Genomic DNA, 60,948 nt, shown 5'->3' with positions numbered 1-60,948 from the left:
GCTGACTGTTCCCTCCTGTCCCTGCCTATTCATATAACTGTCAAGATTCCTCTTAAATATTACAATTGTATCTACCCCTACCATCTCTTCTGGAAGCACATTCCAAGCATTTACCACGGTCTGTCTAAAAAGACCTGCCTATCTCATTCTCATTAAACTTCCGCTCTTTTTACCTTAAACCTACGTGCCCTAATAATTGAAATTTCTACCTGGGAAGAAAACTCTAACTATCCATTCTAACCATATCTCTTCAATTGGCTTACCACTCATCCTTCAACTTTGAAGAGAAAACAAATCTAGTTTGACTAATCTCTTCTCATAGCTAATACCCTCCAAACAAGGCAGTAACCAGGTAAATTGTTTCTGTACCCCATCCAAAGCCTCCATGTCACTCTGGTAGTGTGGCAACCAGAATTGTATGCAATATTCCAAATATGGCTTAACTGAAGTTCTATACAGTTGCAACATAACTTTTATAATTTTTATACTCTATGCCCTGACCAATGAAGGCAAGCATGCCACATGCCTTCTTGACCACTTTATCCAGCTGAGTTGCCCCTTTCAGGGAACTGTGGACTTGTATTTCGATATCCTTCTATATGTTAATGCTACTAAGGGGTTTGCTATTTACTGTACACTTCCTTCCTGCATTAGATCTTCCAAAATCTCCCTTCACATTTGTCCAAATTAAACTCCATCTGCCATTTCTCTGCCCAAGTTTCCAGCCTATCTATATTCTGCTGTATCCTGTGACAATTGTCCTATCTGCAGCTCCCCAATCTTTGTATCATCCTCAGACTTATTAATCAGGCCACCCACATTCACCCCCAAATCATTTATCTACATTACAACCAACAGAGGTCCTAGCACTGGTCCCTATGGAACACCACTGGTCACAGATCTTCAATCTGAAAAAAACACACCTCCACCGCTACTCTCTGTTTTCTATGACATCCATCTTACCAATTCACTGCTCATCCCATGTGACTTTACCTTTGTATCAGCCTGCCATGAGGGACCTTATCTAAGGCCTTGTTAAAGTCCATATCATCAATATCTAGTGCCCTGCCCTCATCAATCATCTCTGTCACATCCATCACACAGAAAATTTGTGAGACACATCCTTTCCTGCACAAATCAATGCTGCCTATCAATAATAAGTCAACATTTTTTCCAAATGTGAGTAAATTTTATCCCTAAGAGTCTTCTCCCGTAATGTCCTTACCACTGACATAATTTCCTAGATTATCACTTGTTGTCCTTTGAAACAAAGGAGCAACATTGGCTATTTTCCAATCCTTTGGAACCTCTCCTATGGCTATAGAGGATGCAAAGATTTCATTTAAGACTTCAGCAGAGTCCTCACCTATCTCCATCTGCACAGTGGCTAGCACTACTGTTTCACAGCACTAGAGACGCATGTTCAATCCCGGCATCAGGTGACAGTCTGTGGGGAGTTTACATCTTCTCCCCATATCTGCATGCGTTTCCACTTGGTGCTCTGGTTTCCTCCCACAGGTTAGGTTGATTAGCAATGCTAAATTACCCATAGTGTGCAGGCCAGATGGATTAGCAATGGGAAGTACAGGGATAGGGTTGAGGGGATAGTTGTTGTAGACTCAACGGACCAAATGGCCTGCTTCTCCACTGTAGATATTCTCTGCATTCTAAGATAGATTCCATCAGGTCCTAGGGACTTGACTACCTTAATACTTTTCAAAACATCTAACACCTCCTCCTTTCTTATATTGATATTCCCTAGACTATCAACATATCCATCCCAAGACTCACCATCCAACATGTCCTTCTCCTTTGTGAATACTGATGCAAAGTGTTAGTTTAGGGCACCCACACACTTCCTCTAACTTTTCAGATAAACTCCCTTACTAGTCCTGAGTAGACCTGCCCTTTCCTTAATTATCTGATTGCTCCTTTATATATGTATAAAATTAAATTTACTAAATTTAATCTTGTTTGCCAAAGACATTTCATAGCCCTGTTCAGTGCTCCTAATTCCTTCTTTAAGGTGTTTACTATTTTTGTTTTCTGACTTCAGTTTCCTAAACCTTCCAATGCCTCCTTTTTCGTTGACTAAGTTCTCAATTTCTCTTGTCATCCAGGGTTCCTAAATCTTACCATCCTTATCCTTCATTTTTGTAGGAACATGCTGGCTTTGAACCCAAATCAGCAACTGCATGCATTATATAATGATCATGATTGTATGATGTCAATAATAGGAAAATTGAAGCTAAGCATTTGTGAAACAGTGGAGGAATGTTCACTGCAGTTGCCTCCAGTTGGGCTTCAAATTCCAAACATTTTAGTCTGCCATGAAGCAAAATCAGTAACTTACTTTGCCCACTTTAAATGTATATTAGCCATTTTGTTCAGTTATTGCCAATGAATTTTGATCCGTCAGGCAGGGATCCAACTGCATTTCATTGTGAGCGACTTGCAGGCTCTTCCTGAGAGATGCAAGTTTCCTCATATTTTACAGGTTCCTTATATGTTGCTGCCCCTGTAGCCCATAAGATCTTTCAGCCTCCCACTTTTCTACTGAGCCTCTTTTTATAATTATTATTGTCCTGACTTATCCCCTAGGCCCCATAACTTTGGAAATCCTCTTGCCCTTGTTGCCCTATACCCTTGTCATCCAGAGGCCAACTTATTGCATTCTGAGTGAATCCATCCTCCGCCGCGACCCCCCCGTCTATGTCCAATCCCCTTCTATTCAATGCAAACTGCCATCCTACTATCTCCAATTGCCTCTTATTATTACCATCATTCCCTAGAATCCCATTACGATGAAGCTCATTGCCAGCCTTGAAATGCACACTTTTCTCAAGGCTGACAACCTTTAACTGACCCTTGACTGACAACAGTTTCCCTTCACATGCTTAAAACTGCTTACCTTTCAGTTTTACAAATGGTCAGTTGCTTAAATCATATGTAGTGAGTTTGCTTTGAAAACTGCTGTCAAAAAGTGCAGGGTGTTATGCTCATTCCAATTCATTTTGGTTCAAGATGGGATTCCCCAAACTGTTAGATTCCCGGATGAGGAGCAATGAACTGGCTCCCTTTATTCCCTTACCATCTTGGCGGGTTGTAACAAAGTTAATTTAGAAAGGATCTCCTCCGATGGGATTATCTTCCTCCCAGACCCAAATGTATTTATCTTTTAAAAGAAGACTATTTAAAAAGCTATGTTTGAAATAACAAAAATAAGTTTATTAATTTCTACACACAGCACAACACAAATATATGGAGATTAGAAATAAAGAGTTCAAGGAGATAAAAGTAAAAACAAAGGATATACAGATCAGTCTCTGAAAAGTTTGCAAACAGCAGGTAATTGAAGGTTATAGTCATCATATTTAACTTTACTGGTAGCATTGACATTGGCTGTTGAATTGTCGATTTTCGATTCTTGGTTTTGTAGGCTGATTGAGGTTCCTTATCCTGACTCCTTTTTAAACTGGTTTGTGGCATTTAAAGTGAGAGAGCATCCTCCTCTACCTGTAACACATGGGTAATTAGGACACAGTTCCTTGTCAGTGACTTTCACAGCATACTAACGCTTGAACCCAGGATGGTACTACACATCCACTTTAGTAGAGCTGAAACTTTTTTAACATCTCTTTTGTATATTCGTGGAGGATAAAACAGATATGTCTGCAAGTGGATGGCTGTCTGCTGAGGATGGGGGAAGAGGGGAAATAGTCAGTCCTTCACTATCTTTTCTTGTTGGGCCTCTCTCTGTTTGATACTTTCTTTTTCAATTTTTACATATTTCATTGGCTTCACATAGGAATTTGCCAGATCATTACCGGACTTCTGTAGTGATCTTCCTTTTGAAAATAATGTATATTGGATCTAGAAGTGAGAATACGCTGGAGTTCTGATCCATTACCAGAACAAGGTGTAATATTAGTGTATCATGAAGATGTGCAGTGACATGTACATCACATTGACTGTATAGTGATCTCCACCACGGCTAACTGCCTATCTCTCCTACTTCTCTAAAAAGCAGTACAAGCCACGAAGGCTGGCAATCTGTAACTGAGCACTGAAGACCCTGTGCGCTAACAGTGCGACATACAGAGAGGATGGCGGTCTATAAGTCACTGATGAAGTCAGTGAATGTGGGTTAGGAGAGCAGCATGGAGTAGTCTGAGTCTGGCATGTGACAAGTAAGTGGAAAGTCAGGAACTGCTAAAACGAGCCAAGCCATAAGTAGATTCTGTAAAGATTCATGAGATGCATGAGCATTCCTCTGGGCAAGGACCCGGTAAAGAATACAAGTCCTAAGTGTTCCTGAGATCCAAAGTAAAGTGTTGAACCGCTAAAATAGTAAATGCATTGGTCCAAGAGCAGGCGTTGTGATTTGGTGAGACTGATGGTTTGCATGAATGAAAGGTCTAGAGTGATGACAGCCATGGAGAATGCAGTGCCATTGTGGTGAAAGAACAGTTAGAATGAAGACCAGTGCAAGCATTTGGTGAGCTATGGTTGCTTGGTACCCACTCTGACTTATGTGACAAGAATTTGTGTCATCTGGTTTCCTAGGGAAGGAAAAGAGAATTGGATGTGACATATATAAAGTTAATTACTGATTTAATTAAATGCAAATTGTAGAAGTAAGGCAGATATTGCTCAATGACATGATCCTGAATTTGTCATTTAAGACTTGACAGTAAAATCACAAATTGTATTCTCAATCACACAATTCCGATGTTTCCATCTCCCTGGATTTTTCCAACCTTATAACTTCAAAGGAGGAAATTCTATCAATTACTTCTTTGACAGCTCACACTTATTGATCTATTCTGTTAGTTTCACAATATTTTTGCACAAGTTAAAAAGGTGACAAGTGCTTGTTTCTCCTATTGAAACTTAAAGTATCTAAATGAGTCACTTTTACAGATTTGTACTGAAAGGAGTTTTTTTAATCTAATGTATTAAGTTATTTATTTATGACATTTCTGGAATGCTTTTCCACTTATTGTATCTTATTGTCACTATAAGCTTCTGTACAGATTACACACCAAGTGACTGAAAGTGCAATAGATTGGCACGGAGCGTATGAAGAGCCATGGGAAAATTGAGAGGGTGTGGGGGTGCATGATGTTGGTAGAGGGTCTGAGGTTTTGGAGTAGATTTGTAGCTTGGGTTGTGGATATTATGGTTGGCTGGCCCGCCAAGTTGGTTGGTTGTTGTTCCGCAGACATTTCATTACCCTGCTGGGCAACATCATCAGTGCAGCCTCCAATGAAGTGCCGTTGTGTTTACCCGGCTAGTTTTTAAACTCTGGACTCCGTTGAGCTGGATTACCTCACTTCCGGTTTTCCTTCGCAATAGAGTGTTTATGGGGTTGAGTTCCATGTGTTTCTTTACCATCCTGTGGCCATTTTGTTCTGCTGTTTTGTGGGCTGTTGGTGGATGGTTTGTATCTCACACTGCGTGGTAATACATGGTTCCTGAGGCATCCATGTAGGAAGAAGAGTTGTTCGCAGGTTGCACTCTGTCATTTGGTGTAGTTCTCCTGTTTTCATGCCAATTTGAGTATGTTGCACCCATAGGTCTCTAAGATTTAGGAGCAGATTTGTCGCTTGGGTTGTGGATATTGAGACTGGTTGGCTTGCCAAGCTGATTCGAGGGTCACAGGTCGGCAATGGGCACGGTAAGATGTATTGAATTTACTTTTCAAACATTCCCTCATCATTACACCCTTGAAGGGTTAGGGTTAGGGTTAGGATCAGGCAGCCTGTATCCCTGAAGTAGCCAGTCACATTTGAAATGCAGCATACACGGGCAATGATTATCATAAACCACCAGCCTAAACTCTCACTGATGAACATTGGTGGCACCAAGCAGGGGGTTTTGAATGGTGGAATTGAGAACATGTCAGCATTTTTAAAGGTCCCCAGAGTTTCCTCAGCTTCCCTCTATGAAGAAAGGAAACCTACTGATAAATTACAGAAATGCTGTGGGAATAAACAATGCTGCTTTAGAGCCAAAGATATTGGCATCTCATAATCACCAACATTAAGTTAGAATCAATGCTATTTTCTATTTAATTATTGATAAGGTATGGGGTGTATGGAGTATTTACAGGACCTTTGGGTGACTCATTAGAGAATAGTTAGGAGGTGTTAAGAAAATTACAAAAGTGGGTACATTTTTTAAAAAGAGGCCTGTTTTTTCATTCAATGAACCCATTTACGTCTCTCCGCAAGGACACATTAAGGCCAAAGACTCAATCATCAACATGCTATTGCTTGTGATGCAATGAATTAATACGCCATAACATGTTTCTTGAAATGTGCTAAAATTTAAATAACATTACAATCACTAGTTGAAATGAAATGTAAAGAAAGTCTATGTGTAATAGACCTTTAAAAGAAAATCCAATTTGTTTTTAAACTGAAGCAATGAGATAAGATTATGTAGATTACCCATTCTTAATGAAAAATTATGTGAAGATTAACAATCTGTAACATTTTGAAATTTGTTGCTGTGCACCATGCTGAAATATTTGAGTTAATTTCAAGCAAAAAATTGTACTCATTTCCTGAACAAGTTCATTGCTGCCAGACCTATGAGGATGAATATTCTAGAGTTTTGCTTGATTTCTTTTTGAGTTTTAAGTTTTATGCTGCTTTTAAAAGATTAAATAGATGGCCAAAAGGCCTTGATAGGTATCAGGTATATGATCTGGAGAAAGTACGATACTGATGAACCAAATGTCCTTTCATTCTAACACCATCATTAACATGTTTTTACTTTACAAAAAATGGACTTTTAATGAGCACCCACATTTTTCTACATTAGGTTTATATTATGGTTGGTTCGCTGGCCAAGCTAGTCCGTTAGTTCGCAGATACTTCATTACCCTGCAGGGTAACACCATCAGTGCAGTCTCTGGCCATTGTGTTCTGCTGTCCTATGTGCATGTGGGTTGTTGACGTTGAGTGTAATCCATCATCAAATGGGCAAAATTAGAAGAGACACATCAATTAATAAACATCACTCTTACCGGCATCAAATTCACTAGGGGAGAAGAAAAAACAGAATAGCCCCCATTCCTGGACATAATAGGAGAATGCAGGCCAATGGGGAATTTCTGACGAAGATACACAGAAAGGCCACACACGGATCAAGTCCTGAATTTCAACAGCAACTATCCCAACACCCACAAACAAAGCTGCATGAAAACACTATGTTAACTAGTGACAACACACTGAGGCAACCCGGAACTATGCCCAAATGAAGAAAAATACCAAGTATTTAAGGACAATGGATACCCAAACAGCTGGGTCCGATGATGCCTATCACACAAACAACAAGGAAGACACAGTATGCCCCGACAGACTCGTCACATTCCCATATGTCAAGAATATATCCAAACTGACCACAAGACTTCTAGACCATTGGGCATCAGAGTGACACACAAACCTGTGTCAACCCTATGCCAACTGCTAACTCAAACCAAAAATCCCTTACCCACTACAAACAGAACCAACGTGATGTATAAGATTTGATGCCGAGACTGCGACAAACATTACCTTGGACAGACAGGAGGGAAACTGGACACAAGAATACATGAACACCAACTAGCAACAAAAAGACATGACCAATACTCACTTGTCTCCATTTACATGGATAAGGAGAACCACCAATTTGACTGGGACAACAGCAGGATCCTAGGACAGGCCAAACAGAGACAAGCATGAGAATTTTCTACAGACCTGGTTTGCCATCAAGAAGGACATCAATAAACACATAGAATTAGATCTTACATACACACCACTATGAAGAAATACCAGCACTGAGGTAATCAACTCCTATGGGCCCCAGAGTTTAAATAGCAGATGGGAAAGCACAATAGCGCTTCATTGGAGGCTGCACTGATGATGTTACCCAGCAGAGTAATGAAATGTCTGTGAAGTAATGAACCAGCTTGGCAAGTGAACCAATGACAGCATCCACAACTCTAGCTACAAATCTACTCAAGAACTTTAGATTTATACAAAGATACAGTTATGAATCAAACATTTTTATTTAACATTTCACTTGGTACTAGCTTCAGTTCTACTATGACTGTTGTAACAACCTCGGATTCGGAAACAATACAGTAAAGAAGAATTGTAATTTCTTGAGCAATCTGTAATTGTTTTCATGGGTGTTTAAAATTGTTTTTAAGAGTTTGTGTCTATTGTTAAGAAATCGATTGTACTTTTCTTTGATGGCAAGAAATGCTCAGTGAACCTTGACTGGGAGCCACAACATTAGTTAAGTTGAAGAACAGAAGCTTGTGTGGCCGGCAGATGGAAAGGACAACTGTCAATGTAAGAAAGAGCTCCATTGAGACACACTCAACTCTTGGTTTGTTTAAGAGAAAGATGAGCTTTCTATAAAAAGTAGGTTTCTGTTTAACAGCAAGAAGAAGAATAGAACTTCAGGAGTTCGAGGTGAAGCAATGCATGCCTGAGGTAAAAACGGGTCAGTATGAATTTCTCTGTCATGTGAAAAAAATGAGAACCAGTTGAAAAGTAAGACTGCAAAGCTATGCTTTCAGGACATATGTAACCAGTGGACCTGTGGCTTATTAGAGCTATCTGGGGACCTCAGATGAATACAGCTTGCAGTAAACCTAAATAGAGAGTGAATTGATGAGATAGGAAATTAGGATGTCCTATGTACTGGAGGCTGAAATGGAAAGATCATAGCTTGCTATCATAGGAAGGAGACTAGGCAAACTATTCTTTGGGTTTGAAGTTTGGGCCTGTAAGCTGGATGGATGGGAATAAGACAATTGTGAAGAGATGCAATAGTATTTACAGGGGAAGAATATGGTAAAGTACAGATGGAAAGAGGATATTGTGGGAAGAGGAAGTTTCATCTACAATTAGAAGCAGTCTGGTTTTGTGGTGGGGTGGGGGGTGGAAAAGTAGTGGGAATGGTTTATGACCTTACTTCGCATGATCACTGCATATACCAACAGCTGGGGGAGATAAAGATGATTGGGTGCAGACTCATTTAAACAGATTGGATGGGGGTCTGGTGAGGTGTGAAGCCTATTGGGGTTTATGGGAATCGCTACCTGAAACAGATTTAGATGTTTGTGGGCTCAACAACACAGAGATGGAGACTTGAAATCACTAACCAAACAACATTCACTGTCATCTTCCATTATGTCAGAAAATGAAAGTGTGCAATGGAGTAAAGTGACTCTGCCCCCACTATCATATGTTGAAAGATTGGAGTGTCTGGGCTTGTATATACTTGAGTTTAGAAGGATGAGAGGGGATCTGATTGAGACGTATAAGATTATTAAGGGATTGGACGCTCTGGAGGCAGGAAGCATGTTTCCGCTGATGGGTGAGTCCAGAACCAGAGGACACAGTTTAAAAATAAGGGGTAGGCCATTTAGAACAGAGTTGAGGAAAAACTTCTTCACCCAGAGAGTGGTGGATATATGGAATGGTCTGCCCCAGAAGGCAGTGGAGGCCAAGTCTTTGGATACTTTCAAGAAAGAGATGGATAGAGCTCTTAAAGATAGTGGAATCAAGGGTTATGGGGATAAGGCAGGAATAGGATACTGATAGTGGATGATCAGCCATGATCATAATGAATAGTGGTGCTGGCTCGAAGGGCCGAATGGCCTACACCTTCTCCTATTGTCTATTGTCACTTACTGTGGGTGAGGTACAGTTTCTTGAATGAGGGGGAGGGGACTACAAGATCCACTGATATGAGGGATTCCAACAGGAAATAAGAAACATGAAGATCCATGCATTGTACATAGAGTCACAGAGTCATTATACATATAGCACAGAAACAGACCTTTCAGTCCAACCAGTCCATGCTTACCGTAACCTCAAGTTAAACTGGTCCCATCTGATTGCACTTGGCCCATATCCTTCCAAATGTTTCTTATTCATGTACTCATCTAAATGTCTTTTAAATGTTGTAACTGTACCCACATCCACCACTTCCTCTGGAAGTTCATTCCACACTTGAACCACACTGTAAAAAAAACCTCTTGTCTTTTTTATATCTTTCGCCTATCACCTTAAAATGATGGCCCCTAGTTGTGAAATCCTCCACTCAAGGGAAAAGACAGCTGTGATTCACCTTATCCATGTCCCTCATGATTTTATAAACCTCCATAAAAGGTCACCACTCAATCTTTATGCTCCAGTGAAAAAAGTCCCAAGCTATCCACCTATCTTTAACTTAAACCCCCCCATTCCTGGCAACATCCTGGTAAATCTCTCTGAGCCTTCTCCAGCTTAATATTATCCTTCCTCTAACAGGGAGACCAGAACTGTACACAATGCTCCAGAAGAGATGGCAGCAACATCCTGTACAAACTCAACATAAAGTCCCAACTCCTATACTCAGAGGTCCGAGCAATGAAGGCAAGCATGCTAAACATCTTTAACCACCCTACCTGCTTGTGACACAAACTTCAAAGAATTATGCATCTGAAACCCTAGGCATCTCTGTTCTACAACACTACCCAAGGCTCTGTATTTAACTGTATAAGTCTTGCTTTTGTTTGTTTTATCAAAATGCAATACCTCACATTTATCCAAATTAAACTCCATCTGCCACTGTTCAGTACATTGACCCAATTGATCAAAATCTCTTTTTAATCTTAGGTAATGTTCTTGAAGGGCACTATACCACCAATCTTGGCGTAATTTGCAAACTTACTAACCATGCTTTCTACATTCTCATCTAAATCATTTATACAATCGACAAACAAAAATGGATCCACCTCCAATCCCTGTAGAACACGGCTGGTCACAGGCCTCCAGTCCAAACAAAACCCTCCATCGTCACTTTCTTTCTCTTGCTGTTAAGCAGAACTACATGACCCAGATCTCCTAATCCTTGGCCATTGTAATACATTGGCTACTGTTTTCTATGGTCTTCCTTAACCCAGATATTCCTGATGATCTAATCCACACCTACACTTCTGAGGACATGGGCCAAGGAAAGAAAAAGAATATTGGAGGATAAGGGGTAAAGGTGTCAGCAGGACTATTACCCTAAATATTCCTTGTTCATCTTGCCTCCACATGCAGCAGCAGTCTCTCAACACAGCCCCCGATACCTGGGGTGCTCAACGCATTGCATGTTCACACTTCCGAAGGAAAGCAATCCCACTGAGCTATCAGTATCTGTGCTGGTGAGGGGTGCAGGCGACAGTCTTACTGTTCCTTTCTCTCAAGCCTTCAACACTCTTTTTCTCAGAGATCGAGGAGGATGACCTCTGAGGCAGTCGGGCATTTCATTCTTGTAGTGATCGAGTAGCTGGGCAGTAACTGCAAGACAAGAGAGAGAAAACATTGCAGCCAGTGATTAGAGGTGGCATACAATGAATGAGAACGACAGTGGAGTTACACATATGGAACACATGTACAGATGAATCCAAAGTTTTCTTCACACACGTGACCAGAAAGATGAGCAATCTAAGTCAAACAAATAATATGGGTTTAAAAGATAACAGATTGTGCTTCAAGCATGCACAAAAATGCAAGATGCTCCAAAATCTTCAATGTATTTCATCTGACCATCAAAAAAAATGCATCCAAACAAATGTCTATCAAAATTGATTTGCCGTTTTCTAAGTATGAGTATTTAGGGACCTGTTAATATGGTTAAGATTTTCAGCTGTTCAGAGACTCAGGGTTTCATGGGGCAAGCACAGAAAGCAATTACAATATCCATCTTTGAAAAAATAAAGGAAAGTGGCTCATATTAGAGCTACATCTTGAATTTTCGTGGTGTTGGAAGAAGAAGAAAATCAGAGACACAATTCCATAGAGTGAAGTGCCATGGAGGAGACTGCATCACACAGTTAGTATCTATTTCTAAACTGTAGGATTTCAAGACTTAACTGTCGAGCAGCCTATGCACCACAGGTACTATTGACTCACTGCACAATTACCTTTCAAATGATCGCAGGCTGTAGAAACCAAACAGCAGAAATGAAAGTGATTAAGGTTTGTAACTTTCAATGATCTGGGTCTTTAGTAGCATCTTGGGAAACCTGTGCTGTGTCTGTCAAGGGGACAACGATAGATCACATTCAACCTTTAACTTATGCCATATTCCACAGGGCTGGGAAGTTCAGCAAATTTGGACTGTCTGTCATGGAGCAAAAGCAGAGGGCAATAAGTGTCTTTAGAATTACTAACTTTTCCATAGCGCTTGGAGCAATTGACAGAATGAACTTGATATTGAAAGCTTCCCTTCAGAATCTTCAAAGCTATATGAACAAGAAGAGCTCCCATTCTGTCAATGTGCAGAGAATCTCTGACACCTGGCTGCAAGTTAATGTGCATTACGATGCTTACATTGTGTGAGAAAACAGTAATAAGGATCCATACTCTGGGATGGGTCTTGTGGAAGACATGTGATAACAAGACAGCTTAAATTGTGCCTCTGCTTAAGAGGCAGGGTTGCCAAAACATTGTTTGTGGTGCAGACTTTCACTTATTGAAATCTTCACTCACACACGCCAATCACAATTATAGAATTCAATGCAACTTTCTTCCAAGTTCAAAGTACACCTTATAACAAAATTACTAAAGTGCAAATTGATAACAAATTTAGTTTTAAAAATTTGCTTAAAAGTTAGAAGTTTAAATAACCAAAGTTATTTATTAAAATGTAAATTCTCAAAATTTTTGAAAAAAATTGTTTGCAAATGTAGAAGTATAAACTAAATTGAAACAGCTGTCAACATGATTTCAAATATATCCATTTTAATTGTTTTGGAAAAAATGTTGATAAGTTCGAAAAATTCAAATAAATATTCAACATTTTTCAATCTTTTTAAATGTTAAGAACAACAAAACATTTTTACATACTGGCACCTGACCCTGTGGTAACAAAGAAAAAGAATATATCGTAAGGACAGGCGTAAAATTCCTTCTAACTCCAAGATATCTTACTGACCTCCAAGCCCAGATGATCTCTTTATCCAGCTTCCACTCTACATGATCTACCAGTTACTGTGGATGGTTTAGAAGGTTTTGATATGGTAATGATGAGCAAAGGGCCAGAGAGTCCGTCTGTACTGAACTAGCAGTGCTGCTGCTGCTTCATAAGTCTGATAACCTGGTTGCCTTATGCAGTTGATAGCATGCCTGCTGTTGTAAAGCTAAAGCTCAGGATGGTGTTGCCACCTACAGAGGTGCCAATAATTCCATATGAGCTGACCTGATGGTCCCATCTTGATATTTGGATGTCAGCCAGCAAACTGCAGATGGAATGATTATCCCAAGAGATCCTACAAGATTGGAGCATTACTTTAAAGCTGTGAATCATCACAACCTTCACTCTGCCTCCTGATTCAGAGGTGTGTACCAATAAAGGCAGATGTGGGTGATGATTTCAACAACAGGTTGCTAATCTGCAGGTCTGTTCACATTTGTCTCACATAGGTTGTGAGACACAGCTACAATATGACTGCTTCTTAGCTTGCTTATCCTAAGGAGCTTTTTCAATTCTTTCAGCACTGCTTCTCTGTGCTGGACCTGATAGGAAAGGCATTCAATGGGATAGAATTTAAAGCTCCACACCCACCAACCTCCAACTGTAAGGTCCATTCAGAGGCACGGGTAAGCTATTTCATTGGGTCAGGGGGTGGCATGATGCAATCCTGCTGCATCCCAGCTTATTCTTTCCTTCAGTTTTGTCTGGGGTAAAGTCATAGAGTCATATAGCACGAAACACACACTCTGATCCTACTCATCCATGCCGACCAAATTTTCCAAGCCAAAACTAATCCCACTTCCCTGCATTTGGCCCATATCCATCTAAAGCTTTCCCATTCATGTGTCAGTCCAAATGTCTTTTAAATGTTGTCGCTGTACCTGCATCTACCACCTCCTCAGGCAGTTCATCCCAAATATGTACCACCATATACGTGAAAATGTTGCTCCTCAGGTCCCTTTAAAATCCTTCAGCACTCTTGCCTTAAATATCTGCCACCCAAGACATTTTTCCATCCCCACCCCTGTCTGCTTTCTGGAGAGACCACTCTCTCCATGACTCCCTTGTTCGCTCCACACTGCCCTCCAACCCCACCACGCCCGGCACCTTCCCCTGCAACCACAGGAAATGCTACACTTGCCCCCAAACCTCCTCCCTCACCCCTATCCCAGGCCCCAAGATGACATTCCACATTAAGCAGAGGTTCACCTGCACATCTGCCAATGTGGTATACTGCATCCACTGTACCCGGTGTGGCTTCCTCTACATTGGGGAAACCAAGCGGAGGCTTGGGGACCGCTTTGCAGAACACCTCCGCTCACTTCGCAACAAACAACTGCACCTCCCAGTCACAAACCATTTCCACTCCCCCTCCCATTCTTTAGATGACATGTCCATCATGGGCCTCCTGCAGTGCCACAATGATGCCACCCGAAGGTTGTAGGAACAGCAACTCATATTCCGCCTGGGAACCCTGCAGCCTAATGGTATCAATGTGGACTTCACCAGTTTCAAAATCTCCCCTTCCCCCACCGCATCCCTAAACCAGCCCAGTTCGTCCCCTCCCCCCACCGCACCACACAACCAGCCCAGCTCTTCCCCTCCACCCACTGCATCCCAAAACCAGTCCAACCTGTCTCTGCCTCCCTAACCTGTTTTTCCTCTCACCCATCCCTTCCTCCCACCCCAAGCCGCACCCCCATCTACCTACTAACCTCATCACACCTCCTTGACCTGTCCATCTTCCCTGGACTGACCTATCCCCTCCCTACCTCCCCACCTATACTCTCTCCACCTATCTTCTTTTCTCTCCATCTTCGGACCGCCTCCCCCTCTCTCCCTATTTATTCCTGAACCCTCACCCCATCCCCCTCTCTGATGAAGGGTCTAGGCCCGAAATGTCAGCTTTTGCGCTCCTGAGATGCTGCTTGGCCTGCTGTATTCATCCAGCCTCACATTTTATTATCTTAAATATCTGCTGCGTAGTTTTGAATTCTCCCACCCTGCAAAAATGGCCTTTGTTATTCATCTTACTATGTGCCTCATGGTTTTGTAAACCTTTATAATGTCACCGCTCAGGGTGGTCTTTCTATCCAGATATCAAATGAAGCATTTAAATGGGCAAAAAATCCCTCTTTTTAATTACAATGCTATTAGGCAAGAACTATGGAGCATTTGTTGGGATCATATGTTCTCAAGGAAATGTACGATAGAAATGTGGAGGTTGTTTAGGGAGCAGTGGCTATAGGTACTGGATAGGTTTGTAGCTCTGAGCCAAGAAAAGATGGTAAGGTGAAGGAACCTTTCTGAACATGTTGAACAACGAGTCAAGGGGAAGAAGGAAGTTTACTTAAAGTTGATGAGGCAAGAAGCAGACAGGGCTCTAGAGATCTACAAGGTAGTCAGGAAGGAACTGAAGAACAGATATAAGAGAGTTAAAAGGGGGTATGAGAAAGCCTTGGCTGGAAGGATCAAGGAAAAGCATCCTATACTTATGTGAGGAACAAGAGGATGACCAGAGTGAGAGTAGGGCCAATCAGGGATAGTGGAGGGAGCTTGTGTGCAGAGTTAGAGGAGGTAGGGGAGGTCTTTAATGAATAATATGCTTCAATATTCACCAGTGAGAGGGACTTTGACGTTTATGAGGACAGCATGAAACAGGCAGATATGCTTGAACAGGTTGTTCTTAGGAAGGAGGATGTGCTAGAAATCTTGAAAAACACGAGGACAGATAAGTCCCCTGGGCCAAATAGTATAAATCCAAGGTCACTACCGGAAGCGAGGGAAGAGATTGCTGCCCCTTTGGCAATGGTCTTTGCGTCCTCACTGTCCACTGGAGTAGTGCCAAAAGATTGGAGGGTGGCAAATGTCATTCCCTTGTTCAAGAAAGGGAATAGGGATAATCCAGGAAATTACAGACCAGTCAGTCTTACTTCTGTGGTGGTAAAATTATTGGAGAGGATTCTGTGAGATAGTATTTATGATTATTTGGAAAAGCACCGTCTGATTAGAAAGTCAGCATGGCTTTGTGAGGGGATGGTCATGCCTCACAAGTCTTCTTGAATTCTTTGAGGATGTGACAAAATACATCAATGAAGATAGAGCAGTGGATGTGGTGTATATGGATTTTAGCAAGGCGTTCAATAAGGTTCCACACGGTAGGCTAATTCAGAAAGTAAGGAGGCATAGGATTCAGGGAAATTTGATTGTCTGGATATAAAACTGGCTGTCAATGGTGCCAAATGTATTTGGGTGGGGATCTTTGATGTCCATCAGCAAGTGTGGCTCAACACTGCTACTGACTGAGCTGCTTGAGTCCTAAAGGATGCAGCTACTGGACTAGATCTGCAGCCGATGGTAAGGAACAAGAGAGAAAACCGACACAAAATGAAAATAGCCACAAAACAACATGATCCACTATCACCAGTATCCTTACATACAGATGAGGAAGGACACCACTTTGATTGGGACAACACATCCATCCTAGGACAAGCCAAACAGAGACACACACGAGAATTCCTGGAGGCTCCATCAACAAACACATTGGCTCCAAATCAATCTACCATCCTCTGAGAAAAAGAACAGGAAATGACATCACCAACGCAGGAAATGACATCACCAACCCAAGGAAACCTAAACAGATAAATAGAAAGTGGGACATAACACCAGCGCTCCGTCGGAGGCTCACTGTTGATGTTACCTAGAATGGTGACGAAACGTCTGGGAATGAACCTTCCTGCTCAGTGAACTAGCTTACATCCGGAGCGCAATAAAGACCCACTCTTTTGTGGACCGAGAAGAGGAGAGCATGACTGTGTTGGAGCTGGAAGGAAGACGTCGAGTTGTCTGTGCACCCTTGCAAACGGTGGATCTTAATGCTGGCTTCGGCCTAACGCTGGTTCAGGGGAGCAGCCAACCTGCAACGATGGCTGCGGCGAGTGCTCGTGCCCCAGGTCAGGGGGTCTGGAACACCATCCACGTTTCCGTGAAGAAGGTGGATGAAGGCGTACTTGTGGACCACACCTTCTTCGTGAAGAAGGTCCTGTTGGACTGTTGTGGGTTCGCTGCTACGGACATTTACTGCCTGCAGGATTTCCCCGGAGGAGGTTTTTACGATGTAACCTTCAGGAGTGCCAAGCTTTGCGAGCGCTTCCTGGAGGTTTTCAAGGAAAAAGGAGGTGAGGGCCCCCCCCACCTCTGTATTGACTGCTGTCCCGCTGTTCGTGATGCCAGCACAGAGGAGCCGTATGGTGACTGGACACATGTACAACCCGCTTGTGCCAGCAGTTGATGTCCTGACCTTCCTTGGAAGGTACGTGAAGGTGGAAGGGGACCTAACCAACATCATGGACCCCTTCGGGATCTGCACCAGTAAGAGGCAGGTCAAGGTGACGCTGAGGGAACATTGTACACCCACCGTCCAGCTTCGCGATTGGCGGGAGCAAGGGCTACCTGACTTACGCAGGGCAACCTAAAGTCTGCCATGCCTGTGGTAGGTCAGGTCACGTGGCGGCCGACTGCACAGCCACCATCTGCAAGAACTGCAGGGAGGAGGGACACCTTGCCAAGGACTGCCCACAAGAAAAAAAGCTGCAATCTTTGTGGAGAAGCGGGCCACCTCTATAGGGCATTCCCGTGGCGGGGGACCACCTACGCCCAGGTCGCCGGCAGGGGCAATGTGGGGCAAGCCCCCCCCCCCCCCCCCCGGAGGAGAAGAAGGCACCAGGGCCCTGCAAGGACCCCCCTAATGTGCAGGAGGGCCCAGCCCTGCAGGATGGGCCTGAGGCCAGCAAAGCGCCCCTGCAGGCTCCGCTCCCCCGACAACCCGGAGTCGATGGAGGCGGCGACAGGCGACCCAGGGGAGTGGACGACCGTCCGGAAAGCGAGGAGGAAGGCACGCCAGCGGACCCAGGCACCGCAACCATCAGGCGGGAAGAGGCAGCTACAGGGGGGCTTTAAGACCTCCTCTGACGAGGGAGATTCGGAGGAGGCCCGCCCCAAGCAGAAGCTAAAGATCTCAAGGGAGAAGGAAAGCAGCACCCCGCTTCCAGGTGACGGGAGGCGTCCTGAGGCTCCCTCCGACACCCAGTCAAGTGCTGCTGGGGCCCTGGAGAGCCCCCCGGAACTTCCAGGCGGGAAGGAGGAAACAGCGCGTCCCCAGCCTGACCCAGAGCCGGACTCTCCAGCCTCCATACCCCCGACAGGGGGATGCCACCCGGAAGGCAGCACGGACAGTTTCCTGAGCCCGGAGAGTGTCCAGCAGTTAGCCCGGGCAATGGGCATGAGGGGACAGATGGAGGCGCTGGACCTTGGACTCGGGGAGGGTACTGCGTTCACTGCCCACAATGGGGGTACGAGTTGCGAGCATTAATGTGTGCAGTGTCAAGTCCACCGCAAGATGTGTGTCCACGTTGGCCTACCTGACCACCGTCAATGCGGACCTCCTGTTTCTGCAGGAGTGCGGGATACCGCACCTCAGCAGATACGGGAATTGGTCCGGCACCTGGACCTGTGGGCCTTCGATCTGGTCGGGGGGGTAACGACTGCGCTCCTCAGGCCTGGCTATTCTGCTGCGGGTGCGCAACTTCACCATCTCTCACGTTCAGGAGGTAGTGGGGGGGGGCGCCTCCTAGTGGCTGACATCACCTACAGGAATGCTCCCCTGAGGCTGATCAACGTGTACATCCCAGCGGTACGGAGTGAGCGGTTGGCCGTCCTGCAGCGGCTTCCACCCCTGCTGGCTACATCCAAGCCGGTCATCCTAGGCGGAGACTTCAACTGCATCATCGATGCAGATGGAAGATCCGGCGTGGGGACAGTGGGTGGGGGGAGTCAACTGGACATCACGTCCAGATTCCTGATGGGCACGGTGAAGGACGCCAAGCTGCTGGACGTCTTCAGCACCCCTGCAGATGGAGCACAGCGGAAGTACACCTGGTCGCGGCCAGACGGGTCTATTCGCTCAAGGATAGACTTCCTGTTTGTGTCACGGGCGTTCTCGGTCAGGTCCACTGGCGTCGAGCCAGTGTTCTTCTCTGACCACTGCCTCCTGCTGGCCGACTGTCACTTACAGGACGGCCAGCAGGTCGGCAGGGGACGTGGAAGCTGAACATGACTCTATTGACCCCAGAGAACGTCGAGGAGCTTAAGAGGGAGTACGCCGGTTGGAGAACTGTGAAACCTCTCCGAGTCTCCGGGCGACTGGTAGGAGACGGTGAAAGAGAACATCAAGAGGTTCTTTCTCCTCAAGGGTGTTTGGAAGGCGAGAGAGAGGCAGGAAAAGCTGTCGCGACTCCAGAAAAGGGTGCAGAACCTGCTCCTTCTGCAGTTGATGGGGGGGTCGATGTCAAGGAGGACCTCCGCGAAGTGAGGGCCAGCAAGCCTCCAGGAGGCCTCCAGGATAATCTTCCGGTCCAGGGTCCGCTCCGTGGAGCAGGACGAGACGTGTTCGCGTTTCTTCTTTCAGAAGGTGCACAAAGAGCTCTGCGCTTAGCCGGCTGAAGGAGGACGACGGCTCGGTGACGTCGTCTCAGCCCGACATTTTGAGGATCGGCAGATCCTTCTATGCTGGACTGTACGACGCGAAGCCCATGGACAGCACAGCCTCCGAGTCGTTCCTGTCGTCTATCACGGAGGTCTTAGATGACGGCACGAGGGAGTGGCTGGACCGGCCAATATCCCTGGACGAGCTGACCAGAGCCCTCAAGTCCTTGGAGAGGAATAAGACTCCTGGGAACGACGGCTTACCGGTCGAGCTGTATTCCGCCCTGTGGGACCTGGTCGGCCAGGACCTGCTGGAGGTGTACGATAGTGCGCTTCGGGCAGGGGCAATGTGCAAGTCCATGAGGACGGGCATCATCACCCTCATTTTCAAGAGGAAGGCGGAGAGGGAAGAAATTAAGAATTCGCGTCCCATTTCACTATTGAACGTGGACTACAAAATCCTGGCCAAGGTCATAGCCAACTGGGTCAGCTCTGTCCTGGAGTCGGTGATTCACCCTGACCAAACCTGTGCTGTGCCGGGCAGGAAGATCGCTGACAGCCTCGCGCTCATCAGGGATATGATTGCCTACGTGCAGGTCAGGCGGGTGGACACCTGCCTCGTCAGCCTAGACCAGGAGAAGGCCTTCAACAGGGTCTCTCATGCTTACATGAGAGACGTCCTCTCCAAATTGGGGTTCGGGGAGGGCATCCGCAATTGGATCCGGCTGTTCTACACGAACATTGTTAGCGCAGTCTCGATCAACGGGTGGGAATCGGACAGTTTTCCCGTCAGATCTGGAGTCAGGCAGGGCTACCCACTCTCTCCTGCTTTGTTCGTGTGCTGTGTGGAGCCCTTCGCCACCTCCATCAGGAAGGATGTGAGCCTGAAGGGCGTGACTATCCCAGGCAGCGGAGGCCTTCAGGTCAAGACCTCCCTGCACATGGACGACGTCGCCATCTTCTGCACCGATCGTCGGTCGGTGAGTAGGCTGTTGGACATCTGCGGCCAGTTTGAACTGGCCTCGGGTGCCAAAGTCAATAGGGGTAAGAGCAAGGCCATGTTCTTCGGGAACTGGGACAACCGCTCCTTCATCCCCTTCACCATCAGGACAGACTACCTGAAGGTGCTGGGTGTTTGGTTCGGTAGAGCTGGGGTGTGCACTAAGACTTGGGAGGAGCGTATCACCAAACTCAAGCAGAAGCTGGGCAGGTGGATGCTCCAGTCCCCCTCCATCGCGGGTAAGAACCTGGTTGTCAGGTGCGAGGGGCTTTCGGTACTGTTGTATGTGGCGCAGGCCTGGCCTATTCCCTGGACCTGCGCCACTGCGGTCACCCGGGCCATCTTCCACTTCATTTGGGGGGGGTCGAGGATGGACCGGGTTTGCAGGGACACCATGTACAAAGACCTGGAAAATGGGGGAAAGGGCGTACCGAACGCCACCCTCGCCCTGATGGCTACCTTTGTGTGCGGTTGCATCAAGCTGTGCGTATATCCTCAGTACGCAAACACCAAGTGTCACTACTTACTGAGGTTCTACCTGTCCCTGGTGTTGCGAAGGATGGGCCTGGCCTCGTTGCCGCGGAACGCTCCGAGTCGTTGGACCGTTCCATATCACCTGTCCTTCGTGGAGAAATTTTTGAAAGGAAACACCTTTGACCACAAGGCCGTCAGGCAGTGGTCAGCACGTAGTATCCTCAAGACACTTTGGGAAAAGGAGAGGGTGGATCCCGTCGAGTGGTTCCCCACGCAGACTGCCAAAGTCATTTGGCAGAATGCTTCATCGCCAGAACTTTCAAACAAGCACAAGGACATTGCTTGGCTGGCGGTGAGAGGGGCTCTGCCAGTGAGATCCTTTATGCATGCCCGGAATCTCCTGCGCCACCGCACGCTGCCCTCGAGGTGGCTGCGGGGGGGACGAGACTGTCGATCACCTCCTTCTGGAGTGTGCCTAGGCGCAGGAGGTTTGGAGGGGGATGCAGTGGTATTTGTCGAGGTTCGTCCCGAGCAGCTCCATGACGCGGGACTCCGTGCTCTACTGTTTCCCGGGACGCACGCCGAGACCAACATCAACTGTGCCTGGAGGACCATCAATGCAGTGAAAGATGCTCTTTGGTCTGCCCGCAACCTGCTGGTCTGCCAGCTGAAAGAACTGCCCCCGACCGAGTGTTGCAGACTGGCGCACTCCAAGGTCCAGGGCTACGTGCTGAGGGACGCGCTAAAGCTTAGGGCAGCCGCCGCCAAGGCACAGTGGGGAAAGACCACGGTCTGAAACCCCTCGTCCAGAATAGAAAAAAAGGGCCCTATCTGGTGACTGGGCCCAGCTGGTGCCTTCCCCAACTGGTCAGTGGGCCAACAGGGACTGTGCAGGGTATTTTCTTTGCTTTGTTTTTTTTCCTTCTTTGTTTGTTTTTTTCCTTTAGTTGGTGTACATACCCCCTGGGTAACCCGGAGTGGCTTGCATGACTGGGTAGGTGTATGAATATGTTTTATTTTTTGTACATCTTTTGAATAAAGTATATTTTTTCAAATAAAAAAAAGATGACGAAACGTCTGAAAATGAACCTTCCAGGTCAGCGAGCAAACTCACATCCAGAGAAAAACAGACTGGAACTGATCCTCACCAATATGCCTGTCATAGATGCAACAGGCCACAGAGTATTGGAAGGAGTGATAGTCCTAATGGAGACAAAGTTCTGTCTTCACAGTGAGGATACCGTCCATTGTTTGGTGTCGCACTAGCAATGTGCTAAATCGGATGGGCTTTGAAAAGACAAGGCAACTCTACACTGGGCATTTGTAAGATACTGTGAGCCATCCACAGCAGCAGAATTGTTTTCTAACACTATCTGCAACTTCGTAGCTTTGCATTTACCACGCTTTACCAGAAAGATCAGGCCAGGGATCAAACTTGGTTCAATAAAGATTGAAGAATGCAGGAATACCTAAAAATAAGGTGTCAACTTGCATGTCAAGCAGTATAAACAGCAAGTGATCAATTGAATTTAGTTATTCCACCAACAGGTGAGATCAAAGTTCTGCTATTATGACACATCTTGTTGTTGTCTTGGTGACTGGCCATTAAACAACTCACCAGAGAGGATGTTTTACAATTGTCCCTATCTTCAATAATGGTGGAGTCCAGCTCATCAGTGCAAATGATAAGACAGAAGCATTTGCAACAATCATCAGCCAGATGATCTACCTCACCATCTTCCGGAGGTACCAACCTTTGGGCAATTTGTTTCATTCTACATGATATCAAGAAATGGCCAAAGGCACCGAATTCTGCAAAGGTTACAGACCCTGATGACGTTCCCATAATATTATGAAGACGCGTTGCTTCTGAACTTCCCACACCTCTAGCCAAGCTCCTCCGGGACAGCTACAACATTGGCATCTACCTGACAATGCAAAAATTTGAATGTATGGCTGGAAATGTGGCATAGGTGGGAGGATTTTACATTTTGAAACACTGGAACTGGCAATGGGGAAGACGGCACTTGTACAAGATGGATAGTTTGTACCTGAAGAGAGTTGCAAGTTAATTCGCTGAGAAGAATTTTTCTAGTATTGTTGGGAGGGCAAAAACCAACTTAGCAAAGATATGGGAACCAGCAGAGAATACTGAAGAGTAATACTGGGAAGTACAAAATAATGGGACAGGCAAGTAACACGAGAATATGGTAAGTTAGAGGGAGACTTGGTGTAACACAAAGTCTAAATCAGTTATGTTGGATGTAAGTAAATGCATGGAGTATAGTTACTAAGACTGGGGAGTGACACACACATTGCTATATTAGATTATGGTGTTGTGGCAACAATAGAGGCCTGTATTTGGGAAGGACGGATTTTTGTATCAAATATTTCCATTTAAAATGCCCAGAAAAGATAGAAAAGGGAACAATTAGGAAGAGGGGTGGTGTTTTTGAGTATGGCCAGCACCGTAGTGCTGGAAAAAGAGAATATCCCAGAAGTCTTAAGGACACAATTGCTTTGGCAAAAGTTAAAGAACAAAAAGGGTGCAACTGTTTTGCTCACTCTAGCTACAGAACATCCAGTAATGCAAAAGGATTTAGAAGAACAAATCTGCAAGGAAATTACAGAAGGTTCAAATATTATAGAATTAAAATGGTGGACTAAACGGAACATCAACTGTGTCAGAGATAATGGGAACTGCAGATGCTGGAGAATTCCAAGATAACAAAATGTGAGGCTGGATGAACACAGCAGGCCAAGCAGCATCTCAGGAGCACAAAAGCTGACGTTTCGGGCCTAGACCCTTCATCAGAGAGGGGGATGGGGAGAGGGAGCTGGAATAAATAGGGAGAGAGGGGGAGGCGGACCGAAGATGGAGAGTAAAGAAGATAGGTGGAGAGAGTACAGGTGGGGAGGTAGGGAGGGGATAGGTCAGTCCAGGGAAGACGGACAGGTCAAGGAGGTGGGATGAGGTTAGTAGGTAGCTGGGGGTGCGGCTTGGTGTGGGAGGAAGGGATGGGTGAGAGGAAGAACAGGTTAGGGAGGCAGAGACAGGTTGGACTGGTTTTGGGATGCAGTGGGTGGGGGGGGGGGGGAGAGAGCTGGGCTGGTTGTGTGGTGCAGTGGGGGGAGGGGACGAACTGGGCTGGTTTAGGGATGCAGTAGGGGAAGGGGAGATTTTGAAACTGGTGAAGTCCGCATTGATACCATATGGCTGCAGGGTTCCCAGGCGGAATATGAGTTGCTGTTCCTGCAACCTTCGGGTGGCATCATTGTGGCAGTGCAGGAGGCCCATGATGGACATGTCATCTAGAGAATGGGAGGGGGAGTGGAAATGGTTTGCGACTGGGAGGTACAGTTGTTTGTTGCGAACTGAGCGGAGGTGTTCTGCAAAGCAGTCTCCAAGCCTCCGCTTGGTTTCCCCAATGGAGAGGAAGCCGCACCGGGTACAATGGATGCAGTATACCACATTGGCAGATGTGCAGGTGAACCTCTGCTTAATGTGGAATGTCATCTTGGGGCCTGCGATAGGGGTGAGGGAGGAGGTGTGGGGACAAGTGTAGCATTTCCTGCGGTTGCAGGGGAAGGTGCCGGGTGTGGTGGGGTTGGAGGGCAGTGTGGAGCGAACAAGGGAGTCACGGAGAGAGTGGTCTCTCCGGAAAGCAGACAGGGGAGGGGATGGAAAAATGTCTTGGGTGGTGGGGTCGGATTGTAAATGGCGGAAGTGTCGGAGGATGATGCGTTGTATCCGGAGGTTGGTAGGGTGGTGTGTGAGAACGAGGGGGATCCTCTTAGGGCGGTTGTGGCGGGGGCGGGGTGTGAGGGATGTGTTGCGGGAAATACGGGAGACGCGGTCAAGGGCGTTCTTGATCACTGTGGGGGGAAAGTTGCGGTCCTTAAAGAACTTGGACATCTGGGATGTGCGGGAGTGGAAGGTCTTATCGTGGGAGCTGATGTGGCGGAGGCGGAGGAATTGGGAATAGGGGATGGAATTTTTGCAGGAGGGTGGGTGGGAGGAGGTGTATTCTAGGTAGCTGTGTGAGTCGGTGGGCTTGAAATGGACATCAGTTACAAGCTGGTTGCCTGAGATGGAGACAGAGGTCCAGGAAGGTGAGGGATGTGCTGGAGATGGCCCAGGTGAACTGAAGGTTGGGGTGGAAGGTGTTGGTGAAGTGGATGAACTGTTCGAGCTCCTCTGGGGAGCAAGAGGCGGCACCGATACAGTCATCAATGTACCGGAGGAAGAGGTGGGGTTTGGTGCCTGTGTAGGTGCGGAAGAGGGACTGTTCCACGTAACCTACAAAGAGGCAGGCATAGCTGGGGCCCATGCGGGTGCCCATGGCCACCCCCTTAGTCTGTAGGAAGTGGGAGGAGTCAAAAGAGAAGTTGTTGAGTGTGAGGACGAGTTCAGCTAGGCAGATGAGAGTGTCGGTGGAGGGGGACTGGTCGGGCCTGCGGGACAGGAAGAAGCGGAGGGCCTTGAGGCCATCTCCATGCGGAATGCAGGTGTACAGGGACTGGACGTCCATGGTGAATATGAGGTGTTGGGGGCCAGGGAATTGGAAGTCCTGGAGGAGGTGGAGGGCGTGGGTGGTGTCACGGACGCAGGTGGGGAGTTCCTGGACCAAAGGGGAGAAAATGGAGTCCAGATAGGTGGAGATGAGTTCGGTGGGGCAGGAGCAGGCTGAGACGATGGGTCGACCAGGGCAGGCAGGTTTGTGGATTTTGGGAAGGAGATAGAAACGGGCCGTGCGGGGTTGGGGAGCAATGAGGTTGGAGGCTGTGGGTGGGAGGTCCCCTGAGGTGATGAGGTCGTGAATGGTGTTGGAGATGATGGTTTGGTGCTCGGGTGTGGGGTCATGATCGAGGAGGCGGTAGGAGGTGGTGTCGGAGAGTTGGCGTCTGGCCTCGGCGATGTAGAGGTCAGTGCGCCATACTACCACTGCGCCACCCTTGTCTGCGGGTTTGATGGTGTGGTTGGGGTTGGAGCGGAGGGAGCGGAGGGCTGCCCGTTCTGCGGGGGAGAGGTTGGAGTGGGTGAGAGGGGTGGAGAGGTTGAGGCGGTTAATGTCTCGACGGCAGTTGGAGATGAAGAGGTTGAGGGAGGGTAGGAGGCCTGGGGGTGGTGTCCAGGAGGAGGACTTGTGTTGGAAGCAGGTGAAGGGGTCAGTGGAAGGAGGGTTAGGTTCCCGGTTGAAGAAGTAGGCATGGAGGCGAAGACGGCGGAAAAACTGCTCTACGTCCAACCGTGACTGGTATTCGTTGATGTGTGGTTGTAGGGAGACAAAGGTGAGCCCCTTACTAAGGACTGACCGTTCGTCCTCAGTCAGTGGGAGGTCTGGGGGGATGGTGAAGATGCGGCAGGGCTGAGTGTGGCTGTCTCCTCTGGGGTTGCTGGCTGTGGAGGTTGTGGGCGGAGTGAAGAGGTCGTCGGCCCAACATCATCTCCTCTACATTGGGGAAACCAAGCGGAGGCTTGGAGACCGCTTTGCAGAACACCTCCGCTCAGTTCGCAACAAACAACTGCACCTCCCAGTCGCAAACCATTTCCACTCCCCCTCCCATTCTCTAGATGACATGTCCATCATGGGCCTCCTGCACTGCCACAATGATGCCACCCGAAGGTTGCAGGAACAGCAACTCATATTCCGCCTGGGAACCCTGCAGCCATATGGTATCAATGTGGACTTCACCAGTTTCAAAATCTCCCCTTCCCCTACTGCATCCCTAAACCAGCCTAGTTCGTCCCCTCCCCCCACTGCACCACACAACCAGCCCAGCTCTTCCCCCCCACCCACTGCATCCCAAAACCAGTCCAACCTGTCTCTGCCTCCCTAACCTGTTCTTCCTCTCACCCATCCCTTCCTCCCACACCAAGCCGCACCCCCAGCTACCTACTAACCTCATCCCACCTCCTTGACCTGTCCGTCTTCCCTGGACTGACCTATCCCCTCCCTACCTCCCCACCTATACTCTCTCCACCTATCTTCTTTACTCTCCATCTTCGGTCCGCCTCCCCCTCTCTCCCTATTTATTCCAGCTCCCTCTCCCCATCCCCCTCTCTGATGAAGGGTCTAGGCCCGAAACGTCAGCTTTTGTGCTCCTGAGATGCTGCTTGGCCTGCTGTGTTCATCCAGCCTCACATTTTATTATCTTGAACATCAACTGTGATTATGGTCATGTACAGCGGAGTGAAGGGCAAGTATTCTTAGATTGTATTCAGGAGAATTTCCTTAAGTAATATATGTCCATCCCAACAAGAAAGGAGGCACTGCTAGATGTGGTTGTCAGAAATGAATTGGAAGAAGTAAGTCAAGAGTTGTTTGCAGAACACTTAGATAACAGTGATCATTGTATCACAAGGATTAAGGCGATGTTGCAAAATGACAATGAACAATCAAGGCTAAGAATAATCAACAGATAGACAGCCAACTTAAATGAGGCTATAAAGGTTATAGCAATAAACAGTATCTGAGTAAAGGGCCACCTTCAAAGATGAAATGTCATGGGCATGGTCAAGCTATATGCCCACCAGAAAGAAAGGTAGGACAGAGCTCTCTGGATGTTGAGGGTGATATAAATTAAGTTAAAGCAGAAACAAAGTGTGCATACAATAGGCGTCAAGTAGAAAATGCAATTGGAAACTAAATGTTTGTTCAAAGTTTTTATAATGTTCAAAACAGGTGAAAAACAGAAACAAGCAAAGAAGGATGGAGTATGAACAAGATAATGAAAAGGGAAATCTCAAAATCTTCTACAGGCACATCAATAAAAAAAGAGTGGTAAAAGGGAAAAATAGAGCCAGTTAGGGATCAAATTTGGGATTTAAAAATGGAAGAATTTGGCATGGCTAAATAAATAAATACTTTAAATTAATATTTTGCATTCATCTTAAACTACAAGGCAGAAGCTGGCATGGTGACAGAGGGGAAAACATGATAACTAGAAAGGTTTAAAATTGATAACGATGAAGTATTGGATAAATTGTCAATACACATAGCAGAAATTACAGACCAATCATTTTAGCTTTGGTGGTGGAGAAATTTCCAGTACCAATTATTTGGGATAGAATTAATAATCACAAGGAAAAACATGGGTTAATTCAGAAGAGTCAGCATGGATTTGTCAAAGGAAACTTGTGTTTTTTGAAGAGATATGAGAGAGGATTATTGTGGGCAGTGCTGTCGATACATTAAATTGACTGCCAAAATGTGTTTGATACAGCATCACTACAAAATACGAGTTGAAAAGTTATACCTAATGGAATAAAAGCAATAGTAGCAACAAGAATACAAAATTAGCTATTAGAAAGGAAACAGAATAATGGTTCGAAAGTAGTTTTCACCTGGAGGGAAATTTGCAGTTGAGTTTCCCAGGGATCAGTATTGAGACCCTTGCTTTTACTAACATATACAAACAATTTTTAGTCAGTGGTGGTCAAATTATTGGAAAGGGCTCGGAGTGATAGGATTTATGGGCACTTGGAAAGGCACAGTTTGATTTGTGATAGTCAGCACAGATTTGCGAGGGATAGATCATGCTTCACAAACCTTACTGAATTCTTTGAAGAGGTGACCTAACACGTGGATGAAGGTAGAGCACTGGAAGTGGTATACATGGATTTAAGTAAGGCATTTGATAACGTTCCCCATGGTAGATCATGCAGAAGGTAAGGAGGCATGGGATGGGGGAAATGTGGCAGATCGGATTCAGAATTGGCTGACCCTTAGAAGACAAAGGGTAGTAGCGGACGGAAAATATTCAACATGGTGCTCAGTTACGAGTGGTATACCACAAGGATCTGTTCTAAGTCCTCAACTATTTGTGATTTTTGTAAATGGTCTGGGCGAAGGAGTGGAACGGTGGATAGTAAGTTCACTGACGATACAAAGGTGGGTCAAGTTGTGGATAGTGCAGAGGGCTGTTCTAGATTACAAAGGGACATTGATAGGATGCAGAGCTGGGCTGAGAAATGGCAGATGGAGTTTAACCCTGAGAAGTGAGAGGTGATTCATTTTGGAAGAACAAACATTAAAGCAGAATACAGAGTTAACGGAAAGATTCTTGACAGTGTGGAGGAGCAGAGGGATCTTGGAGTTCATGTTCGCAGTTCCGTGAGAGCTGCCACTCAGGTGGCTAGAGTTGTTAAGAAGGTGTACGGTGTGTTAGCTTTCACTAATAGAGGGATTGAGTTCAAGAGCCATGAAGTTATGCTTCAGCTATACAAAAGCCTGGTTCGGCCACATCTGGAGTATTGTGTCCAGTTCTGGTTGCCTCATTACAGGGACAATGCGGAAGCATTGGAAAAGGTGCAGAGGAGATTTATCAGGATTTTGCCTGGAGGGAAGGTCTTACGAGGAAAGGTTGAGAGAGCTAGAGCTTTTCTCTTTAGAACGACGAAGGATAAGAGGTGACTTGATAGAGGTGTACAACATGATCAGAGGTATAGATACAGTGGACAGCCAGAGACCTTTTCCTAGGGTGGAGATCGCTATTATGAAGGGGCACAGTTTTAAAATGAGTGGAGGTAGATATAGGGGAGACGTCAGGTGTAGGTTCTTGACTCTTTACTGGTTAGAGCATGGAATGCATTGCCAGAGAGGGTAGTGGAGTTGACTTCATTAGGGGCATTTAAGCGGCTATTAGATAGACAAATGGATGATTGTATAAGGTAGGGGTGGAGGTTAGATAGACCTTAGAATAGGATAAAATTTCATCACAACATTGTGGGCCAAAGAGCCTGTACTGTTCTATGTTCTAAACCAACTCTTTGACAAGTTGGTGGAGGGTGCAGATGAAGGTTATCTTTTAAATTCATTCACAGGATGAGTGTATCACTGGCCAGGCAGCGTTTATTGTCCACTCCTAATTGCACAGAGGGCAGTTAAAAGTCTGGAATCACATGTAGCCAGACAACGTAAGGGTAGCAGTTCCCTTCCCTCGAGGACCAGGTGAGGTTTTCCTCTGACCATCGTAAGAACATAAGAACTAGGAGCCAGAAGTAAGCCGTTCAGCTCTTCAAGGCCACTCCGCCATTCAATAAGATCATGGCTGAACTTTTTGTGGACTGAGATCCAATTATCCACGTTCTCACCGTATCCCTTAATTCATTTATTGTTCAAAAAAAAATCTACCTTAGCTTTAAAAATGTTTACTGAAGTAGCATCAACTACTTCACTGGGTAAGGAATTCCATTGATTAACAGCCCACTGAGTGAAGAAGTTCCTTCTCAATTCAGTCCTAAATCTGCTCCCTCCAATCTTGAGGCTATGCCCTTTTGTCCTAGCTTCACCTGCTAGTGGGAACATCCTCTATACTTTTACCTTATCTATTCCCTTCATAATTTTGTGTGTTTCTATAAGATCCTCCCTCAATCTTCTGAATTCCAATGAATATAATCCCGATTTACTCAGTCTCTCCTCATAAGCCAACCCCCTCAACTCTGCAATCAACCAAGTGAATCTCCTCTGCACCCCTTCCACTGCCAGTACATCCTTCCTCAAGTAAGGAGCCCAAAACTGCACACAGTATTCCAGTTGTAGCCTCACCAGCTCCTTGTTCAGCTGCAAAAAGACCTCTCTGCTTTTAAACTCAATCCCTTTTGCAATGAAGGACAAAATTCCATTTGCCTTCCTAATTACTTGTTGTACCTGCAGACCAATCTTCTGTGATTCATGGACAAGGACACCCAGGTCCCTCTGCAAAGCAGCATGCTGCAACACTTTACATTCAAGTAATAATTACTATTGCTCCTACCAAAATGTATGACTTCACATTTATTTACATTGTATTCCATCTGCTGGACCTTTGCCCACTCACTCAACGTATCTATGTTCCTGTGCAGTTTCACAGTACACTTTGCTCTGCCACTCACCTTAGTGTCATCTGCAAATTTTGACATCCTACACGTGGTCCCCAACTCCAACTTATCTATATAAATTGTAAATAATTACGGTCCCAACATCGATCCCTGAGGCACACTACTAGTCACTGATTGCCAGCCAGAATAGCACTCATTTATCTCCACTCTTTGACACCTGTTAGTAAACCAATCCTCTATCCATGCTAATACTTAACCTGTAATGCCATGCATCCTTATCTTGTGCAGCAGCCTCTTGTGTGGCACCTTGTCGAAGGCCTTTTGGAAATCTAGGTACACCACATCTACTGGGTGCCCATTGTCCACCTTGCTCATAATGTCTTCATAGAATTCCAAAAGATTTGTCAAGCATGACCTGCCCGTCATGAACCCATGCTGCGTCTGCCCAACGGGACAATTTCTATCAAGATGCCTTGCTATTTCTTCCTTGATAATAGACTCAAGCATCTTCCTCACTATACTGGTTAAGCTAACCGGTCTATAATTCCCCATTTTTTAATCTACCTCCCTTTGTTCTTGCCTTATCTCCATAACCCTTGATTCCACTATCTTTAAGAGCTTAATCTATCTCTTTCTTGGCCTCCACTGCCTTCTGGGGCAGAGCATTCCATACATCCCCCACTCTCTGGGTGAAGAAGTTTCTCCTCAACTCTGTTCTAAGTGGCCTACCCCTTATTTTTAAACTGTGTCCTCTGGTTCTGGACTCCCCATCAACAGAAACATGCTTCCTGCCTCCAGAGTGTCCAATCCCTTAATAATCTTATACGTCTCAATCAGATCCCCTCCCATCCTTCTAAACTCAAGTGTTATACAAGCCCAGTCGCTCCAATCTTTGTGTCATCAGCAAATTTGCTAATATTACTTTTAATGCCTTCATCTATATCATTAATGTATATTGTAAATAGCTGTGGTCCCAGCACCGAACCTCGTGGTCCTTCGGAATAGACTGGTACCCCTGGATATTTAACTCCCAGGCGTGACCATCCTGTAACCGTGTCTCCGTAACGGCTACCAAATAATATCCATTCGCAATGATTTGTGCGGTTAACTCATCAACCTTGTTACGAATGCTACAACCATTCAGGTAAAGTGCCTTTATGCTAGCTTTCTTACCCTCATGATTTCCAACATCTCTAATAATATCACCGGAGTTATCTTTCCTTTTTGCTTCACTCATAGTCTGCCTTGAGCTTAAACCCTCCTGCACACATGCTAACCTGCTGCTTACCTTTATATTTACCATCATACTCCGTCATTTTTCCTTTCCCTTCCCTCCCTGCTTCCCCCCCCACCGACACACCAGTTTAAAGTCCTAGTGACTGCCCTATTTATCCTTTTTGCGAGAACACTGGTTCCAGATCGGTTCAGGTAGAGACCATCCCATCGGTACAGATCCCCCCTGTTCCAAAACTGATGCCAATGTCCCAAGAAATGGAACACCTCTTTCCCACACCACTCCCCTAGCCACGTGTTTACTTCCCTAATTTTCATATCCCTAAGCCAATTTGCAAATGGCTCGGGCAGTAATCCGAAGATTATGACCCTCGAGGATCTGTTCCTTAATTTCATTCCTAGTGCTTAATTATCCTCAAACAGGTTCCCCATTCTAGCCTTGCCTAGGTTGTTAGTCCCAATGTGGACCACAACAACTGGATCCTCCCCCTCCCGCTCCAATATCCTTTCAAGCCGGTCAGAGATATCCTGCACCCTGGCACCAGGCAGGCAACACACTATGAGGGACTCCCGATCTGGTTTGCAAAGGATACTATCTATCCCCCAAACTATAGAATTCACTACAACTACCACTTGTCTTTTTGCTTCCCCCTCTCAAATGGCCTTCTGCACCATGGTGCCGTGATGAGCTGGCTCATCCTCCCTACAGCCCTTTTCCTCATCCCCACAGGGAGCAAGTATCTCATACCTGTTGGATAGGGTCAAAAGCTGAGGCTCCTCCACTCCTGAACTCAGGATTTTCCTACCTGGCTTACTTGCAGTCACACCCTGTTGCCCCTGATCACTAACTGATTTTGAATTACTTAATCTACCAGGTGTGACTGCCTCCTGAAACATAGCTCTCCCCCTCCCAGATGTGCTGCAGTGTATGAAGCTAAGATTCCAGATCTTCAACTCTGAGCCGGAGTTCTTCCAGCAACCAACACTTGCTGCATTTGTGGTCACTGCCACTCACAGTGTGATCAGCCAGCTCCCACATTATACAGCTACAGCACATCACCTGCCCAGCCATCTCTACTTAGTTAATTACTTTATATAAATTTATGTGTTAAACACTTTCTAATACTTCTCTGTGATGGTCTTTTTCAAATAGCCAATTAATAGATAAATAAAGTAAATATTTAACTAATTACATGATACAGAAGAAATAGTAAAAATAGAAAAACCCTACCTTACCAACACACCGCTGAGTCCTTTTTCTCGGTTAGAGGAGGAGTGCGGGTGGGACACACTACACGCGTAGTGTCTCGGGTTCAGTCACTGCCCAAATATATTCCCAGCAGCCCCCTGGTCCTCACTTTCGCCTCTCCCTCTGCTGCTGAAAGGCCGAGTCACGCGAGGTAAGATTTTTATAATCGAAATGCTTACATTCCCAGGTTGCCCTCGCGTTTCCTTCTTGACTCCCGCTGCTGAAAGAACTGAAAGCAACAATGGATTCATCATCAACATTAGATTCTTAATTCCAGATATTTTTTGATTTCAAGTTCCACCATCTGATCTGGGGGAATTCAAATCCAGGTCCCCTGAACGTTATCTGAGTCTCTGAAATAACAGTCCTGCAATAACACCACTAGGCCATCACTTCCCCTGTTCAAGTTCAATGTGGAGAAATGTGAAATAATGCATTTTATAGTGCAAAGTATGCGGAGAGACACAAAATAAACAGTACTATTCTGAAGGGTGTGCAGGAGTAGAGACATTAGGGTACATACATATATAAGTCATGAAAGTTGCAGGACAGGTAAAGTCAGCAGTTAATAAAGCATGGGAGAGATGATGGGAACTGCAGATGCTAGAGAATCCAAAGATAACAAAGTGTGAAGCTGGATGAACAAAGCAGGCCAAGCGGCATCTCAGGAGCACAAAAGCTGACGTTTCAGGCCTAGACCCTTCATCAAACAGGTCCCTCTCTGATGAAGGGTCTAGGCCCGAAAAGTCAGCTTTTGTGCTCCTGAGATGCCGCTTGGCCTGCTGTGTTCATTCAGCTTCACACTTTGTTATCTATAGTTAATAAAGCATATAGGTTTTGTAAATAGGACTGTAGCATATAAGAGCAGGGAAGTTATGCTGAACTTATGTGGGAACTAGTTAGACCTCACCAGGAGTATGTTGTACAGTTCTGGACATTACACTTTAAGAAGGACATGAATGCATTGGACACAGAGTGCAAATGCGATTTATGAAAATGATTCCAGGAATGAGAAATTTCAGTTATGAGGATTGACTGGAGATGTTGATATTGTTTTCCTTGGAGAGGAAGAAAATAAGAGGAGATCTGAAAGAAGTTTTCAAAATCATGAGGGGTCTGGACAGAGTTAATAGTGAGAAACCATTCCCTATTGTGCGCTCATAAGAGGATCGATATCAAAAGGTACAAATTTAATACTGTTTTGCAAAAGGTGCAAACGCAAGGTAAGAAACAAAACAAAAATTTACACACAGCGGACAGTTAGCATCTGAAATACATTGCCTAAAATATGAAGGATGCGGATTCAACTAAGACATTCCAGAGAACATTAGGTGATTGGTTTGAATCACAACATTGTCAGCATTAAAGGCAAAAGGAAGGAAAATGGCATGAAATCAAAATACTCAGTGAGGCACTGCAGACACAATGATCTAAAGGGTTCAGTGATAATGGGAACTGCAGATGCTGGAGAATCCAAGATAACAAAGTGTGGAGCTGGATAAACGCAGCAGGCCAAGCAGCATCTCAGGAGCTCAAAAGCTGACGTTTCGGGCCTAGACCCTTCATCAGAGCTAAAGGTCTAAAGGGTTTCTTTTTTCACCAGGATAATTCTGTAATTTTGTGATTCTTTCCTATTAATATTAATCATTGATAGTGAATATGGAAATGACACCCATATGACGTACTCAGCCAAAGTGAGACCATGAGACATAAGAGCAGGTGTTGGCTATTCAAGCCACTGAGTGTGCTCCATCATCAATGAGATCATGGCTGATCTGATCATCCTCAACTTCACTTTCGCACTTTCTCCTCATAACCTTTGATATCCTTACCTGATTAAAATTCTGTCTATCTCAGAATTGAATATACTTAATAACCTAGACTCTGCAGCACTCCATGGTAAGAAGTTCCGTAGATTCACTACTTGCTGAGAGAAGAAATTCCTCCTCATTTTTTTCTCAATTATGTGACCTCTTAGAATGAGATTATGCCCTTGGGACCTGGATGTTGCTGCAAGGAGAAAGAACCTTGCCAATTCCACTCTGTCAAGTTCCCTTGGAATCTTATGTATTTAATCAAGGTCACATTTTAAACTACAAAGTGCACAAGGCCAACCTACACAATATCTCCTCATAAGACAGTCTCCTTCCATACCTGGGTTCAAGCTAGTGAACCCTCTCAGGATTGCCTCCAATGCCCATACATCTTTCCTTAGATAAGATTATATTAATTAAACTGTAAAGTTTTATTTCAGTAAATTTTATAAGCTATCACTCAGTTGCTAGTTAGATTATGTCTAAAATACATTACTATCTCTTCTAACACTTCAAGGACATAAATACAGATTGCTACCTGAGCTAAACAATATCAATACTAGTAAACAATCATCAAAGCACATTGAAAACTGTAACGGATTCTGGTTCAGTGATCAGTAAAACTGTTGATGTTTGTGTGGTTCGGACCACCCCCAGATGCAAGGTTCTAACACTGGATTTAATTTAGGAATGTGAAAGTGAAGAAGGCAGTAGACAGCTGTTTCAGGGCAAAGAATCCTATGTTTATTATATACAAAGGTGTGTATAGAACATAGAACATAAAGAACATAGAACAGTCCAGCACAGTACAGGTCCTTTGGCCCATGATGTTGTGCTGAACTTTTACCCTAAACCTAAGGTCTATCTAACCCTCACCCTATCTTGCAATATCATCCATATGCCTATCTAATAACCGCTTAAATGCCCCCAGTGAGGCCAACTCCACTGCCCTCTCTGACAATACATTCCACGCCCCTACCACTCTGAGTAAAGAACCTACCTCTGACGTCTCCCCTACATCTACCTCCACTCACTTTAAAACTACACCCCCTCGTAATAGCTACCTCCAACCTTATATATCACAAGAAATAAAAGGCAAATGTAATAAACATGAAAATAACACACAGGTGAATAAATTACGCAATTAAAAAATACAAAACAGTGAAACTGACATTATCAGTTATTAACTTTACACAAACTAATCATTAAAAACTAAATAGTCATTTTAAATACAGGCATTAAATCAGACTTCCTGACCTTGGGTGCCCTGTACTGTCACCCACCTTCCCCTCCCTGCTAGCTAGGTTGGATACTTTGGTTCTTGAGGAAAAAGACTCACCACTGGGGACAAAGTCATTGTGAATTACAGCTGGCCGTTCTCGCTTGCTGTCGCCGGTGCTTTACTGAAGACTTCGGATGGTGTAGGCCTTCAAATCTGGGTTGAGTCTGCTGATGCTGTAAGATGTATTGCGAATGTGTCAAGTGAGTACTTTGGTTTTCTTATTTTTTGGTGGGTTTTGCAAGCGGGTTTTCATCGCAAGATGTGTCAGAGGCCTTGCGGTGTTGTTCGGGTTAGTGGTTCTCGGAGGTTGTTGGGTCTACAGGTTGTGATTGGTCACTGGTGGTTGGAGATGGCTGCAGGAGTCGTTCTTGGTGCAGTGGCTCTCGAGTCCTTCTCCTATTCGTAGCTGCGGGAATAACTCTTGAGGTGGATTACTCTTCTTTCTTCTTTCCTTCTATGAGATCAAGAACATAGAACATAGAACAGTACAGCACAGAACAGGCCCTTCAGCCCACAATGTTGTGCCGACCATTGATCCTCATGTATGCACCCTCAAATTTCTGTGACCATATGCATGTCCAGCAGTCTCTTAAATGACCCCAATGACCTTGCTTCCACAACTGCTGCTGGCAACGCATTCCATGCTCTCACAACTCTCTGCGTAAAGAACCTGCCTCTGACATCCCCTCTATACTTTCCACCAACCAGCTTAAAACTATGACCCCTCGTGCTAGCCATTTCTGCCCTGGGAAATAGAGTTGATAGCCAGAGACTTATCTATGCCTCTCATTATCTTGTATACCTCAATTAGGTCCCCTCTCCTCCTCCTTTTCTCCAATGAAAAGAGACCGAGCTCAGTCAACCTCTCTTCATAAGATAAGCCCTCCAGTCCAGGCAGCATCCTGGTAAACCTCCTCTGAACCCTCTCCAAAGCATCCACATCTTTCCTATAATAGGGCGACCAGAACTGGACGCAGTATTCCAAGTGCGGTCTAACCAAAGTTTTATAGAGCTGCAACAAGATCTCACGACTCTTAAACTCAATCCCCCTGTTAATGAAAGCCACAAAACACCATATGCTTTCTTAACAACCCTGTCCACTTGGGTGGCCATTTTAAGGGATCTATGTATCTGCACACCAAGATCCCTCTGTTCCTCCACGCTGCCAAGAATCCTATCCTTAATCCTGTACTCAGCTTTCAAATTCGACCTTCCAAAATGCATCAAGGCACCCAATTGTACTGAATTGTATAATTCTCCATCCCACATACCAGGCCTTGTTACCACATAGCCTGCCACAACACAACCCCCTGTTGTTCATCACTAACAGTCCCCATTAACAACTATTCACCCTCCCAGCCTAATCGTTAGCAACTCCTTTGTCTGTCCAACTGTCTTTCTCTCCCTCTGGGCTCTATCCTATCGTTTACTCTCTACCCCACCCACCTCCCTATTTTCTGCATATAAACTGATGTTTTTCCAACCACCATCAGTTCTAAAGAAGGGTCACTGGACCTGAAATGTTAACTGTTTTCTCCTTCACAGATGCTGCCAGACTTGATGAGCTTTTCCAGCAAGCTTGTTTTTGTTCCTGATTTACAGCATCCACAGTTCTTTTGGTTTTTATACCGAATTGTAGTTCTCTTATCTATGTGCCAAATGTGCATTTCATATTTGTGTTACTGTTGCCTTCTTTTGAGGTGAATTGGCTTCCCAATAGTTTAGTGCAAGTGTAAATGTATTTTGATAAGATGGAACGTCTGGTATATCTGCAAGTGAATGTTGATTTGAATTTGGATGTCTTAGTATCTGTAAAGGGTCCACGACAAAAACCAAAAGAATTGCAGATGCTGGAAATCAGGAATAAAAACAGAAGATACTAGAAAAGCTCGGCAAGTCTGGCAGCATCTGTGGGGAAAAAAACAAAGCTAATGTTAGGGTCTGGTGATCCCCCCTCATAACTGTACCAGTTCTCTGGTTTTGTAACAAAAATTGAGCAAAAATCTCTATTCACCTAAAACCCTGGGTTTTTAACAGAACTTCTAAAACTAAAAAAAGGCAACTGGGCTCTGCTCTGGGGAAATACACAGTCACAGGGACATTAACAAAAACAAAGTTGCTGGAAAAGCTTAGCTGATCTGGTAGCATCTATGAAGGAGAAAACAGAGTTAATGTTTCGTGTCCAGTGACCCTTCTTCAAAACATTCAGAGGGACGCTGCCTGGACCGATTAATCAATGCCCAATGTAGTGAGGACATCTGATCGGTATTGTCCACAGCAGCTCAGAACTCCTGGTCTCAAGCAATCCAATAGTTTCACGTGCACCTGTAATCCGGCAATTCGCAGGCTGAGACTATCAGATTGCTTGAGTTCTGGGCTGCTGCGGACAATGCCGATCAAACTGCGTAGAACCATTGTTCAGTTAGAAAATCCAATTCACACCTCAACTGTAAAAGAACAATGAACTAGACTTAAAACAGTACCTTAATCCAGACATCATGGAGTCCGAACAAAAGTTGCTGGAAACGCTCAGCAGGTCTGGCAGCGTCTGTGAAGAGAAAATCAGAGTTAACGTTTCAGGTCCAGTGACTCAAGGCTTCAGCCTCTGAATTGCCGGATTACAGGTGTATATGAGGCTATCGAATTGCTTGAGGGGAGGAGTTCTGGGCTGCTGTGGACTATGCCGATCAGGTGTCCTCAGTAATTGTATCAGAGATAATGGGAACTGTAAATGCTGGAGAATCCGAGATAACAAAGCGTGGAGCTGGATGAACACAGCAGGCCAAGCAGCTTCTCAGGAGCACAAAAGCTGACGTTTCGGGCCTAGAAGGGTCTAGGCCCGAAACGTCAGCTTTTGTGCTCCTGAGATGCTGCTTGGCCTGCTGTGTTCAGCCAGCTTCAGACTTTGTTATATCGGATTCTCCATCATCGGCAGTTCCCAATATCTCTCATCGTAGTCTGAATGGGTCTGCACCAGCACGTGACCACCATAGGTTGTGGGGCGCGCGCACGCACGCAGACGGCCCTAATGCGTCATAACAGAGGAGCGAGCATTTGTTTTGTTCGTGTGCGCGCGTGGCCGTGGTTCGGCTGATCCGAAGCGGCGGTGGAAAGGGGGAGAGGCTTGGGCCTATCCGATAGCATCGGAGTATCCAGCGGTTTGTATTCACGGTGGTGGGGCGCGGGAGTGGGCGGTCGACCTGAACGGAATCTGGGTAAGAGTGTGTTCTGAAGCAATTTAGGAAGGTAGCAGGTGGCATGTCGGCCTAGGGCAGCAGATATTGGATCTGGTTTATGAGGTAGGGTGAGGTACTCTGGGCCACGGCGTATGAGGGGGCAAAGGCTTGGGCTAAGCCAGTTTTTTTTTGTTTGTAATGTAGGGAGCTCCTTTCTGGTCGATTGATGTTCAGTATTAATTAAAAGCCGCGAGTGCGCCAATGAGGAGTGAAGTGAACTCTCCGATGTGCCTATAACAGTGAGGTGATCCAGGTAGAGGACCTACTGAATGACTCTGGAGTCATTGTATCCTGTGCACACAAACGTTCCGCAGCACTCAGCCATCGAGGTAATTGCTATTCGAGTTTGTATTGTTTCATGAATCCACAGTGATACGAGGAAATATACTACACGTTGCGTCCGTGATTACTGAGACTCTCTCGAAACCAGGCTTGACACCGCATACCGGAAGAATGAGGTCGTGAAAGCAAATATTGATTTTGCAGTTGATGATTTCATGGAGAGGTTAGGTGACGAGGCTTCCCCTTTACTATCGTGAAGCAAGCCTTCATCATAATGGGATTCAAACTTAAGGCAGCACCCCTTCAATACGGTGCTGGAGTTTACTGAAGGGGATGTATCCTTGACATGTCGAATGGCCCCTGCTTTATTCAGTTTGATATGAAAGACCCCCTTGGTGATATCTGAAGAGGACTGAATAATTTTCTTTGGACCCTGACAAATATTTCCTTTCTACCAATACCAAAGAATAAGGAAAACTATTTCTAATTTCTTAGCTACAAGATAAAGACTGTAAAATTAATTCATTTTGTGCGAGCTGTTTTGGGATGCTGGTAAGACTGTAAATGATTGATTGTGTTATTAACCTAAAGGATTTAAAAGAAAACATGTCTATGCAGCCATTTGCTGTGGTGATATAAAGTTATGTGGCTAGTTGTGTGGCCTACTTTGGTGCCCTAGTTATTCAGAATGTAATTAAATTCAGAGGAGTGTAAACTATCCTCATTAAATATACTGTATTATTTCAAGCAATAAAATAATTATTAAATATCAGATTTGCAAAGTCAGGGGTCTAGACTTAGTTAAATGCATGCAGCTTAGAAATGTCAATAAATCTAAAATGACTGAGTTAAAAACAAAATGCTGGAAATCATGAGCATGCCAGGCAGCATCTGTGGAGAGAGCAACAATGTTAATGGGGTGTAATGAATTTTGTGGAGTGTGTAAAAATGTGAAACATGTTTTCTGGGATGAGTGAATTAGGAGAAAGCCACCTTTCTGCTCTTGATAAATCAAGTTGTGGTCATGATGGAGGACCTTGCTGTCCAGGAAGCTCTTTTATAGCTCATTTGTATCTTTTAAATTACCAGCAGATGAGGGCTTTGACAACTGTAAAGATTCCCCCATTGCATGATCTTGCAGGTTCCCTATGCACACCACTGGCACTTTGTTTGAATTGTAATCATGTGGGAACTAGCAAAAAGCAGGAGCATGAAAGTGAGAATAACTTACCACAGTTCAGATTTTGCCCTGCACTTCAAGTCAATGACCTTTTTATCAGGCTCCTCATTCTGAGTTTTGATGACGAGCCATCAACTTGAAATGTTAACATTGTACATCTGCAAAACATGAACAACTGCTTCGATATAAAACTGCCCAATTGCTGCTTTTTTGGGGTGTGAGGTGAAATTAATATTTAGAATTAGTACTTCTAACTGCTATACTGTATTTACTGTCTTTTTGTACATTTCGTCAAAGATTCGGGAAGAAATCAGCACTCATCTAAGTGGAGTATAGTTAAGGAAAGAATGAACCTACTTCTAAAAGATGACATTGAGAAATAAATTCAACAGTTTAAAAGTATTTTTCAACTGCAACAATGTCTTATATACGTAATGAGAATGTTCATATATGATTTCATTATTTTAGAACTGATGGCATACAAACCTAAAATTTTACTTGGCAAGTTAGTAGTCAGTGTTTTCTGCGCAAAGTTTATTAAGGCCATAATTTGAAACAATAAATAAACATTTCATAATTTATAAATCATTTGTTTCAGGCTGGTAGAACTTGTTTGTGGAATAATGCAGTTAGATCTTTTAGGTTAACCTGGCAAAGTGAATTGGATGTTCATTTTACATCGCTGTTGAAATAAGGCATCTTTGCAGAAAAGACTTGGTATAAAATACATGGGTTGACAAAATTATCAGCCAGTGGAGAAACTAGAGATCTTTTCCCAAGTACAGAGCAGATTAAATGTGAATGTATTGATATTGCATTAGTGTAGCAGCTTCAAAACTTCATTTTCATGTATTGGTGGTAACATTAACCAAATCTACCAACAGTAGTGGAAAAATAATTCAGCTATTAAGTTCCAGTTTCACGATCAATCTCAATTTTCTAAAGATGAAGTAGGTTTTTTTTAGGAAATATGAAATTCTTTAAATCAGGAATATGTGCCTGGTCATTGCCACTTTATTCCCTTCTGGTTTCTTGTGTTATGTTACATTTACTCCTCAAGAAGATCCACTTGGCATAGAAAAAGGTGAAGTTTTCATGTTGTTTGTGGATATGAAATTGGGATAAATTGAATATTTGATAAGACGGTGATTGTTATCAAGCCTTTCAGGTATTTAGCCTTTGCCTTTAAGTTATTTTGATCATTACTTGATTCTTTGCAATCCATTTGCTCATTTAAGGGATTGCTTGACCACATGGAATCGATATTTTGGAAGATGTTTGAGCAATAAAAACCTTAACAGGAACAATATCAAAACAGTATTTTCTTCAGGCACCTTTTTGAAATTAAAACACATGTATCTTTACAGAGGGCTAAAAATGTTGTTGGAATACACCACGACTTGTTTTTGAATTATTCTCATAGATTGGTTAATCTGTTATTAGATTAGAGATTATTGGTTTAGAACTACAATTTAGAATCTAATCCTGCCAGGTGTATGTTGTTTATCATTGTACAGCAGCTTCATTTGTCAGTGTAATTTCAATTGCAGTGTTGGAAGCTAGGAACAGCCAGAACAAGTGTCCCAAAAAAAAGGACTGATGGATGTAGCTGAAACCAACTACAGTTTTTTTTCCCTTTTTGAATCGATGGATGAGCATATGGCTCGTCTTCATATTTCACTGCTAATCTCCCCACCTCTTTCAATAACACCTTTGCTGTAGGCCCATGTTCTGTGTGTGGTCTTCCAGACATACCAGCCACTAAAACGTTGATCATCACTTGATAATATGGGAATGTACCCTGACCATCAAAATATTTTGGCCTTTCGCTGTTATCGTAACCTCATGGCTCACTATCTGCACCGAAACCTATAATATTTCTTGTCACAAGTATTGCATAAGTCAAAAGTTAATTTGCTTCCTAAGGTACCACTTTATTGTATAGTATTAATTGTTTTATTATTGTTTACTATTGCAATTATGTATTATGTTTTCTTTCAACTCTTTAGGTGGGTACATAATGTGAATTAAAGCGTGAAGATAGATCCAGCTAAGTAGAGATCTACTCTTGCAGCCAATATCTGTAAGAAAATAGATACTTGAGTACATTTACCTCAATGGCAGAGGAGGAAAGAATCAAAACCACAACTGTGCAGATCAGACATGGCCATTACCTTTCTGCTATTACAAACCAGAACATGAACTTGCTTATTCGAGGAGTTGTCCTTTTTTCTATTGGTGTGTTCTTAGCACTTGTGTTGAACTTACTGCAGATACAAAGAAATGTTACACTTTTCCCCCCTGATGTGATTGCCAGCATTTTTTCTTCCGCTTGGTGGGTTCCACCGTGTTGTGGTACAGCATCAGGTAAGTGATTGTGTTCTGTTTTGCGATAATGTATTTTGGGAAATATCTGCAGTGATGTTGCCAGTGATTGAAAGTAAATTAGGTTTACTGTAAGAAAACGTATTACACAAGGGTATGTGTTTCAGCAGGTTGAGTCATCACGATTTCATGATCATTATTGTGCCAACCACCCCTGCCACCAAAAACAATTAACGTCATAATAGTTTTTATTTGCAAGCATTTTTGTTTCAACGTATTGGTTTGAGGGCCTGTTTTTCGACTCTCTAGCAAAACAGTGCCAAGGTGCATTTCCATTTAAGTGGATGTTTACAAATAAACTGCCTCTACATTATCCAGTTCTATAAGCTTACAATATAGTCTTTATTTTTACTTGATTTTTACAAGAATTGTTAATTCATTCTGGTAATATGTGAAGACAGCAAGAAAACTGTTATTGCTCCAAATTTGTTCATGCTGTGCCCTAGTTATTGATCTATCACTGTTCACATAGTTGAATTATTAAGTGATGGTATGAAAATTTCTTTAAAGTTGAAATTTATTGAGCAGATCTTCCTGACGCTCACACATCAATAGACCAATTAAATTAATTGGAAATTTGACCTATCAAGGCTGCAATAAAATCATTTTTTGAGCAATGAAATGTACTAAGACAACATAGCATTTGTGTGACATGTGACATTACAGTACAAAATGGAAGCTTCCCCTATCATTTGAACACTTGTCAGTAGCTATCTTTGTTTTTGGCAGGTGATTGAAGACACTAGAGGCGGGGGGAGAAAAACAGCATTTTTCATTTCTTTGTTACGGGGTCAGATAGTATTTTAAAAAGTTCTCTTTTTCTTTTTTAACAAATAACTGTTCTGTGTTGATCTCATCTCCACATAGTAAATTTAATGTTAAAAGTAAAAGATGGTTAGACGATAGCAAGTTGATCAAATTTTGTGAATGGATTAATTCCAGCATTTATTTAAACTAGTTCCCTATGTGGCTTGCTGAATGGTTTAAATATTCTGAACCACATTTTCAGTTGCATTAAAACATCTTTGTCTTTCCACATTTAAATGACAAATATTCTGGGCTAATTTATTGTAATGAATGATTTATTTATCGTCGCATATATCTTGCGGATACAGTGAAGTGTTTTGTTGCCACAATCCAGTGCCATTTTGAGGTACAATAAGGATAAAAAGAAAGTACTTAAATAAAAATTCACCTTGTGTCCAAATTGTGATCTCAAACGTGGCTTTATGGCTTCTGCAAAGTGTTCTGGTCCACAAGGAGTTCCCCCTGTGCAAACAGCAACGATGACGCTGATGCACCAGGAGACCCCCGGCTCTGCCGATGCTGGTGCCTCGCTGATGCTCCCAAGCGTCCAGGCTCTGGGTGCACTGCTGCCAGGAGTCCCTTCTCCGGGCACCATCACTGCCAAAAATCCAAGCCTCGGGCCTACCTCTTTGAGGAGTCCTTGCCATAGGCACCACAGCTGCTGGGAATCCCTGCCCCAGGCACTGCCCCATCAATACTACTCTGGCCTCTGATGTAAGAAGGAAGAAGGAAAAAAGGAAAAAATGTACGTAGAGAAATGATGCCACTGGCCTGGAGCAGATGGACCCTGATGAGCCCAAACATGACCTACTGTGCTGGTGTCATCTTTGGAGCATGTATTACTTCAGCAAATGTAAATCTGGAAGGTTCCTTTGAATTTGCCCTGTGAAAATGTTGCTATAATATTTTGCCATAATTAGGCATAACATTTTATGACTGAACTAGTTGCGTTGTGCAACAGTTTGTCCATATCATAACTTAATGAAATTTGCAGAGCAGTGGAAGTACTTTATGATTCCATGGGTGAGTTTAACTTTTAAACAAAAATGATTATACATGCAATTATTTTCTCAATAGAATTAGAAAGATTGAAATAAATGAAAGATTTTGAAAGTTGTGTAGCAAATTCATAATACCGTATAGGTTTTGAAAATATCATCTAAGGGGAGCAATGATGATGAATGCAGACTATTGGTTTATAGAATAAAAACATCCTAGTTCCTGGTATTTGTGATGAGATGAAATGTGATTATGGGCTTACACAGGAACATAAAAAATGAATCAATGGGGAATCAGTTCTTGCTGTCTCTCTAAGCTGTTCTTCCTTTGTTGGAGCTATTAAAGTAAAGTGGCAAATGTTTATTAGTGAATCATCGTTAAGAAGGAAATTGCATGTAGGCGGGCTGTATGTTAATCAGAAAACAGAATTGCAAAAACGAGTATGGAAAAAGCAATTTTTAAGACAAAGAAAACTACTTTTGCCTGTAATTCTAGGCAAAATGTGTTTTGGTATAATGATTACCCGTCTAACATTTGACGTCCTAAATTGTGCTGAATCTCAATGAAGTAATAGATTGGCTGTAAAGAATCTTCAAAAGCTTATCCACTTGGCTTTGTGGTTTATTTGTCATCAGTTAATATATTACATTGTGTTAGCTGTATTTGTGTCTATTTTATGTTTGGATTGGTTACTGTGTTGAACTGATGTAACCTGAAAGTCTTGTATGTAAAAAGAAGCTATTTTAGGTCATGCAAATCAGTGCTGTTTTTCTGTTCCTGCAGCTGTGATTGGTTTGCTTTACCCATGCATTGACAGCCACCTGGGAGAACCACACAAATTCAAGAGGGAATGGTCCAGTGTAATGCGTTGTGTTGCAGTCTTTGTTGGCATAAACCATGCTAGTGCTGTATCCTTGTCTTTGTTTTACAAACCGCGAATTATAGATATTCTTTGTTAGTTATTTTAGAAAAATATCCTGTAGCCTTAGTTATAAAATTCGATAACCTATGCCTGTCATTAAGCTAATCAAATGAGAAAAAATTACTAAAATTATTACCTGCAAAATTGAGAAGTGACTGTTCGGAAAGTTGCGGTGCATCTGTGTAGAATTTTTTTCCAAAAAGTTAATTCTACACAATTACACTTACCATTGAGATGGAGTGTAGTTTCTGATGGAAGCAGCTTTTTTCTGAGATACAAAGTTTTTTTTGGCAGTTTATCAGGCAAGTAATCTATTAATAAAAAATAGCATTAAATGCTGCTTTTGTCCAGTAAACCTTAACAAGCCTCTCTTAGAAGGTGGATTTTGCCAACAATATGCAGTTGTCCCTTACATTGGCAGCACTTTCCATTGGATTGTGGTGGACTTTTGATAGATCTCGAAGTGGTTTCGGGCTTGGAATAGGAATTGCTTTTCTTGCCACATTGGTCACTCAGCTTTTAGTCTACAATGGTGTTTACCAGTAAGTACAAAATAGAACATATATCTAACTTTAAAAGTTTGTTTTTCTCTTGTAAAATTATATTTTCTGTGGCTGTTAATCTGATTATGGTATAAAACTAAATTGCACACAGACAACTTGGTTGTTGCCAATAAAACTTATGGAAAGAGCATTTTAGTTAAACATAGTAATGTTCAACCAAATGATTTATAAGCCATAGGTGTCGGTTCACACATGATTGTACCTGAATGTGTGTAGTATTGGGCTGGATTTTCCAATGAGAGGAGATTGCAAACCAGGCCGTTACTTGAACAAAAGGGCCTCTGTGTTTCTGAGAGGATATTCCAAGCAGGGCTCTCTCAGAAATATGGAGCTGTATTTCCTTTGTGGTCATTCTTTTCTGGTGCAGGAGGCAAATGTCTCTTTTCATAGTAGCTGTATTTGAAATTTAAAGGTTCTTGGAGCGATAGTGACAGCTACTGTCAAATGGGTAAGTCCATAAGGAAAAGTTTTTAGGATGCTAGATATGTACAGTGCCAGGGTGCCATCTGGGGATGAGGCAGATGTCAGCCAAGTAGGTGTACTGTGTTAACTGGGAAGGTGTAAGATTCCAGGTGAGTGAGCGGTACTATGCCAGGAGCAAGGTGTGAAGTGTATAGGATGCTGGGGATAGGTTGCATGGTGGCAAATTAGGTGATGTAATTTTTGGGTAGGTTGGGGTAGGTGGGAAAAGTATACTCTGCCAGGGAAAGGGGAGGGTGGGTATTGGGCCCTGGGGGGAGGTTTGCTTCTGGAGATGGCATAGGGCAAGTTGGGTCAGGTCCAAGGGTGTGGTGGGATTGGGTCCCATCAGGCAGTAGAAGGCTTAGTTGGGCCTGATGGTGGTGAATGGGAGAGTCATGTCCCAGGAACTCTGTTGAGTCAGGTTATGAGGGGTGCTGAGGTGGTTTGGGGAGGTATATTTTAAGGCATGCGTTAGGTAGGTATGGAGTCAGTTTAATAGTACTCAGGAGTTGGACTCATCTAATAGTCTAACTTTCCTGAATAACTATTTTACTTAGTTATGGAACTTAATTGGAGCCCTCTGAAATTTCTGATTTAATGGAGGTTTCCAGCCTTAGAGGAATTGCCCAGTAGAAAATTAAATTTCCGAGGCAGTTTCTGCAGATTGCACTTAGGGTTTCTTTGTGAAAATTCCCATTTACATTTCAATATTGAGTGGCCTTTGGACTCTCAGGTAGTAAGTTCTCAGTAGGTAAAGTGAATTTGTATAGTATTGTATGTGTAGAAAATATTATACAATGGTTCATACTTAAATTGTATGCAGGCACGGGTGTAATATGGTCTGCAAAGTTTTGGAGGAGTTGGAGTTTATGGAGTGAAAAAATTGGAAAACACGTAAGATCATGTGAGTGTTCAAACCACTATGTTGAAGGTGAATGAGCTGAAGTAGGAATAGATGGATAATGACACTGGTTGTCATTGTTATTTGTGATGAGTGCCATTATGCTAAAATCTAATCCACTTGTTTCTTAGCTGTGGAGCAGGGGAGACATGAGGACTAGGAGCAGGAGAAAGCAATTCAGCCCCTTGAGCCTAGTCTGCCACTTGATAATGACTGGACTCGACTCTAGAATTTGCTCTCTATAACCCTTCAACCCAGTACTAACTAAAAATCTATATATCTCTTTTAAATTTACCTGATGTCCCAGGATTCACCATGTTCTCGGGTAGTGATTTTAACAATCCTTTGAGAGAAGTAATTTCTCCTCGGCTGTGTTTAGATTTGCTATCCCTTATCCTAAAAATATAACCTGTCATTCAAGATTTCCTCATGTGAGGATACATCCTCTGTATGTTTACTTTTGTCAATCTCTTCGGGATCTTTATATGCCTCAGTCAGATCTCTCATTCTAGTCTACAGGCCTAAACTGCTAATCTCTCTCCATAAGTCTGACCCCTTACTTCTGGAGTCAACCTAGTGAACCACCTTTTCCTTCATTTTGTCTTGGTTTTTCTGCCATTCATCTTAATGGTCTTTGCTGGTTCTTGACCCTTCTGCCAATAAGAACAGTTTCTCCCTCTCTGCTTCAACCCCCTCATAATTTTGAGCAGCTGTGATAAATCTGCTAAGGGGATGAGCCCTGACTTGCACTGAACCAGGAAGCCCAGGTTCAAGCACCATCTGATCCAGAGGTGTATCAGGTTGATTTAAAAAACATAATTGGAGGACTTTGTTCTTGCAGAAGATATCTAATTTTTGTAATTCTCATCACAGCGGGCTGTGGAAGCTCAGTTATTAAGTATGTTCAAAATAGATGTTGATTTCAGGATACTAATAACACTAAGGGCATGGAGAGTCTGCAGGAAAATGGTTTTTTTTTGAGGTGATTGACCAGCCATGGTGTAGAAATGGGGGAGGAGCTTGATGGCCTATACCTGTGTTTACCAATTTATTTATGTAACTGAAGATCCTTGTTCTTGAAATCACTTGTGAATTTTTCTCTCCTCTGAATGTTGTTTCATCTTTTGAGACTTGTCCTCGAAATTAGACACACTACTCCATTGAAAAGCTAAATGAGAATTTCAGAAGAATAGCTGAGGATGTACTTGCTTTTGCGCTTTGTGCCCCTGTTTAAGTGGAGCATACCTTGTGTCTTAATAGGGAGTAACTCTAAGCTATTTTGTTGTGTGTGCATCTGCCCCTTCACCCTGTTTTGGAATTGAATCTTTTATATTTCCATGTGCTGTCTACCAAAATGCACCACATCACGCTCCTCTGAATTAAATTTCATCTGCTACGTGTCTGCCTGTTCCACCAGCCTGTCTATATCCTGTTGAGTTTATTAGTGTTGCCAACTTTAGTGTCATCCCACATTTTGAAATCATGCCATTCACCCCTAAACCTAGATCATAACAGGAAAAACAGCCCTCCCTGTACTTGACCCTGTGGAGGAACTGCGCTGCATACTTTCGTCCATTATGCAAAATAATTATTATCACCCTTCTACAGAAACTCTGAAGAAAGGTCCTGACCCAAAACGTCAACTCTCTTGCTCCCCTGATGCTGCCTGGCCTGCTGTATTCCTCCAACTCCTCACTGTTGTTTACAACTCTGCCAGCTGCAGTTTGTGCTGTCTCTGTTTTGTTATTCAACCAGTTCTGCTTTTGCTGATGCTGCTGCATTGTTTCACTGTTAGTAACTATTCTCAATTTAATATTCTGTAATATATCGGCTGTTAAAAATAAGAAAATGATAATTGGGTTTAATACACAAATTTTTAATCTGAAATTCAGCCAAAGTTTTATGTCGTAAGAGGGGGAGAGCGTTGTGTGGGTGAGAGTGGTTGCCCTTGACATCACGCTAGCATTTTACCAAATGTGCCATCATGGAATCCTAGTAAAACTAAAGTCATTAGGAAATGTGGAAAGCACAAAGGAATGTGTTCTACATTCAGCGGCTACAAGAACAAGTCAGTAGTTGTGAATTCTACAAGCAAATAACTTGCCTTCTGACTCCCCATAGCACTTCCATTGTTTACAAGGCGCAAGTCAGGTGTCTGATGGGTTAATCTCGACTTGTCTATACAAGTATAGTTCTGTCAACACTCCATTAGCTCTAACAGCATTCACAAAAACTCCACGCCGTCCGGAGCAAAGCAGTCTGCTCAATGAGCACATGATCCTACACTTGCAGCTTTCATTCTTTTCACTACTGAGGTCGCAGTGTATACCCCAACGAGATGCATTTCTATGCATTTGCACAAAGTATCTTCCAAATGCGTAACCTCTGCCACTTCAAAGAACAAGGGGAGTAGATCCAGGGTAACATTACCATCTTCAAGATTCTTTCCAAACCACACACCATGATTTGAAACTGTATCACTTCTTTCACTGTCACAGCATAAACACCTGAAATTCCTTTCTGACAATCCTTGGATTGCTATGGTTCAAGAAAGTTGCTTAGCTTCTTAAGTAATTGGAAATGGGCAACTAATGTAGGCCTTGCTAGCGCTGCCCATATTTGGTTAAAGAATTTAAATAAAAATTTGAATTTCACAGTTGTGATTTGTGGTATCACTCTGCTTGAATTGCACCTAATCAACAAATGAATATCTGTCTCTAATTACCCCTCTTGTTCTGTATTTTTAAATTTTTCTTTTTAAAAGGAATAAAATATAAAAATGAATTCTGGTTTTATGATGCTTTCCAGATTTTTTTTTCCCCAAACATTGTGTTGGGGAGAGGGGCCAGTAGGGAATTAATGGGTTAATTTACAGGAAATTGGCACAAGTATATTTGACATCCCCAAAGTTTCACAGACAATGCAACAACTTAATAAAGTGGCAATTTGTTCACTGAGGGTCTGAAGTCACTTCCACCACCCATCTATACAGTGTGTAAAATCAAGAAATTCTGCAGGTATTTTAAGAACTTGGTGGGATAAAAATGTTAAACACTAAATAATTCAAAGTGAATGCATGGGCACTCAAGTTGCAGGAGTGGAAAGATAGTGTGCATTGCTTCATCTTGAAGTGTAACTTGAAGTTGATGGTGGCAAACTTGATAGTTGAAAGAATTTTCTTTGCTTTTAAAACCGTAACAGTCTTTCAGGAATTAAGTTCTGTGCGGTGTATGTTTTAGATGGATTCACATGTTTTGTACATCAGTGATGTATTTTTAACTCAGCATAGTCTAAACTCTATGCAACGTCAATGTACATTAAGAAGTACTTCCACTTAATGCACTTCAAATTCTGGTCTTTTGTATAAACGTTTGTATTAAATTCAGATTTTTAATAAATTATATTAATTTCAAACATGCTAATAAAGGTTTGAAACTATACTCATGTTTTTCAAAATTTTTACCTTAGGCTTTTAATTGGACATGCCTATATTGAGAAACTAATTTTACTTACTATACCTTGTTTTGTAGATATACGTCTCCAGATTTTCTTTATGTTCGATCTTGGTTACCTTGTATATTTTTTGCTGGTGGAATAACGATGGGAAATATAGGTCGCCAGTTAGCAATGGTGAGTAAATTGGCGCACCTCTTTTTTAATCAATTGATTTGTATTCAGTGGATGTTCACTGATAATCTCTCCATTGTTTCCAAATTTTCAGATTAAAAGATCGTATAAAGTCTGGGTCTCCACCAAATCGGCTCTTCTGTTTTTTTATCTAAAGTAGCATTATGCTTTTTTTTGTTTAATGAGTCAGTTTTCATTGTTATAGTTGTCAGATATTTTCAGTGTTTTGCTGATTGTGTAATTTTCATGCTTCCTTCTATTTGAAATGAAGTTATAACTGCACAGACCACTATGACAAGTAGCTAGAATAATTTATGTGGGGAAGTGATGGACGTAATGGTAGTATTGCTAGACTAGTACTGTAAATCACGGATTTGTCTGTTTGTACTAAGAAATAACATGCTTGGGCAAAAACTGTGTATCTGCTATATTTTTAATCATTTTAACCTAGTTTAACAAGTTCTGTATTTGCAAATTTCATTTGTGGGGGCTCTCAGGAATGGAACCCTCGCAGATATGGAGGAATGACTATTTCAAAGACTTGAGTAATATTCTGAGGAAATCAGTTTGTGGAATTTGGATGCAATAAAAGTAAGCCGAGAATTTAGATCAAGGTTTTCTCAATGCCTTCCTCAAGTCTACTAATGCTATTGGTGAAATCAGGAAACTGTAGATCCTCATGGAAGAGGACATTCCTTGAAACAAAGCCCAAATCCAGGGAAAGGAGGAAATGTTTGGTTCTGTTTTCTAGAGATTTTCTTTGAGCAGAGTAGCTGATCTGATTTGAAATGCGATGGAACATTAAGAACATTTCTGCATGCTTTGTTAACTTCTGTAAGTGAGAACAATCAGATAGAGATTCTTCAAATTAGTTGGGTCAAACAACCTCCACAATAGACCATAAGATGTAGGAGCAGATTCAGCCCATTGAGTTGCTTCACCATTCAATCATGGCTGATGTTTCTCAAGCCCATTCTCCTGCCTTTTCCCTGAAACCCTTGAGCCCCTGCTAATCAAGAACCAATTTATGTATTAAAAAACACACTGTATCTTGGCCTCCACAGCCGACTGTAGCAATGAGTTCCACAGACTCATCACCCTGTGCATGAAAAATATTCTTCTTCATCTCGGTTCTAAAGGGTAATTCATTTAAAGGGTGTGCTCTCAGGTTCCAGTCGTTCCTACTAATGGAAACAACTTCTCCACATCCACTCTGTTCCTGTCAGTATTCAGTAACTTTCAATGAGATCCTTTTTAATCGTCGAGATTTCTTTGACCCAGAGTTTGAAACTGCTCGTCATATGACAAGCACTTCATTCCCAGAATCATTGCTGCAAACCTCCTCTAGATCCTTGTGAAGGCCAGCGCATCCTATCTCGGATATGAGGCTCAAAACTGTGTAGAATATTTCCAGGTACAGTCTGATTTTGTACACCCTCTATAGCACATCCCTGCTCTTGTATTCTAGACCTCTTGAAATGAAAGCTCAACAATCTGTAATTTCCTGAATTCTGCCTGCTTCCCTTCTTAATCGGGGGTATTATGTTTTTGTTGTTTTCCACATCTGTGATCTGTTGTGACTCCAATGATTCCTGAAAGATGACCATCAATGCCTCCACATCTCCTTAGCTATCTCCTTCAGAGAGGTGAGGTCTGGGTGACTTATCCCCCATCAGACTTTTCAGCTTTCCCAACACCACCTCCTTCGTGATAGCCACTATATGTAGCTCGCCCTTTTGACTCTCGTGAAGTTCTGGTATGCTATTGATATCTTCTACCATGAAGACTGAAGCAGAGTACCTTTTCTGTGTTCCACACTTGTACTTTTCCCACCTCATTTTTCAGTGGCCTGATGTCCACTCTTGACTTGTGTCTTATATATCTAAAAAGGACTCTTGCAATCTTCTTTTATATTAGTAGCTAATGTACTCTGATTTCACTTGCTTTTTGCACCCAACTCCCCACTGCGCCCATTGCTTTTCTAGTTGTCCTGTGCTGATTTTTTTAAAAGGTTTTCCAATCCTCTGGCTTCCCAATAATCATCATATTATACGCTTTTATGCTATCCCTGACTTACTCTTGCCAGCATTCTTCTTCCTTAGGATGAATTTTCTGCTGTGCTTCCCAAATTATGCCAGAATTTGCTGATTCATTGTAGTTTCTGTTGGGCTCCCCTTCCAGTCAACGCAGGCAAGCTCCTCCCTCAGGTGTTTGTCATTACCTCTACTCAATTGCAATCATGTTGCATCTGATTCCAGCTTCTCCCCCTCAAACCCCAGGGTGAATTCTGTATTGTGGTCACTGCTCCCTGGGGATGCCTTCACCTTAATCTCCCTAACAATTCTGCCTCATACACATCACCAAATCCAGAATTGCCTGATCCCTAGTGAGCTTAAGCTCAAGCTTTTCCAAAAAAACTTAAGATGTTCCACAAATTCCTTAGGACCTGCTACGAACTTGATTTTCCCAGACAACCGACATATTGAAGTCCCTCATGATGATTATAATGGTGCCTTTCCTTATATCCTGATTTATTTTTTGCCCAACATCCTGACTATCGCCAGGAGGTCTGTGTGTACCTCCCAGCAGGGTTTTTTTATATTTTCCTTTGCAATACTTCAACTGTACAGATTATTTGCCTTCTGATCATATATTGCTTCTTGCTATCGATTTTAATTTCATTCTTATAAACAAGGCAGATTTGCCCCCTCTGCTCATTTACTTGCCCTTTCAGTAGAGTGGTTTGCGGAGTTGAAGCGATATTGAAAACACTCAGCAGGTCAGGCAGCATCTGTGATGACAAACAGTTAATGTTTCAGGTCAGCGATCCTTAATGTGAACACTGCTTTTCTCTACTGATGCTGTCTGATCTGTTAATTGTTTTCAGCGTTTTCCGATTTTCTTTCAGTCTGTCAGTACCTTCATTATTTTGCTTTTGTAATGTTTTCCTCCTCTTCTTTAATACTCCAATTGTATTTGTCGATAATTTTACAAGGAAAGAAACAGCACAATGTTCGTAATAGATAGTCTTCAAGTTTTGTACAACCTATTAACCATGATCTCTTTGTATTTTCTTTCTTACTACAGTATGAGTGTAAAGTTATTCCAGAAAAACCTCATCAAGATTGAAGTATTGTTGTGGAAATTTGAAGATTTCATATGGACGATTGGAGATAAAGATGATATGCCAAATGAATGTAAAAAGCTGTAAATAAGATTTCCTGTTTCAAAATTGCAGAAATTGCAGTTTTTTTTCACTCTCATACGTGAGCTGCAATCTGTGATTGCTCTTGGTATAAAATGCCCTGTAAAGCATTGTATAGCAAATACACGTGCAACATCATACATCTACATGCACCTCTGGATTCTGTCTTAGTACATGGAAAAATATTCATTTAAAACCCATGGAAATACTTTGAAATATAACTGTGGATGGGTGGTACTAAACATGTATATGATTTAATTGCTGTTTTAGTTTCAATCCAGATGGGCACTAGTTTCAGATTTTATACTTTATTTAAGATAGTCATTGAACAGAATCCTCTAATTATTTAGCTAGTTCAGTTTTTAAATATCTCGAAAATTTAAGTGTTTTTCCAGAAGTGTCAGCTTTCATGTGTTCATTTATAAATCTTTAAACTTCAGAAGATTCAATAATTTTGGAATGAAGTGCAAAACTAGTATTTTTCATTTTTTTTCAAATATATTTTGGCTTAAAGATAATATTTCATGGTGCTGCCTGAGAAGAAATGTCACATCTGAACTTTTGGCTCATCCCCATTTTTAGAATCCTAATTGCAGCAATAGAAATATGTTATTTACAGATGCATGAAACTGCTGCAGCCAACATATGTGTGCACAAATTTGTAATACTATTGAAGCAATATACTAGCTGTTGATACTTCAAAATATTGCAATCTCCGTGATTAATTAGTTTAGTGAGACTTGGACATCACCTTCAGCATATTGAAGAGCGATCTGCATTTTCATTTTACTTCTAAAAATTTTACAAATGCGTATTACTACATGTTTTATTAACAATAAGGTTTTCATTTGTGTTGAAGACATTTTACATAGCAGCCAAATGTACGATTAATAAGCCTCTGAGTTAAAATAAGAAATGTGTGTGTACAAAATGATAATGCAAATTATTCTTATTTTATCAATTTTGTGGAGTTCTTTCATTGGGCTTCTGTTTTTTTTTCCAAAGAAGACATTCATTTGTAAGTGGGATAAAATCATTTAGCCTCCAGTATTTTAGACTAATTTATTATTCTCTATATATAGAATATTCCAATAAAATATATATTTCAGTAAAGCTGTCTGCTCCAGACCTGTTTTGTCACATGGTGCTTATAGAAAATGAAGGTAACAAAATTTAAGCAGAAAGGCTTTCTAATTGGAATTGTGGAAGGTATTTAAATATGTCTGGGATTGTTATATAATCACATAATTTAAACACCAATAAATAGTCATTTTGTTACATTTAAAACAAACAGGATTCAATTTTTTTGCACTGTTGTTACCAAAATTTGAAACAAATCGATGTGATTTCAGGTTAACATTGAGTTACTGGTCTAAAATCATATGAATACAGTGCATTAACTTGCTTTAACTTTGGATCAAATAGCTTGTTAAAAATTCTTTAATGTGCTTTCTTCCCATCTTCTAAAGTCTATACCTTTTCAAAAGCATTGATTTTAACATGCTAAGCTCATTGTCCAAGGTTTTGAGTGAAGCACTGAGCAAGTGGGAACTTCGTGGTGTGCTATTTAATGTAATTGTTTATGACTGCCAGGATTTTCTTCCTTTAATTGAAGTATAAAAAGTAGAGCATACAGATATCAAAGCATTTTGTTTATACTTTTGCTGAGTGAATTACTAGCTATTAAAGTATGTAATTGGTTTATCAGTATGCAAAAAAGAGGATTCTGCACGGTAGTTACAGAAATTTTGAGGGAACTCTTATCACTTTAAAGCAAAAGCTGTTATATTTTCACAATACAAGTTTTTATGCTGCAGTTGAAACTGCAAATTTATTTTGGTTTTTATTAATAATTCTGGTGAAGGTGCAAATACTGATTTTCAATCTTCATTCATTATCAGCCTAGCCACTTGTGTCCCCATTGCCTAGTTGATCAGTTTCTTTTAATTCTAAATAAATATTCACTTTTCAACATTACACATCAAAACCAATGGAAGCTTCAAGTGTCTTAAAAAGTACAATTCTTACAATTTCAGTTGAGACTGAAATTCTTTACTAGAATTTTTACCCTTTCTATTATTTTCTAGCTCATTCTCGCTGAGGCATCTTGTGTTTCCATTGCTTTATTCAATGAGATAAACTTAACATATCCAGGAATTGAACATGGCACAAAATTTTCCCCATTTAGCCCTTTGCCTTTTACCCTTTGGCTAAATGGTAGAACTATCTGCTGCAGTTTGACAGGGACTTTGTTGCAGAAAGTTGCAGATATCAGCATTAACCTGCTGAGAGAGCCTGATATGCTGACAGCTTATTTCATGTGATAGAGATAATGGGAACTGCAGATGCTGGAGAATCCAGTATAACAAAGTGTGAAGCTGGATGAACACGGCAGGCCAAGCAGCATCTCAGGAGCACAAAAGCTGACGTTTCGGGCCTAGACCCTTCATCGGAGAGGGTTCTGAAATGAATAGGGAGAGAGGGGGAGGCGCACTGAAGATGGATAGAAAAGAAGATAGGTGGAGAGGAGAGTATAGATGGGGAGGCAGGGAGGGGATAGGTCATATCCATCTTTGGTCCGCCTCCCCCTCTGTCCCAATTTATTTCAGAACCCTCTCCCCATTCCCCGCTCTGATGGGTCTAGGCCCGAAACGTCAGCTTTTGTGCTCCTGAGATGCTGCTTGGCCTGCTGTGTTCATCCAGCTTCATACTTTGTTATCTTGGATTCTCCAGCATCTGCAGTTCCCATTATCTCTGTTTAGGTCATCTAACTGAATTAGCTGGGTGATTGTGGAGTCTGTAGTTTTCTGTTGTTTACTCAACGGCAACACCAACTAATCAGGTCTATCCTGCCAGTCAGTCAGCACCCTTTCTAGCCTTGCATAAATTGTCATTTGATCATTTGAAATTTTACATTCTTGTCTGATGAATGCAAGAGGAAAATGTATACCAACTGACCTGATAGAAAAATAGTTCCAGGCTTTTTAAATTTCTCACTTTGGAGGGTTGGGAAGGACTGATTGTCACTCTAAGATATAGCTGAGTTATCGTATTATAGTTGATTAAACAAAACATTAAAATATTATTCTGTGCTGTATTTTGAAATGAATGAAAAATGCCAAAGAAGTTTGTATGTCACATTACACACAAATTTACTTGTATTATTTTAGCCTTTCCAATTTTTTGATAGAATGCTTTAAGAGCATTATGGAAAGTTCATAAGGTGTGCCTGTACGTCAAAAATTAATTGGGTAGTAGTGGTAATTGTACTGGTAGATTTTTGTTTGAAAAAGGACAGCTGGGAGACTTTAAGATATAGGCATAATCGTAAGTACAGAGGAGGTGAATCATTTGACTGAGTCTTCCTCAACAAAAACTACCCAAAAATCTATAATAACCTTTCCAGCACTTGGCTCATAGCTTTGAATGTTATAAGATTTCAAGTGCTCATCTCCTCCATTCCTTTTAAATAAAGGATGTGGATGTCACTGAGCTATTCTGCAGCTACCATTTTTTTTGGTTGTGTGCTGTGCAGACAGGACAGTTTGAGTATTGGGAAAATCAGTTTATCATTTGATACTTCAGCTGTCCACCTGGAATGGGTTAAAGCTTGCAGCTGTTGCTATACAATGGAGACTAGACTGGTGGGGGTGTGCAGGGGAGGAGAATGTCCTGTTCATACCCACATACGATAACCTCTCTTCTCCAGCTTCATTTCTTGTGCTTTGACCTTGGACATATGATGTCTGGAAACTTATTGATTTGCTTTTTGAGTTGTGGGTATGCCAGAATCAATATCGGATGTAAGCTCTACAGATGAGTTCCATCTACGTATGTCCATTCAGTGGGGAAGTTGCACACCAATATTTGGTTATTCAAGAACTTTTCTGAAACTTGCAGTTGTGCTCAGAAATTGAAAAGGCCATCTAATCTACCTCTTGGTGTCTTTAAAAAATTGTACTGAATACAGTCCATATTTAAAGCTACGTATGAATAGAACATAGAACATTACAGCACAGTACAGGCCCTTCGGCTCTCGCTGTTGTGCTGACTGGTCATACCAATCTGAAGCCCATCTAACCTACACTATTCCATGTACATTCATATGCTTGTCCAATGATGACTTAAATGTACTTAAAGTTGGCGAATCTGCTACCATTACAGGCAAAGCGTTCCATTCCCTTACTACTCTCCGAGTAAAGAAACTACCTCTGACCTCTGTCCTATATCTTTCACCCCTCAATTTAAAGCTATGCCCCCTCGTGCTTGCCGTCACCATCCTAGGAAAAAGGCTCACCCTATCTAACCCTCTGATTATTTTATATGTCTCAATTAAGTCACCTCTCAACCTTCTCTCTAACGAAAACAGCCTCAAGTCCGTCAGCCTTTCCTCGTAAGACCTTCTCTCCATACCAGGCAATATCCTAGTAAATCTCCTCTGCACCTTTTCCAAAGCTTCCACATCCTTATAATGCGGTGACCAGAACTGTACCCAATACTCCAAGTGTGGCCACACCAGAGTTTTGTACAGCTGCAGCATAACCTCTTGGGTCCGGAACTCGATCCCTCTATTAATAAAAGCTAAAATACTGTATGCCTTCTTAACAGCCCTGTCGACCTGGGTGGCAACTTTCAAGGATAAGGAATAGTACAATCTTCACTTTTCCCTTACTCGCAGTCAAGTCTAGCGACAGTTTGAAGTCATTATGTATATGCTAATGGTATTATGTTCTCACTAATATGATGACCCTTCCTAAAATGTAAACTTTCACTTTTGGGTAACATTGCCAATACATTCAGACATCTTAAGCTGTTTCACAGGGTGAGGAGAAACATGCAATCAAGACTTTAGGATGCCTTCAAGGTGACCATGCAAGGACAGTAAGACTAAATATTAAAGTAGAGTAGTAACTGTGTTGATAGTCAAGGAACCTTGAGGGGTTAGTACCAAGGTGGAGAGGCACTGGTAATAGATGGAATGAGAATGTACTAGAGTGCATTGATTGACGCAAGGAACATAAAGAATAAAGACAGTGTTTTGCCAGATGTAAGTAAAGTAAAACTTTGGAAAGAAGAATTTCAAAGGTTGCGGGTGGGGGAGAGCCTCGATTTTCCTCTACATGAGTATGTAACAGTTTTTTTCACATTGTTGGCAACTGGCTTGCTCATATGGCTCTAGTCATCCTCCATGTATTTTAATGCAATATGATGCATTCTACAGGAAAACTATGGTGCCTCGGAAAAGGGCAAGCAATAGCAAGGTTCTTTAATTAATGACATAGTGTTTAAATCACAAAGTTAACTGAAGGAAATATGGGTTACATTGAAGTCATGTTCAGAAAGGAAGATAGACTGAATCTTTGTGATGGAGGAAAACGTGTGCGAATAATTTTACTCTGAAGCAGAGCACATCAACTGTCTGACATATTGCTTTTGCAAGGAGGGCTACCTGCCAGGAAATTGATGGGATGTCTATTACACTTACTGTTAGCCTATTTTCAGTAGCCTATTTACCTCCATATCTGTAATTTTCCCACAGGTGAAAGGGCCCCATTCCATGTCAGGGCTTTGTTAAATCAGTCAAGATGCCTGATCAGCACAAGAAATTAAATGAAGCATTTTGCATTCAATGATAATAGAACTGTAGATGTTGGAGAATCCAAGATAACAAGGCGTAGTGCTGGACAAACACGCCAGGCCAAGCAGCATCTTAGGAGCAGGAAAGCTGACGTTTTGGGCCAAGACCCTCCATCAGAAATGAGGGAGGGGAAGAAGGCTCTGAAATAAATAGTGGGGGGGAGTCAATAGAAGATGGATAGAGGAGAATATAGGTGGAGAGGAGACAAGTTAAAGAGGCGGGGATGGAGCCAACAAAGGTAAGTGTAGGTGGGGAGGTAGGGAGGAGATAGGTCAGTCCAGGAAGGACGTAGAGGTCAAGGAGGTGGGATGAGGTCAGTAGGTAGGAAATGGAGGTGAAGTTTGAGGTGGGAGGAGGGGATAGGTGAGA

General features: G+C 42.8%; 1 protein-coding gene and 1 long non-coding RNA gene across 4 annotated transcripts; one reads left to right on the top strand and one right to left on the bottom strand.

Annotated features, from left to right (window-relative positions):
• Positions 1-3,206: 3,206 nt before the first annotated feature.
• On the bottom strand, positions 3,207-39,181 carry LOC125453833 (uncharacterized). Of its 2 annotated transcripts, XR_007247866.2 has the most exons (7): positions 38,856-39,181; positions 36,430-36,826; positions 33,259-33,505; positions 11,060-11,336; positions 7,645-7,703; positions 6,817-6,943; positions 3,207-3,516 (listed from the first exon to the last, which is right to left on the bottom strand). It is a non-coding gene; the product is annotated as an uncharacterized LOC125453833 (long non-coding RNA). The 2 variants fall into 2 exon arrangements; XR_007247867.2 differs by lacking the exon at positions 6,817-6,943.
• Positions 39,182-39,417: 236 nt separating this feature from the next.
• insig2 (insulin induced gene 2) lies at positions 39,418-56,192 on the top strand. 2 transcript variants are annotated; one of them, XM_048533829.2, is made up of 7 exons: positions 39,418-39,530; positions 39,753-39,937; positions 43,080-43,437; positions 46,045-46,169; positions 46,559-46,725; positions 51,640-51,739; positions 54,824-56,192. In XM_048533829.2, the coding sequence occupies exons 3-7, from the start codon at positions 43,188-43,190 to the stop codon at positions 54,863-54,865; spliced, it is 684 nt and encodes a 227-aa protein (XP_048389786.1). In that variant the 5' UTR covers positions 39,418-39,530; positions 39,753-39,937; positions 43,080-43,187; the 3' UTR covers positions 54,866-56,192. The 2 variants fall into 2 exon arrangements, with proteins under 2 accessions (XP_048389786.1, XP_048389787.1); XM_048533830.2 differs by lacking the exons at positions 39,418-39,530; positions 39,753-39,937 and adding an exon at positions 39,962-40,442.
• The last annotated feature ends 4,756 nt before the right edge of the window (positions 56,193-60,948 follow it).

This window comes from Stegostoma tigrinum, chromosome 7 (genome assembly GCF_030684315.1).
Source record: "Stegostoma tigrinum isolate sSteTig4 chromosome 7, sSteTig4.hap1, whole genome shotgun sequence".
Classification (NCBI taxonomy): Eukaryota; Metazoa; Chordata; class Chondrichthyes; order Orectolobiformes; family Stegostomatidae; genus Stegostoma; species Stegostoma tigrinum.
This window is presented reverse-complemented; position numbering and strand designations above follow the sequence as displayed.

What these genes read in the sequence shown, in the direction of transcription:
- insig2 (XM_048533829.2), top strand. Translation starts at nt 43,188, where the DNA reads ATGGCAGAGGAGGAAAGAATCAAAACCACAACTGTGCAGATCAGACAT. An exon ending in GTGTTGTGGTACAGCATCAG is followed by an intron (nt 43,438 to 46,044) that starts GTAAGTGATTGT and finishes CTGTTCCTGCAG; the next exon opens with CTGTGATTGGTTTGCTTTAC. An exon ending in TAGGTCGCCAGTTAGCAATG is followed by an intron (nt 51,740 to 54,823) that starts GTGAGTAAATTG and finishes TTCTTACTACAG; the next exon opens with TATGAGTGTAAAGTTATTCC.